This window comes from Juglans regia, chromosome 7 (assembly GCF_001411555.2).
Source record: "Juglans regia cultivar Chandler chromosome 7, Walnut 2.0, whole genome shotgun sequence".
NCBI classification, from domain to species: Eukaryota; Viridiplantae; Streptophyta; class Magnoliopsida; order Fagales; family Juglandaceae; genus Juglans; species Juglans regia.
The window spans coordinates 22,116,806-22,188,894 of record NC_049907.1 but is presented as its reverse complement, the minus strand read 5'-3'; the positions used below and the strand labels follow the sequence as shown (position 1 = coordinate 22,188,894).

At 35.8% G+C, this 72,089-nt stretch overlaps 5 protein-coding genes across 5 annotated transcripts; 4 read left to right on the top strand and 1 right to left on the bottom strand.

The window, feature by feature from the left end:
- The first annotated feature begins 7,059 nt into the window (after positions 1-7,059).
- LOC109008420 (crocetin glucosyltransferase, chloroplastic-like) lies at positions 7,060-8,773 on the top strand. Its single transcript, XM_018988501.2, has one exon. It carries the CDS (start codon positions 7,103-7,105, stop codon positions 8,624-8,626), a length of 1,524 nt encoding a protein of 507 aa, XP_018844046.2. The 5' UTR covers positions 7,060-7,102; the 3' UTR covers positions 8,627-8,773.
- Positions 8,774-19,134: 10,361 nt separating this feature from the next.
- Positions 19,135-20,865, top strand: LOC109008422 (crocetin glucosyltransferase, chloroplastic-like). Its single transcript, XM_035692688.1, has one exon. It carries the CDS (start codon positions 19,278-19,280, stop codon positions 20,781-20,783), a length of 1,506 nt encoding a protein of 501 aa, XP_035548581.1. The 5' UTR covers positions 19,135-19,277; the 3' UTR covers positions 20,784-20,865.
- A 3,229-nt stretch (positions 20,866-24,094) lies between these two features.
- Positions 24,095-31,029, bottom strand: LOC118348897. The gene is made up of 3 exons (XM_035691465.1): positions 29,247-31,029; positions 29,072-29,130; positions 24,095-24,232 (listed from the first exon to the last, which is right to left on the bottom strand). The coding sequence occupies exons 1-3, from the start codon at positions 31,027-31,029 to the stop codon at positions 24,095-24,097; spliced, it is 1,980 nt and encodes a 659-aa protein (XP_035547358.1).
- A 5,389-nt stretch (positions 31,030-36,418) lies between these two features.
- LOC109008423 (xylulose 5-phosphate/phosphate translocator, chloroplastic-like) lies at positions 36,419-38,308 on the top strand. The gene has a single exon (XM_018988503.2). The coding sequence runs from the start codon at positions 36,515-36,517 to the stop codon at positions 37,844-37,846; it is 1,332 nt and encodes a 443-aa protein (XP_018844048.1). The 5' UTR covers positions 36,419-36,514; the 3' UTR covers positions 37,847-38,308.
- Positions 38,309-50,849: 12,541 nt separating this feature from the next.
- On the top strand, positions 50,850-54,910 carry LOC109008424 (receptor-like kinase TMK4). The gene is made up of 2 exons (XM_018988504.2): positions 50,850-53,279; positions 54,091-54,910. Exons 1-2 carry the CDS (start codon positions 51,008-51,010, stop codon positions 54,597-54,599), a joined length of 2,781 nt encoding a protein of 926 aa, XP_018844049.1. The 5' UTR covers positions 50,850-51,007; the 3' UTR covers positions 54,600-54,910.
- Positions 54,911-72,089: the final 17,179 nt, after the last annotated feature.

Here is a 72,089-nt window from a genome sequence, read left to right as displayed (position 1 = left end):
TTTCCTTTTTGTCTTGTCCTCTTCATTCGTTTTCCCACTTGCCTCTTGATGATGACTCACTAATGGGCTAGACCTAGTATATCTAGGCCTGCTATTTTTATCCTCTTTTAACTTTGTTGATATGGCACCCTTAGAGCATCCTTATTGGCTTGACCAAAATTGAAGGATGGTTAAAATTTAGATAACTTGTACCAAAAACACTCCACATGGGATTGAGCATCTCTAAAATAATTTGAATTTTTGCTATAGTGATTGACCAAATATAGAGAACCACAATTGATTCATCAAATATGGAAAGTGAATGGTCAATCCAATGTGGAAATTGAATTTAAATAGAATAGGTAAATGTAAAAAAGTGTGATATTGGCTAAATTTTGAAGATGCATTTGGTCAAGCTAATGTGAATGCTCTTACACAATGGCAAGAGGGTAAAGCACTAGTCTTGAAACCTTTTTGTTTCTATATTTTAGGATTTTATTTGAAAAATAAAATATGAAGAGGAAAATTTTATTTATATTCGTTATCTACGTTTTAGGTTTCTATAAATTAAAAATAAAAATGATAAAGAAGGAATAATTTATAACCTTAGTTTTATATGAATAAAAATAATGTTTTTGTTATAGTATGTATTTGCATGGATTTTATGTAATTGTTAATTTAAAAAAAACTTCAATTTGGATACTTGTTCTTTTCTTAAGATTAAATTACCTTTTTTATATATATAATCAGTTTGACTTTTTTCATTTTTGTGCAATTGTTAAGTATATTAGTTTTATATATTATTCTTTGAGATATTCATTAAATTAATAACTTTTATTCATTGAATAAGTATCAAAATTAAACTTATTTATTTTTTATATTTATTTTCTATCCATCTGTGGGCCAAAATCAGCTACACATGAGTAAGATGCTGATCATCTCACAAAATTCAGATCTGGACCAAAATGTAGATCGATGCAAATGCGAACTACTTAACAAAGATAATAGAGTAATATTAGGAATAGTTTTAGAGTATACAAGTATCGTACAGTTATTTAAAAAAAATAAGATTTATTATTAAAAAATTAATTTTCTTTTCACATGAATCTTATATTTATTTACTTTTTTTAAATTAATTACACTTGCATACTTTATTGTAACTATTATTTCTCTATTTATTTTCAATCCATCTTTAGGCCAAAATAAAACTAGTAAGATGCTGGTCATCATCTCAGATAAGTCAGAATCTGGACCAAATCACGCGAATTAAATTATAAGAGTAATATTATACATAATCGTAAAATATAAGTGATATATAGTCATTTTAAAAAAAATTATAATTTATTATTAAAAAATTAATTTTTTTTTATGTATATTTCGTATTGATTTATTTTTTTTAATACTCACACTGTAACTCTCTATGCTCAATTAACAAAGGTAAAATAGCCGTCAGAGTACTGTGTACGTCACACCAAGCATTCAAAGCACAAGGTAATTGAAGAGACAGGTTGTGGACCATTCAAGCATAAGGTATACATCCATTTCCAATTCACAGAACTAAACATTAAAAAAGAATAAAAGTCCTGACAGTGGATGACACGTTATGCATGACGATTTTTGTTCACACAGACTACTATACAAAACAATGTACTGAACCAACTTCTTTAACTTCACGTCAATCTCTATTGCCAAACTAAACACGAACACCATTATTTCAAGAAACAAGAGATTCATTTGTATTTTATTTTATTTTTTTATTTTTGCGTGAAGTCATGCCTTATGTAAGTAATTAGTTTATCAATTATTCTATATACAATCAGACCATGCAAACGGTGGGCGGTCGGCTATGCCACGTCAATCATTACATTTAAAAAATTAAAAAGAAAGAATAAATACAAAAAAGAAAATTTTGAAAAGAGATTTTTATATGAATTTTGGCTTGTTTTTCAAGCAGACGAAAAATGCTAAACCCATCTTGCGTTCGTGTGGTCTGAGGCTTGTTCTTCAAAAAAAAGATTCAGAGCATGTTTATATTGTGCTTTGACTTCATGTGTTTTTGCTTCAGAGTTCAGGAATACTTATAAAAAAACTTGCACTAAGATGGCACCCAGATCGTTGTTCGGCTTAGGGAAATAGTTCGTCAAAGTAGAAGAAGCTAAGAAGTAATTCCAGGACATCCACTCAGAGCTCAAGAATGCAGGGTTTGGAGAATGAGATGAGAATTTTCAGTTTTATATAAAAGTTTAAAATATTATTTTAAAATAATTATTATTTTAAGATTTGAAAAAGTTGAATTGGTATTTAAAAAATTTGAATTATTTATTATATTTTATGTAAAAATTTAGAAAATTTATAATTATGATATGAGATGAGAATTTTATATATCATCCCATACCCCAAATTTAATGTTAATTCCGACTTCCGAGCTATTTCTTCTTCATGGAGAAAATGGAATACCAACAAACAATAATAAATAAATAAATGATCGGGAAGATGAAACGTCTGGGGATCCTTCCTAGCATTTGCTTTCCTTTGACTATAAACTGATTAAGTTAGTACACGTACCCATTATGCATTAGTCAAGGAAGTTGAAAAGTTTTCCAGGTTTAAACCCAACAACTACGTACAAAGTCTCTTTATATCTTCTCCCTCTTCTTCTTCTTCTTGCTTTTCCATGTTCTCAACCCTCTTACAATATTGACTTATTAAGAGAGAAATGATGCATCATACGACCATATTGAAACTACTCAAAAAAATTCACATCGGTGGGTCACAATTAGCGAAATCATGGCTCCTTGTTGTAGACCCATTTCACCTTTAATCTACTATTATGCTCATGTTCATTTGTATTGTTCTTCAACTACTTTCTTGCAGGAGCTGTGAAAGGGCATGTAATTAAGGAAGAGTGAGGAAGGGCAAGTCTGTGGGAGAGAGCTGGTCTTCCAAAAGCTTCAACCATGGTAATTGTCATTGAATATTGAAAGGAAAATGATCATAGTGTTACTTTCTTCTTACTATCTATTTATTATTATTATTATTTTTTTATTTTACTTAATAGTTAAGAAAGTAAATATTAGTAAAATTATATATATTTTTTAATTTTTTCTTATTGATTAAGGATGTTAAAAAAATACTTAAAAAATAATAAAAAAATAAATACACTATATCTATTTATTATTATTTATTATTTATTTTTTAATTTTTATTTTACTTAATAGTTAAGAAAGTAAATATTAGTAAAATTATATATCTTTTTTTAATTTTTTCTTATTGATTAAGGATGTTAAAAACATACTTAAGAAAATAATAAAAAAATATATACACTATAAATAATAAATAGATAGTAAAATAGTAGCAACCATATTACTACCCTATTGCAAATTAATTAACTTGTATTATGGATTAGCCATGAATGGAGAAGAAACTTGTAGGGTGATTAATATAAATCACCCTATTTAAGAGTACAACAACCAACATAACTTGGGGCCTAGTTGTGGAAATTATGAGAATTTGAATGCTTTATGAATGTCTTCACGGTCTATATATATATATCTTGAAATAATCTTTCACTAAAATAGATATTACCTACCATTCTTAGATAACATGAACATGACTATTTTTACTACTCTACTACTACTTATTTGCAACCTAAGCTTACGTGATTTTTTTTTCTTTTGTTCTGTCTTCTACCCTTCTGCTCTGTCTTCTATCATAAGTTTTATATTTGACTATCAGATATTCAAATATCTTAGTTTTAGGAACATGCCTCTCAGTCCTTCCACCCCTCTGAGACTCAAATCTCTCTGTTAGTTTCGTTTTCCTTTTAAAATTAAAAACTATAATTTCAAACCCTAACATTTTCACACCTCTCATCTCCATCGTGAACTAGGTGGAGCCTCCTCTCCATCATTGAAGGGCAAAAGGTAGAGCTGAAGAAAAAAATAAGAGTAATACTACATGCAGTCGTGGAGTGTAGAAGTACTTTATAGTCATTTTAAAAAAGAGTATGGTTCACTATTAAAAAAAAATTATATAAATCTCGTATTTATTTTTTTTTTTTAAATGATTACACAATACTTATACGAGACTATAGCTATCATTTTTCAAAAAATAAAATCACATAAGTTTGGGTCGTAACAAGATAGTAATAGAGTATTACGGAAGGGTATCATTACCCATTGTAATTTATGGGAGCACTTTTGTGGATGATTATGGCATGATCAATGGGCTCTGTTGTAGCTAGGTACTAGGTAGGTGGGACTATATGTGTTACAGACTGCATGAACTGAAAGTTGAAAATGATAATAAATCAAGTTGGGTTCTATATATGTTCCTTGGGTCAGTATGCATGCATGGGACAGATCGAACATCATAATAAATGGTTTGAGGATGTGACAAAGCAGTTACAGATGGAATCGAACCGCAACATGCAGTAAATATATAGATTATTCATGTGGTAAGCTTATTTTGGTGCTAGCCTATAAAAAAATCTGAAAATTCGACTCCATTTCGAGTTCATTTTGACTTTATTCAGATTCTGAAAAATTGGTGTTAGAGTTAAATTTTTTTTTTTAATTTTTCAGTTAGAGTTGGAGGTGTGGCTGGATCGATTCCGATTCGATCAAACTTTGTCCTCCGGATCCGACCTTTTTTTAATATTAGTATATGTATTTATTATATATACTAATATATTTATATAGTTATATATAACTAGAACTTTTATATTTAAATTCAATAATATACTAATATAAGCTAATTATTATAAAATAATATACTTATATTGTAATGTAAATAAGCTAATAATAGTTTAGTATATGTAAACAATAAACATCATAATATTACTACCATATATAATCAATAAGTATAGAAATATGTTAGATACTAATATTGAAATAAGCCTAGCTAATATAATAAGTTAATAACATAAAATACTAATTTACCAAAGTATAATAACATGTAATTAAACACTAAAAATTCTAGTATATGATTAAGTTAGAAATAAATTAGACACTAGTATACAAATAATTAATAAGTCTTGTATAATAAATTAATAACACATAATACTAATTTACTAAAGTATAATAATATGTAATTAGATACTAGAAATAAGTTTAGCGTAGAAATGTTATAAATAAATTACACACTAGTATAATATAATAACATGTAATTAGACACTAGAAATAATATGTATTACTATAGTATGATAAATTGTAATTAGACATTATGGTATAAAAGTAAATTAGTAGGAAATGATTTAGTTTTAGTTTTTAATTTTTGAAAAAACTAAAATTTGAAAGCCCAAAATAAATATTTTTATAAAAATAGGCTAAATATGAAATTAAAAGAAAAGTCTAAAAAAATTCAAAGTCTAAATCAATTTAGATAATTAGTATAAAAGTAAATTAGTACGGAATGATTTAGTTTTAGTTTTTAATTTTTGAAAAAACTAAAATTTGAAAGCCCAAAATAAATATTTTTATAAAAATAGACTAAATATGAAATTAAAAGAAAAGTTTAAAAAAAGTCGAAATCAAAATCGAATCAGAATCTATACATAGAAAAATTCAACTGCAACTACATCGATGTTCACCCTTATTTTGAAGCAAGGGATGGCGATGGGGGATATAGAGAGATGAGAAGTATCGAGGAAGTGAAGTGAAGGGTTAGGGATTTAAGTCAATGAACTCGCAACATTGTGTTTGGGAGAGGATGAAACTCACCGTTTCATGGGTCAAGCAAGCACAACGTTGTATGGAGCCGGAAGACTTAAATAAGTGTTGTCGTTTATTGTGTATGTCGTTTACAATTTATTTCGTTTTAAGTGTCCGTCGTTTATTATTATTTTACATTCAGTTATTACTTTACACGTGTTGCAATTTCATTAGGCAAGTCATTTATCCTTGCATGAATATGTAGATCAGGAAAGGGACTGTAAGGTTATTTGAACATTTTGGAATATTTGGCTCTTTTGGAGGTTAAGATATTAACTTTAAAATTTTGTAAAATTACAAAATTATCCTTCATAAAATAATATTTTCTTTCATTTAAGCTGTTGCACATGCAGTCCCCACTTCAAGACTGTAAATAGAATTTCTCTTAAGATATTCTCTCGAAGAACCCTAATATAATCACTGTTTTCTTTCATTGAATTTCTATCAAACACTTCCTGTCCATTTACATTTTCTCACATAACCCATTTGATTCAATATATACGCAACTCCTATTACAACATCAGTCCATACTACATTTCCACAAGCTTGTCAGAATCATTACACAGAAAGTTAGGATTGGTCAGGTTGGATATATAGTAAAATTGGTTGCTCATCAATAATGACGCACGGCGCAAGTATGTGAGGAAGAGGTGAGGCTGGGAAGCGTTTGAAAGATCCGATGCGGTAGATTCCAAAGGTGCAGCGTCTGCGCCGGTGGTGACTGCGAAGCTAACGTTTAGATGTTAAGAGTAGTTGAAATCATTTATAAATAATAATAAAATAATAAAAAATTATTTATTATTAATAAAAAATTATTTATAAATAATAATAAAATAACGTAAGATGTCGTAAGTTTCCAATCACATACTGCCTAAAGTTTGCGGTAATGTGCAAGTTTATTATTAATAAAGTAATGTTATATATTAATTATTATTCATTCTTGTATTGGATATTTATAATTTTTTTTTATAGAGTATAGAGTATTTTTTATATGGTATGTGTGTTTTTCATCAAATATAAAATGTGGAGTGATGAAATAGTTAATGATAAGAAAGAATTATATATTAACAACAATGTCAGTCGAATAATTTTAAAGATCATGTTGAGAAATTATGGAGTAAGTAATCAATTAAAGCGGCTAGCAATCCATTAAACCAATTATGGTCTAAAGGGAAAGAAGAAAAACTTAGATCTTTGAGAAAGAGGAAGGAAATGATAGTCGTGTTTTTATATTTTTTTTATGGGTTGAAAGAGATGTCTAGTTTATCTAATCATTCTCAAATGAACCTGTCGTTTTCCCCACCTCCGAAGGCGAAGTCAGCAAATTGCAAAGCACAGTCCCCTAGCTTCCTCCAAATCGTCACTACAAACGTCACAACCCCTATCCCAATCTTCTATTAAAGCTTGCCCACATGGCTTTAGATTGCATGTCCCACAACTTCACAGACCTGGCCTATCTATCCACCAGACTGCAGTACTGTCAAACACAAACACCTCACCCTCAAGGTCCACCTTGCACCACCACCACCACCATGGAGAAGAACCGCCACGTACTCCTCGTAACATTCCCTGCGCAGGGCCATATCAACCCTGGCCTCCAGTTTGCTAAGCGCCTCATTCGCTTGGGGGCGCATGTCACCCTCGCCACCAGCGTCTCCGCCTACCGTTGCATGACCGTAACCCCTACTCCTCAAGGTTTGTCCTTCGCCACCTTCTCCGATGGCTACGACGACATGTTTAAGCCTGGAACTGATGATGCAGAGCACTCCATGTCCGCGATCAAGCGCAGTGCCTCCAAAACTCTCACCGACCTCATCGTGTCCAGAGCAAACGAGGGCCGCCCCTTTCAGTACGTAGTGTACACTCCTCTCCTGGCTTGGGCGGGGAACGTGGCCCGCGAACTTCACCTCCCGTCAGCACTTCTCTGGACTCTACCTGCCACGGTTTTGGACATATACTACTACTACTTCAATGGCTATGGAGACGACATCAGGAAAAACGGCACTGATCCCTCGTACTCGTTTCAATTTCCGGGACTGCCGTTGCTCTATGGTCGTGACCTTCCCTCCTTTTTGCTTGATTCAAATACGTATAATTTTATACTCCCATCATGTCAAGAGCAATTCGAAGCACTCGAAAAAGAAAGCAACCCGAGAGTGCTTGTCAATAACTTTGATGCATTAGAGCCCGAAGCCTTGAGACTGATCGAAAAACTTAATCTTACTGCGGTTGGACCGCTGATTCCATCGGCCTTTTTGGACGGAAAGGATCCATCCGATAAAGCTTTTGGCGGAGATCTTTTCCAAGGCTCCAAGGATTACTACATCGAATGGCTGAACTCCAAGCCTAACTCATCTGTCATTTACGTCTCGTTCGGGAGCATATCGGTGCTAGCAAAGCAGCAGATGGAGGAAATGGCACGCGGATTGTTGGATTGCGGCCGTCCCTTCTTGTGGGTCATAAGAGCCAAGGAAAATGGAGAAGAAGAGAAAGAAGAAGAGAGATTGAGTTGCAGAGAGGAATTGGAGCAAAAGGGAATGATAGTGTCATGGTGTTCTCAAGTGGAGGTTCTGTCACATCCTTCATTGGCATGCTTTTTGACACATTGTGGATGGAATTCGAGTTTGGAGAGTTTGGTCTCTGGGGTGCCAGTGGTTGCTTTCCCACAGTGGGCGGATCAAGGAACAAACGCAAAACTGATTGAAGATGTGTGGAAAACAGGCTTGAGGGTGACAGCAAACAAGGATGGCATTGTAGAAGGTGATGAGATCAAGAGGTGCTTGGAATTGGTAGCTGGAGGTGGGGATCGAGGGGAAGAAATGAGAAGGAATGCTAGGAAATGGAAGGAGTTGGCTAGGGAAGCTGCCAAGGAAGGTGGGTCTTCATACAAAAATCTTAAAGCTTTTGTGGAGGAGATTGGAGGATGTTGTTGTTAAAAAGATTACGTATGTTTGCTGATGAAGAATTTGCTAATTTAGGCTCCGTATTGAAGATTCTAATTTTTCAGTATCACGTTCTCCAGAGCAATTTCTTCAGCAATTCCTTTTTATAATCACTTTTGAGTATGTTCCAAATTAGAAACTAAAAAAAAAAAAAAAAAAAAACTACACAAAATGAAGAGGGAGAGTTTTTCACTCACAAGTTTATTTTATCATGTGTTATAAGCTCAAATGATTAATTATCTGAAGACATCAAGAGTTTGTAAGCTCATGAGCATGGATGCTTTTTTTTTTTTTTTTCAATGAGAAGATATATACACTACAATACAATTTGTTTTTTGTGACAGAAGAAACCATCATAAAAAATAACCAAAACATCACTAAAGATATATTTTGTGATGGTTTGAAACCATCACCACGACCGTCACCTAATGTGCGTCATAAAAAACAATTGGTGACGGTTTATTGTTGAACCGTCACTATTTTTAGGGACGGTTAGAGGTGTTCCGTTTGGTGTAATGTTCGAATGTTTCATTTTTTTTGTTACAATTGAGATTTTTCATAGAAAGTAACGTTCGGACGTCTAATCAAACTTTCGAATGTCAACCTGACCAATTGGCATTAGAATGACAAAAGTTGACGTTTGTTGATTATAGTTCAAACGTATCATATTTACGTTCGAACATTTATACGTTCGAACATTAACTACAACAAATTTTCAAATATTCGTTCGAACGTTAACGGACTAATGTTTGAACTAAATGGGTATAATGTTCGGACATTAGTTTGAATATTAACGAAGAAGCGTTCGAACGCAAGTGGTACGTTCAGAGGTTTGTTCGAACGTTAATCATTTAAACATTCAAACGTTTTGTTTATTTGAGGGTGAGTATGTTCGAATGTTGAGTCGGACGTTCGAACGTTATGTTACAATTCTATGTAATTACGTTCGAACGTTAGATCGAATGTGAACCATTGTTCAAACGTTTTTTATTTACATTCAAACGTACAGATCAAAAATATTAATTTCATAAAATTAAAAAACATACCAATTGTATCATATTACACACCATCAATTAACAACTAACAATGTCTTATAAAGTTTTAACATTAAATGTTAAAATTAGTTATATATACTGATAAAATTCATTTATTCTTCTTTATTCTCCTACCGTGATTCTGTTGGAACGACATAACACACTCCATTTGCACCATCATCTCCCGCTGCACTTGCTCTTAGACTTCACTGCATATTCTTTCCTCCTGGTCTCTCTGTTGGTCCTGCAAACGAGTCTCTAAATGAGACTGTCGCTTTAAGAGAGAGTCTAACTCTTTCTGTCTCAATCTCATATACTCATTCTCGTGTCATGCAACTTCTAAATCTATGCTTGAAAGATCGTCTCAAACCTCTTGCCATACTAGACTGCAGCTCGAGCACTTGTGTGAATATGTCTATGTCACTAGAAGATGATTCCCCAGAAGCTGACTGCATCTCCATCATTTTTTCCTGCAATTTGAAAGAAAACACACAATAAGTAACATATTAAAAGAAATATAAATAAAAAATAAATTATTCACATGTTGTATAATTTATTTAACAAAATTAACACCGCTTACATAATTATCTGAGCGACAAGATTCATCCGCTCACTACACTCGTTAGTGTGAGCAGCAGCATAGATATAAATGTGGAAAATATTTTTAGGATCATCACGTTTCTAACAAAGCAACATCAGCAATTTTAAAAAGATAATATTAGTACTTAAATAAATGAATATAAAAAATAAATGAATTCTATAATTTTTAATTACCATTTTTTCAGCAAGACGGTGGAATAACCTTGAACCGAAACGATGGTGGACAGTCAGAGCGGATCTGTTCTATGCAATTGTAGAACTTAATTGCTACAACATTAATTAAGAATGTTAATTGTAATATATATACATATACATATAATATATAGAACGAATATAAATGTAAATATTTAAAAGATATAAATCTAGAATACCTGATAATCTGGAGATGCGAAAAGATCACAACAGTTTCTCCAATCGTCATCTGCTGGAAAGGGGACTGTGCAACCTCTTCCAACGTCTCAAACTTCTTGAAGTGGTCATGACATCGTCCATTGTGACACGGAATAATGTAGCCATCAACTCATTCACAATCCTCGTTACGGCCAAAGTCGAGGTCGAATTTATCCTAATAAGTGAATTAGGTCAAAAATATGATATACTAATCTAGGTAAAAAAAATGCACTTTCAAAGTAAACTCACCAACACACGACTCCGAATGTGCTTATTAATCTCATTCGGAATATCTCACCATGAGTGCACATAAAATGGAGTATAAGTTCGGATTACTGTGCCAATATAGGAGGAAAGCGCTGCTACATTATCATCCACTCTTCTAGTGGAATTATCAGGAATGGTGAGTTTGAGTTTTCCGTACCTTCTATTTTTCTTAAGAGAGATGCCACATGTATAGCCATGACTGCGACGAGCGAATGCATCAACTAATAGATAATAGTATAATTATAGTTATATAGTTATTGAGACAAAAGTATTAATTATATAATTAATTATCAACGACATTTCCTTTCTGGTAGGTGTCAACTGTCTATCGTTCTCTTGCATGTTAACTTGATCTTCAGGAGCAGATTTCTCGCGTGGAGAGTCCTCAATGGGTTCGGGATTTGGACTTGGCGGATGAGGCACATTTTTTCATTGTCGTTTTAACGGCATCCTTGAAAATGATTAATTATATCAAAGAAAATTAATTAGACGAAATTATGAAAATTATAATATTCTATAGTTACCTATATGAATAAAATATTTAGTACTTTAATTCTTTATCTTCGGATGTATTTTCCATACTTGTTTTAGAATCTCTCTCAATAACATATTCGTCATCATCATCAACCTCTTCTTCGTCCTCCTTATCCACTTCCACCTCGGATTCTGATACGTCTTCTTCTTCTATCTCTTCTTCTTCTTCTTCCTCACTTGAATTGAACGATCATTTAATACGGACGGGTGGGACGTCATTTCTACACATAGGGAACAACTCGAGTGCATCGAGGTCAACAAACAAGTTAATACCATTTCCATCTTCCTTGTAGACCTCTACAATCAGAGTGTCATCTTCATCTTCACTATTCTCGTAATCTGCACTTATTCCTACTTCATATATATTTCGAGGGATAAATTTTTGTACGACTCACCAAGTTATCTCTCCACTATCTTCATCAACACTTTTTATTAGATCAATCAAGTAATAAACTTGTGTAGCTTGACAAGCCAATACGAATAGATCATCCTCGTATTGATACTCATAAAGTGATTATCCTTATGTATAGAAACCAGACCATCGCCTAGATCCCACCAATCACATTTAAAGACACATGTTACAGACTCACCCAGATATTTCAATCCAATAATATCACGTATGACATCATAATAGTCAATATCATTTGTTCCATGACTTCACTCGACCAGCACACCACAGTTTTAAGTCTTTCTATTACGTTCATGATTCAGAGTATGGAATCTATAACCTCGAATCGTGCATGCAGTGTATCGAAATGCTCTATTTGAGAGACCAAGGATCAATGCATACAATTCAGGAAAACTTGTCGGAAAGAGAAAAACTTAGGGTTGCTACCGTGATGTCTTGGGCGGTGGCTCACCGCACCCTCTTTGAAACTGATATGTTGCTGATGGACATTAATATTCGGCGTTATATAATGCTTCATTATAGTTCGCATGTGCTCATTCGGGAGTTCTTGATGGTTCCTCCTTCTCCCCCTAAGGAACAACGCCGGGCCACCTCTCCGCCGAAAGGTGTTTGGGAGAAGCAACCAAGAACTGACGAAGGCTCCCCTAGGTCTACTCTCCCTGTGGCTGGGGGCCCTCACTCTCGTCCGTCCAGGCCACTCCAAACTGCTCCATCGGCCTAGAGTCGTGACTAACCTTCTGGTTCATCACTTTGCCCGCCAACGGGGTCTCCTTTTAGAGAGTACGGTGGTGCTCCTCCCTCGGCATCTAAAGCACAAGGTCACAGGGCCCCCAGGGGCATTCGCTTAGGTTCCCAGGTTCCTGCCCAAAGGGCCTCTGAGAGTTCCACACGTCCATCTTCATCTGGGGCCCCTTGTAAGGGGGAGAGTAGTTCTCGCTGAGCTACTCCCACGACGAGTTCTCTTCCTGCCTGCCAAGTTCCACTGGCAGACGCACCAATAGGTAACATAGTTGAGATTTGGTAAACTATGACATTCTTCCCTCCTTGTTACGCTCTATAAGTCAATCTTCTTTCTCTTTTAGGTTCTACAGGGGAAGACAAGGAGGATGACATTGCCATTGCCTTCCTTTTCTCCAAAACGTTTTGTAATCCGATCGCTCTTGAGTCCGGTCCGACAATGGGAGTTTTTCCTTTATTTGAATAGATGCTTAGCCTGGTGGAGGTACCCCGATATGAGCCATCGGATGGTGGGCCAACTCCCTTCAAGGAAAGGCTGGCCCAGGTGGAGGCTGCCTTTGGTGAATGCTTGACGACGCCTCATGTATCTCCCCCAAAGTCTTCGGGTCTTACTCCCCCGAGTTTCTTTGCAATCCTAGAGCCGATGGGTCTTGGCACCATTCCCGATCAATCTTCTGCAACAGCTATGGAGGCCACCCCTCTAAGGGCTGTGGAGCCAACTCCTTCAGAAATTGTGGAGCTGACCTTTCCAGAAGTCATGGAGCCGACCTCCCAATAGGTTATGGAGCCAACCCCCCAGGAGGTTGTGGAGCCGACCACCCAGGAGGTTATGGAACAAATCTTCCAAGAGGTCCCGACCTCTTCAGAGATCATGGAGCCAACCCCTCCCCAAGTTTCTGAGCTGGGAAAGCCGACTATAGCAGAGGTGATTCCTTGTTTAGTCTCTGAGCCGATCCTTCTAGCTGCACCAAATATGGTCCCTCCTCCTTCGATCTATTAGGTAGCTATTCTTGTATCATTCGCTCGGACTCCTTTTTCTAACATTTATCTAAACTCTTGACCATTTGTCTAAGGAATACGCTGCTCCTCAAGTCGAGGCACATTCTCCAAGCAGGATAGATGTTATCGTAGTGGAGGATAGCCCTTCTCCACCTATCCTCTGACCGAGAATGGTTCCGGCAATGCTAAGGTCCCAAAAGATGAAACTCCTACTCAAGATAGGGAGGAGCCTGTCTCGCCGTCCGTACTTCCCCAAATTGGTCTGGCTATGGTGGGTGTAGGATTATGTTCCCATTCTGGGGGAGCTAAGGAGCAGAAGATGGGGCCAGGTTTTGAGATGGCCTAGACAGAGTCAATCGCGGCTCAAGTTTAGAAGTTCAGGCCTCTCTTTGCCAACGTCAGTGTATTCTTCTTCTATTACTTAGATGGTTGCTAAGGACTGGGAATTTCTTGAAGAAGAGCTTAGGGCTCAAATGGCATTGAACAACCTCATGCACCTGAAGGCAAAGAAGATGAGTGACGATCTCCATGACCTATTCGTGTAGTGCGACTTTCTGGTGAAGGATAATGAATTCTATCGTAAAAAGATACGGGCTCAGAGGAAGGAGATCGAGGTGAAGGATTGGGAGATCAGGCCGAAGAATCAAGAGATTTAGATGAAGGACCTAGAGATCACGCTAAAGGGCAAAGAGATCCAACTGAGGGATTTGGAGATCAAGGAGAAGGATCTTGAGATCGCGTCAAAGGCCCATGAGTTGCAATCCACTAGGAAGGAGCTCGACAACCTTCAGTAGGGATCGATCTTCTTCTTACCAACAATGGAAATTCCCCGGAAGAAGTTGTGAGGTTGGAGTGTGAGCTAGAATCCATCCAAGAAGGGCTGAACAGAAATACAGAGGCGGTCAAGATGTCAGCGAGGGATAAGAGGCACGGCGTGAGGCTCGTTCTCGAATGCTTCACAAGTATATCGGGATTACCATGTCAGGAGAGAAATTAAGGACTTCTGCTCAGCGGCTCCAATTTGAAGCTGCCCGTTTGGAGTTTTCTCTAGATGCCGCTCAGGAGCGGGCGAATCTCATCCAGTCTCAACCCAAATTGGCTCCTGCCCTTCTTGATGATGCTTGGATCTATGGGTACAGGGAAGATCTTGAGCGTCTGTGAGATCAACTGAAGGAGAACCCCGAGACTAACCTTCAAGCCTTCGACCTTCAAACGCTACATCCAAACCACCAGTCTTATTGCCATATGCAAACTTTAGGCAAAGAACAGATGCCTCTAGCCTTCCGCGATGCTCCACCATAATTTTAGCTCCCTTTTTTTTTTCAAGCATGCATGGGCTTTTAGTGTAATTTGAAAAATATGTATATGAATATACCTTCAGTTTTGTTGATCATGGTTGAGTTTTTGTTTCCTTTTCTGCCTTTCTTTTCTACTTTATGTGTTTATTTGTCCCCCTGTCATCTTCCTTTTGAATGGGGAATGCAGGTCAGTCATATCGTGGTCCGGGTCCCTTTGTCAAGACTTTTTCCTGCCACTTTTCTTGGGAGTCCTTTGCCCATTTTTCGTGGGGCTTGGCCTTGGTTGGGACCTTCGCCCCCTTTTTCGTGGAGTCCTCCGCGTTGATGAAGTTTTCGGCCTGGTCCATGAACTCTAGCAATGTCATGGGAGTCCTTCTGGCTAGTTTCGCTATAAACTGGGATTGTGGCCAGACCCCTCCCAAGAGCACTGCCAAAGTTATCTTCTCATCTTAGTCATCAGTGATCATGCGCTCTTTGTTGAACTAAGATAGATATAACTTTAGGCTTTCATCCTCTATTTGTTTGATGGTGAGGAGATACACAACCAGGCGCCGCCTCTTTCGATTGAAAATGAACTAAGTTAGGAATAGTCTGGCTAGTTTGCCAAAGCTATCCACCGATCCAGGTGTTAGTGACCCGAACCATGCATGTGCCGACCCTTTCAGGATCAACGGAAATGCCCTACAAGCTACTTCCCCGGGGTAACCATGCAATATCATGTGAGCTCTGAAAGCTTCCAGGTGATCAAAGGGGTCCCTTCCTCCATCAGATATCTTCATAGTGCATACTCGAAACTTTGGTGGTAAAGGCACCACCATTACTTCTTTAGTATAGGGTAGACCCGTGCTTTTGAACAACTGGTCTACCGTAGAAGACGTACCTACCTTCCTTGCTATCTCCTCGTATTTTCCTTTGAGGCTATGGAGCTCGTCCTGCATATTATTTTGCTCCTCTTCCTTATTAAGTCCCGCTTGCGTGTTTTGAGACCCCACATGCTCAGTGTCACTGGATCCTGCCCTGCCATCCTACTCCTGTTGGGGTTTTCTGAGCTCCTCGTTCTCCTTGTAGTGTGTTTGTACTTCACCAATTAGCTTTGTTACCCATTCCTCCATAATCTTCAACCTTACTTCCATAGCATCTCCCATGCCTCTCTTGAGTTGTTTGGAACGGGTTGTCGCAGGCATGAGAAGGACACACAAGATCTATTACGACCTATTACGAATCCTACATATGGTGCCATTGTTAACGCCGTGTTTTGCACACCAATGGGCCAAGCTCTGATAGCTCACGTCTTCAATAATGGGCCTGCAAAAGATGGAGAGAAGTGTAACTTGGAAAGGGCAGCCTAAGGGCCAGGTAACCCCCGATGCCAAAGTCAGTAAAGATTCTTGGAAGTTTATAAATAAATGAAGGTGTCTAAGGATCAGAGAGATATTTTCGTACCTGGGATCTGCTATTTATACTATGTGTCTGGGGAGCAGACCATGCATGCTCCCATGAAGTCCGCATTCCTTGCACTGTTCCTTTTGTCAGAACCTTTAAATGTGGTACGGCTCTACGATGTCATCATTAATGTGACGTGTTACTTGGGTGGTGGAGTCATTAATGCAACGTGGTTCTCTGATCTCCTTCTCTTAGTCTGTCTCACATCTGGTCCGTTCATGCCTTCTTTGTTAGTAGATCAATGGCTCGGGTATATCACGCCTACTGTGAGGGCAGGTACTTGAGGACTTGACACTACTCGAGGGATCCTTAGACCGATGAGTCCTATCCCCTGCAGCACCACTCTTCCTGCAGGTTGTGTTCAGAGGAGCTTTCCCGTGGGCCGGGTTAAGGAATATTTACCCTGAGCTGGACTTTTGATCTTGCTTTTCCTTCATCCACAGGCTTCTTGGGCTTAGTGGGGGGCAAATCCCCTTACAATGCATGAACTGAAAGTTCAAAAAGATAATAGTTCAAGCTGGGTTCTATATATGTTCCTTAGTTCAGCATGCATGCATGGGACAGAACGTCATAATAAATGGTTTGAGGATGTCCATGATCAAGTGACAAAGCAGCTATGGGATCGAGCCACAACCTACCCTTAATATATAGATATTCATGTGGTAAGCTTATTTTGATGCTAGGCTTAGCAAAAATCTGAGTATCCGGCTCAATTCTGATTCCGTTTTGACTTCATTTCGATTCCAAAAAATCATAATCATAGTCAGATTTTCTTTTAATTTTTCACTCAGAGTCGGAGGTGTCGTTGGACCGACTCCGATCCGATCCAACTTTATCCTCCGAATCCGACTCCAATATTGTACATATGTTATAAAAATATGTTTTTATTTATATATTTATCATATATACTAGTATATTTATATAGTTATATAACTACAACTTTTATTGCTAAATTCAATAATATACTAATATGAACTAATTATTATAAAATAATATACTTATACTGTAGTGTAAATAAACTAATAATAGTTTAGTATATGTAAACAATATAGTATTACTACCATACATAATTAATAAGTATAGAGATAAGTTAGATACTAATATTAAAATAAGCCCAGCTAATATAATAAGTTAATAAAACAAAATACTAATTTATTAAAGTATAATAACATGTAATTAGACACTAAAATTCTAGTATATGATTAAGTTAGAAATAAGTTAGACATTATAATAATAACATGTAATTAGACACTATAGTATAAGTCATGTATAGAAATAAATTAGACACTAGTATAGAAATAACTAATAAGTCTTGTATAATAAATTAATAACACATAATACTAATTTATTAAAGTATAATAACATGTAATTAGATACTAGAAATAAGTTTAGAGTAGAAATAAGTTATAAATAAATTACACACTAGTATAATATAATAATATGCATATTATAGTATAATAACATGTAATTAAATATAATTAGACATTATAGTATAAATCTAGTATAAAAATAAGTTAGATAATTAGTATAAAAGTAAATTAGTTGTGAATAATTTAGTTTTACTTTTTAATTTTTAGAAAAACTAAAATTTGAAAGCCCACAGTTTTTTTTTTTTTAAATAGACTATATATGAAATTAAAAGAAAAGTCTAAAAAAGTTCAAAAACTAAAAAAGTCAAGAGTGGGCGTGCCCAAAGGAAAAATTCACTTTTTTCATTTTTGATTTACTTAATTTATATTTTTTTAATATTTTTAAAAAATATAAAAATATATATGAATACATTTATAGTCACATTTTTAATTAATAAATAAAAAAATATTAAAAATATAAACAATCAAACGTGAGGATAATATTAAGCAGGAAGCATTATTCTGTCAGAAAGTTAGGATTGGACGGGTTGGATATATAGTAATTGGTTGCTCAATAATGACGCATGGCGTAAGTCTGTGAGGAAGAGGTGAGGCTTGGATGGATTTGAGAGATCCAACGCGATAGATTCTGATAGTGTAGCGTGTGTGGTGACTATGAAGATTTAGGCAACGCTTAGATATTAAGAATTTATTTATAAATAATAATAAAATAATTTATAAATAATAATAAATAATTTATTAATAATAAAAAGAGTAATGCTAGGTATAGTCTTCACTTGGAGACTGCATATGCAGGTCTAGGCTATTTTAATTTTAAAATTTTTTAAAATTACAAAATTATCTCTCCTAAAATAATATCTTCTCTCATTTAATAATATGTCTGCACATGCAATTCTTACTTGAGGATTGTAAATAAAATTTCTCTAATAAAAGATTGTTTATAAATAATAATATATAGTAAAATAACATAAGATGTCATAAGTTTCTAATTACGTACAGTCTAAGGTTTGCTGTAAGGGTAAGATGTAGTTTGAATAATAAGTTGAGATGAGATAAAAGTTAAAAATTAAATAATATATTATTAAAATAATATTATTATTTTATTATTATTAAACATAATCGAAGAGAGCAAATTGTATATATAAATATTATTTTATTATATAATTATATGCAGAAAGTAACATCAATCTTCCTCCAAAAAATCTACTCAACCTCTTACTATTCACACAACCTCCACACTTCACATTATTTTTAATTTTTATTATTTTTTTCTTTTATTAAATATTTATTATATGAATAATGAATAAAAAATTTGAAATAATTTAAAAAGAATAAACTCAAAAAAAAATTTAAAAAAAATATTAAAAATTTAAAAAATTTAAAAAAGTGTGGAGTGTGGAGTGTGGTGGAGGTTGTGTAGCAAAGCTCATCTTCCTCACCTCCGAAGACAACAAATTGCAAAAGCAGAGTCCCCTAGCTTTCCCCAAATCGTCACTACAAACGTCACAACCCCTATCCCAATCTTCTTTCTATTAAAGCTTGCCCACATGACAGCTAAATTGCATGTCCCACAACTTCATAGACCTGGCCTATCTAGCTACCAGACTGCAGTACTCTCAAACACAAACACCTCACGCTCAAGCTCCACCGCCCACCACCACCACCATGGAGAAGAACCGCCACGTACTCCTCGTAACATTCCCTGCGCAGGGCCATATCAACCCTGGCCTCCAGTTTGCAAAGCGCCTCATTCGCTTGGGGGCGCATGTCACCCTTGCCACCAGCGTCTCCGCCTACCGTCGCATGACCAAAACCCCTACTCCTCAAGGTTTGTCCTTCGCCACCTTCTCCGATGGCTACGACGATGGGTTTAAGCCTGGTACTGATGATGCAGAGCACTACATGTCCGCGATCAAGCGCAGTGGCTCCAAAACTCTCACCGATCTCATCGTGTCCAGCACAAACGAGGGCCGCCCCTTTCAGTACTTAGTGTACACACTTCTCCTGCCTTGGGCGGGGAACGTGGCCCACGAACTTCACCTCCCGTCAGCACTTCTCTGGATTCAACCTGCCACGGTTTTGGACATATACTACTACTACTTCAATGGCTATGGAGACGACATCAGGAAAAAGGGCACTGATCCCTCATACTCGTTACAATTACCGGGACTGCCGTTGCTCTATGGTCGTGACCTTCCCTCCTTTTTGCTTGATTCAAATACGTATACTTTTGCACTCCCGTCATTTCAAGAGCAAATCGAAGCACTCGAAAAAGAAAGCAACCCGACAGTGCTTGTCAATACCTTTGATGCATTAGAGCCCGAAGCCTTGAGAGTGATCGAAAAATTTAATCTTACTGCGGTTGGACCGCTGATTCCATCGGCCTTTTTGGACGGAAAGGATCCATCCGATAAAGCTTTTGGCGGAGATCTTTTCCAAGGCTCCAAGGATTACTACATCGAATGGCTGAACTCCAAGCCTAACTCATCTGTTATTTACGTCTCGTTCGGGAGCATATCGACGCTAGCAAAGCAGCAGATGGAGGAAATGGCACGCGGATTGTTGGATTGCGGACGTCCCTTCTTGTGGGTCATAAGAGCCAAGGAAAATGGAGAAGAAGAGAAAGAAGAAGAGAGATTGAGTTGCAGAGAGGAATTGGAGCAAAAGGGAATGATAGTGCCATGGTGTTCTCAAGTGGAGGTTCTGTCACATCCTTCATTGGCATGCTTTGTGACACATTGTGGCTGGAATTCGAGTTTGGAGAGTTTGGTCTCTGGGGTGCCAGTGGTTGCTTTCCCACAGTGGACAGATCAAGGAACAAACGCAAAACTGATTGAAGATGTGTGGAAAACAGGCTTGAGGGTGACAGCAAACAAGGATGGCATTGTAGAAAGTGATGAGATCAAGAGGTGCTTGGAATTGGTAGCTGGAGGTGGGGAGCGAGGGGAAGAAATGAGAAGGAATGCTAAGAAATGGAAGGAGTTGGCTAGGGAAGCTGCCAAGGAAGGTGGGTCTTCGCACAAAAATCTTAAAGCTTTTGTGGAGGAGATTGGAGGATGTTGTAGTTAAAAAGATTACGTATGTTTGCTGATGAAGACATTTGCTAGTTTAGGAGGCTCTTTGAAGATTCTAATTTAAGCTATTTATTGAAGATTCTACTTTTGCAGTATCACGTTTTCCAGAGCAATTTCTTCAGCAATTCCTTTTTATAAGCACTTTTGGGAAGCTCAAATTGGTAATTGAAAAAAAAAAAAAAAACACCACACAAAATGTAGAGGGAGAGTTCTACACTCACAAGTTTATCTTATCATGTGTTATAAGCTCAAATGATTAATTATCTGAAGACATCAAGAGTTTGTAAGCTCATGAGCATATATTGATGCTTTTTTTTTCAATGGGAAGATATATATATATATATATATATATAAGAATATTTATTTTTAGTTGGATGGTAAAAATATATTTTATTTTCCTTTCCTATGCACTAATATTAATTAGAGTGGCTCTACAACCGCACGTGAGGGATCCCGACGGATCCCTACAGTGCAATTTTTTTTTATTTTTCGGTTTTTTTTTTCATGTATTGTTTTAACACTTTTAAATATTTAAAAAAATCACAATATCATTAAAAAATACTTCTTCAATGACTAAGTAAAAAAATCATTGTCTAGAGCCCCATGTGTAAGTTTAGCATTTCTCTATTAATTATGATTGTTTTAGTACTTCTTCAGGATTGAATTAAATGAGAGTATGGTTGCAATTTAGCTGTTGAAAATTAAATAAATTTTACATTTTAGAGATCATATTGAAAGAAATTATTATTTGGGGATGAATTGTGATTCCTTAAAATAATAAGACGACAAAAATACACATGGAAGCTGTATTTTAATCCTACCCCTAATCAAGAGGGGGCCTCAATTAATTCTCAAGAGTCTATTTTAGGAAATCAGGAAAGGGAGTTTAAAATAAGAGTAATGTTGAATGAAAAAGTTTTTTTCAAGCGAGTGCGCATTGATGCTATCATATAAGGCCTTCAATAAAATTGTGAATTAAGATGAAAATGATTTTCATGAGATAGATGATTTTTTTTTTTCTCGTAAAATTTTTCTTTTTTTGATTTTTTTAATAAAAAAATCATGTCAACATCGGTATGCAGTTTAGTGCACCTAACCATTTGTACCTAGCAAGACGCATGTTAAATACAATCTTAGAGTATGCAAGTCCTACACACTTCTTTTAAAAAAATACGGGCCACAATTAAAAAAATAATCTTTTTATGTAGATCACAAGTTTATATACTTTTTTCAAAAGAAATGCGTAAGACTTGCTCATTCTAAAATGACAAATATCATTTCTTTTTAATTAAAATCTTGGCTCCGTTGGCCTAATAGATTTGGAGATGTTTAGGAAAACAAATAAGATGAAAATTCTGTAAATAGTAGTAAAATAATTTGTAAATATTAGTGAAATAGTTTGAGTAAATATGTTTTTTTGGATTTTGGAAAATGAGGGAGAAAATATTGAAAAAATATATATTATAAAATTTAAATATTACTTGAATATAATTTTTTAATATTTTTTTATTTTATAATTTGTAAAAGTTGTATTTTTTGTGTTTTGTTTGTATTATTAGGAAAATTGCAATGACTAAGTAAGTATTAAATAAAAATGTTGAAGATTTGAATTGAAATGTATTTATGTACATTTGAGTATGGAAGCCCGCACACTCTTTTGAAAAAAAATATGATTCACTACTTAAAAATTTAAATTTTATGTGGATTATTTACCTTCTTTTAAAAAAAAAAAACACACAAAACTTACAGATATCATTTTGTTAATTGGAAGATGTTGAACAAAATTTCTTTTTTTTTTTTAAAAAAAAAAACTTGAATTGAAGTTGAGTCAAAATTTTGAATTTCGTACCGGTTAGAATTTCAGCCATTTCGATCTGTACCGGCCGATATTTAAGCCTTTAATTTTTTTTTTTTCAAACTACAAATTTATTTTTTGACTTTCAATTTAGACCAGACTATTTATAATTTATATATATTTATATATAATTTATCTATATAAATTATTTTAAAATATTATCTAAAATGATTCGGACATCGAAATATCTTGTTTTAGAACATTGCTATTCATAAGCCCATACACCACACACCAAAATTTTTTTATTTTTTAAAAATTTTTTTAAAATTTTTTTTGGTTTTATTATTCTTAAAATAATTGAATTATTTTACTCATAATCTATATACTACATATTTAATAAGAAAATAAAATTAATAAAACCATAAAAAGATTGATGTGTGGTGTATGAGGCTTAGGAATAGAATTTTTCCTTATTTTAATACTGCAAACGAAATAGTCACGGTTACGTTCAAAACATTGAGTTGAGTTGCTGTCACCGCAATTGGCTGGGCGCCCAAGTGGATGCAAATGTCAATTTCCACAAGTTTTGAGGATACAATTGTCAGGTCAGGACAATATGATCAGCTGATGATAATAGTCAAGTAAATGAGAAATTCTAAATCCAAACAAATCAGTAAACATTAATGACAAGTAAGAAAAAGGAGGTAGAGCTTATTTTTCTTTTATACTTTGGCCTCTTTGATACTTTTTTTTTTTTTTTAAATGGCCTCTTTGAGACTTGTCAAACTAGTTGACAGATTTCAACTTAGAAGAATGTTTGAGCTCGTAAAGATTTTACTTGTATGCTCTTATTTTCTGCTATGCTCCTTATGGTTTTATCTTACCAATAAAAACTATTGATCATGATATCACATACAGTTGTTGTAACACCCGACCCAACACGAAATCCACGTTCATTTTTTTTTTGTTTTTGTTAATATGTTTGAAATGCCTACTTGAGATTTAATGAGTAATTTTAGAATAGACTATGGGTCTAAAATTATGTTGGCAGGATATGGATTTATTTGGACTTGATAATTAAGGTAAAATCTTTTAATGGGCCAAGTCAAAATTGACCCGAAAAATATATAGGACAAGTTGTGTTATTTTTAGAGATTGAGTCGAGGCCCATAACTCTTGAAAAAAGCCCAAACCTCGTACGCCCTAAACCCAAACCGTGAAACCCAAGATTCTGTTAAGTTACAAACTCCCCACCATGCACATCTCCTTCCATTAGAATCATGGCACCACACAAAAATTCTACCTTCTTTATATTGTTAGGGTTTCAGCATAACTGTGTGTGTGTGTGTCTTCATTATAGTAGGTAAAACCTCACGTTCCACCTCTCCCCAAGCTAGGGTTGCCACACATTCCCTCCTCCACATCTCCACGTCTAGGAAGCACCCAACAAGTTGCACGACAATATACCCCTAAAGGCTCTTTCTCATAGTCATGGCAACGAGTTGTATGCGCTAACCGCCTCCCCCATCCAACACAAACTGTGGTTGCACTATTGCCTCCTTGCGAAGGAAGCCGCACACCTCTCTTGAACCGTAGAGGACAGCCAACGAAACCACTGGCAACCTCTGCTCAGCAATCATCATGAGAACCTGTGGCTTTCAGAAATGAATCAACTGTAATGGGGAATGCAAATCTCCCAAGATAGTCTTCGTGATTTCAATTCCTTTACTTGTATGGAATGTAATATAAATCAACTAGTTGTATAGCATGATTATCTCCTTGATCTTAGTCTCTGACTTGTTTATATATTGTACAGCAACTGTAATGCAATATAGTGAATTCTTTTATACCTTCACACAAGTGTGTAAACCTTATATGGTATCATAGAGCCTTTTTTTTTCCTCCAACGAGACATATTCTGCTTTCCCCTGCAAAAATTCAAAACCCAATTTCCATCAAAGCCATAGGACAACTTCTTCAAAAATTAATTGGCCCCAACTTTCCTTCATGGAATGTAACCCTTTCATCTTTACTGCTTGGCTATGATCTCATCGGATTCTTGGATGGAATTTATCCTTGTGCCCCTCGGGCCTACGTACCCTGTTGATGCTGCTGACATCGCTGCATACTCCAATTGGTGCAGGACCAACTCCTTCTCAATGGCATTCTTACTTCTATTGTTGACTCCATCACGCCTCTCATCGCCTCAGCCAAAACTTCCCGCGATGCCTGGCTTCGACTTAATCGCTTGTATGCAAACAACTCCCACTCTCACGTGATGCAACTCAAGGAGCATTTGACCCTCCTTCAACAAGGTGACAAGTCGATTGCTGCCTACCTCCAAGATGTCAAAAGTACCATCGATGAACTAGCCATCATCGATACTCCCCTATCCTCCGATGACATCACCCTTCATGTTCTTCGTGGCACCGTGATCTGGTTGCCCCTATCTGCACTCGTGAAACTCCTCTCACAATTGAGGAATTGCATGATCTCTTGACTTCCCATGAAGCCTACCTTCAGTGGCTCAACCATGCAACTCACCAACTTGTTGCAACTGCCAATCCTACAAATTGTTGAGCTTGGAATAGGCCCTCCTCCATTGGCCGTCGTTTTGATTCCTCCCACCCTGTGCAACAAAACAAACGCATTGGTTCTCACTCCAAATACAAGGGAAAATGCCAGTTGTGTAGTGAAGTTGGCCATTCAGCCCGTTTCTATCCCAAACACTCTGTGCAACCAAAAACTGCTACTGCCAATTGTGTTGGTACGAACCAAACTTAGTCGTCCAAATGACTCATTTACTCTGGGGCTTCTCATCACATCACCTCACCTCAGATTTTTCCAATTTAAACATCAACTCTGAGTATGATGGCACTTATGAAGTTGTCATTGGCGATGGTACAGGTTTACCGGTTACTCACATTGGTTCATTAACTTTTCAATCGCCTCATCACATTTTTAGACTGCATGATACACTATGTGTTCCTGCCATACATAAAAATCTGGTATCTGTGCATCATTTTACAAAGCAAAATAATGTATTACTTGAATTTCATCCAGATTTTTATCTTTTCGGTTTGTTCTTCTTGTCATACTAATAAAAGCCATAAACTTCCTTTTGGTACTAGCACTATTAACAGCAATTCCCCGCTTGAGTATCTTTATTCTGATGTTTGGGGTCCCAAACAAATCTTCTCAATTGAAGGCCATCGTTATTATGTCATTTTTATAGATCATTTCACAAGATATTGTTGGTTCTTTCCTATGCGTAATAAATCTTATGCATCTCTCATATATTCCCAACTTCGCACTCTCATAGAAAAAAAAATTGGTTGTCCAATTAAAAATATCTACACTAATAATGGAGGTGAATATATTAAACTTCGGTCATATCTCACCTACAATGGAATCAACCACCTCACCACTCCACCTCACACCCCACAATTACATGGCATTTATGAAAGACGCCACCGACAAATAGTTGAAACAGGCATGACCTTACTCAATAACATATGCCCACTCAATATTGGCATCTTGTTTTTCAAACCACTGTTTACCTTATGAATCGTCTTTCCACTCCCATCCTACGAAATAAATCCCCTTTTGAGTGTCTCTTTGGCACATCACCAAATTATCTCAAATTACGGATTTTTTGTTGTTTATGTTTTCCGTGGCTAAAACCATACACTTCTCACAAACTTGAACGCAAATCCTTACCTTGTGTTTTTATTGGGTACTCCACATCTCAATATGCTTATAAGTGCCTAAATCTTGACACTAACAAAACATGTGTCCCGACATGTTACATTCAATGAGAGCCAATTCCCTTTTCAAACTCATCTTACTCTTCCGTCCATTTCTACCCCCCCTGAGTCATGGCCTTCACTCCAATTGCTACCCAACATCAATCGCCCAACCTTGTCTCAGGAACTACGAAACCCGCCTACTCCAATTCCACCCAACACCTCATCCACCGACCTTACCCTAGGCCCTGCATCGCATCATTCTCAAGAAGGCACTCTCGCACCTAATCTGGTTCCTGCTCGTGAGCCCATAAATATTTTCGTTATTCCATTTTTTGCAAGACTCATAACATGACCACTCGAGCCATGAGTAACATTCACAAGCCTAAGTAGTTTCATATGGTCACCAAGCATCCTTTTCCAAAATAAAAATCTATAGAGCCCCACAATGTCACCCAAGCTCTTAAAGATCCTCATTGGCGATGGGCCATGAGTGATGAATTCATAGCCTTGCTTCGTCATGGCACGTGGGAGTTGGTCCCACCTTCCACTCATATTAAGTCCGTTGATTGTAAATGGGTCTTTCGAGTCAAGTGTAAACCTGATGGCAGTATTGATCGTTACAAAGCTCGCTTGGTGGCTAAAGGTTTTCATCAATAGTATGGGCTTAACTATAAAGAGACTTTCTCCCTAGTGGTCAAACCTGCCACAATACGGGTAGTTCTTTCATCTGCTTTAACTAAGGGGTGGTCCCTACGACAACTTGATGTCAATAATGCATTTCTTTGTGGCACTCTTACGGAAGATGTTTACATGAAACAACCTGCTAGCTTTGTTGATTCTCAAATTCTAACATATATTTGCAAGCTCTGTCAATCCTTATATGGGTTGAAATAGGCCTCGGCATGCATGGTACACGACACTCAGTAATCTTTTACTTCAGATGGGTTTCTCTCAATCCAAAGTCGATCCCTCTCTTTTTTTCAACCAGAAAGACTCGGTCCATACCTACTTCTTGGTCTATGTTGATGATCTCATATTAACAAGCAATTCTTTTATTTTTGATCAGCTGGTTACACATCAATTGGGTTAAAAATTTTCACTCAAGGATCTTGGCTCCCAACATTATTTTCTTGGTGTCGAAGTCATTCCCCATGCAAATGGCCTTTTTCTCACTCAACAAAAATACATTCGGGATCTCTTAACCAAGCATCATCTTGATGGAGCTAAAGAGGTGCAGACGCCGCTTTCCACTTCCGAGTCTCTCCGACTCCACGACGGCACCCCTACGGAAGATGGTAAAGTCTATCGACAAATCATTGGGGTTCTCCAATACCTCTCCCTCACTCGGCCCGATGTGGCCTATCCTGTGAACTAGTTGGCTCAATTTATGCATAAGCCAACGCAAACACATTAGTCTGCACTTAAACGTTTGCTGCAATATTTGAAGGGGACAATCAACTATGGATTGCAGCTCCATCGTTCACCCAACCTGCAAGTCTCCGCTTTCTCAGACGCCAAATGGGCTGGGAATGCTGATAACGGCACCTCGAGCTCTGCCTATGTCGTCTTCTTAGGCTGCAATCCGATCTCTTGGTGCACCAAAAAGCATAGTACCATGCCCTTGCTGCTACCACCTCTAAGATTGCCTGGCCCATGGAATTATTCAAAGAACTTGGTCTTCAACAGTCCACACCTCCAAAAATATTTTGCGGCAATATCAGCGCCACACAGCTCAGTGTCAACCATGTTCACCACAGTCGCATGAAGCACATTGCTATTGATCTTCATTTTATTCGGGATTATGTGAATAAAGGGCTCCTCACTATCAATCATGTGTCTACTCATGATCAACTAGCAGATGCACTCACTAAACCTCTTGCACGATTACAGTTTCAGACAAAGTTTTGAATACCGTACCGGAAGCCGTACCGGTCAAGGCACTGGAATGAAATATTTCGGTACCGGTACCGTTTCGTGTACCGTTCCGGCATAATATTTCGGTCACGATACCGTTTCGGTACCGGTACCGTACCGTACCGGTACCGTTTTGTATACCGTTTTGGAATAATTTAAACCTGGATAAATTATATATATACAAGCATTAACTGTATTCCAAAATAACAACAAAATAAGTCAAACTCAATATTCTCAATACAAGTCTTAAGTTTTAAGTTACAACTAACATAAAGTTATAAAATATAAATACCAATATTATCATGATAAAATCAGTAACTTCACTACGTCATCAAAGATGATCATCCTCATCAAAAAGACAATAAGGATCAGGATTCGACATGTGAATCAAAATATTTTCATCAACGTCATCTCCATCATCAACATCAACACCAATATTATAATTGTCTTCCTCATTTAGTGAGGCCAATGGCTCCTCAATACTTGCCCAATCTAAATCTTCTCCATCAAGAAGCTCAGATTCTTCACCTACCCATTCTTCCATCAAATCAATGTTTTCAAGATTGATTGGATCTAAAGCATCTCTTCCCTTTTTTATGCTCCTGTCAAAATAAAATCAAACATAAGTGAAAATGTTATATATTTTTCAACAGTGAAAACATTAGTATTAAAAAAATTTACCTCTCTCTCAGCTTCAAGTTATAACGAACAAATACTAAGTCATTCAAACGTTTATGCACTTCTATTTCTCTTCTTCGAATGAATAAAATCAAATGTGCTCCAGTTTCTCTCACATCCAGTTGCACTACAACATTGACTTAGTACTCGAACAGCAAACCTTTGAAGCGTTGGAACCTCGCAACCAAATTGGGTCCACCATGCAACTATAACAATAATACAATTATAAATTATTAATTAAATACAAGTAAAAATAAAATAAGATAAAATTTAAAGTACAAAGTCACACTATTTAACAAATGATATTGATAAATGATAATACCTGGATTAATCTTATCACGCTGGCGGATTGCTAAAGAATGTCCAAACTCACCTATTGCATTCTTATACAAGTCAAGTTCTGCAATGATCTTGTCTTGATTATCGGGATCAAGTTCCATTTTCATAACACAGCTGTTGAAGCCTCTTATAACTTCATTTTTATTTTTAAAATTGGGGCTATAGTAAATTCCAGGGTTAAGAAAACAACCCGCTGCATGTAATGGACTGTGAAGCTGCCTATCCCATCTGGAATCAATGATCCTGGTGAATGGACTGAATAAACTGACTTTGTTATTGCATCTTGCTTTTATGTTCTCTTTGGCTCTTTCCATTGCATCATACAAGTATCCCATTGCAAGCTTCTCATCCCCGTCAACAAGTCGTAGAACATGAACCAAAGGTTCACTAACTTTAACAATGAATTGACATTGAACCCAAAACTCTTTATCTTCTAAAACAATCTCAGCTATCCCTTTCCCTATACTGCTCTTAGAATGATTTGATGCAATCCATTTATCACAAGTAAACATTTGTCTGAGTTCTTTCTTAAACAAGAGCAAACATTGGATACTTAAAAAATTTGTCGCAAATCTTGTAATTGCAGGACGACACAAATCATGACCTTTGGTAAAGTCTTTTCTCATCAATGCCAAAACCCAGCCATGGTTATAAATGAATTTTGTTATCTTTTTTGCCTTTTTTATGGTATCATCAATAAGGGGAAAATATCTTGGATCAGAAAAATTCTCCAACATTAAATCTATGCAATGAGCTGCACATGGGGACCAGTAGAAAGAGCCATACTTCTGTTGTAACTTTTTTCCTGCAGCTTTATAACTTGCATCATTGTCCGTTATGAACTGCACAAGATTCTCAGCTCCAATTTCTTGAACAACCTCATCAAAGATGTTAAACAATGTTTCAGCATCTTTTCTAAGACCAGATGTATCAACAGACTTCAAAAACATTGTACCTTTCGGACAATAAACAAGAAAGTTGATTATTGATTGTTGCTTCTGGTTTGTCCAACCATCTGCCATTAGTGAACAACCGGTCTCATTCCAAATCTTCTTAATTTGTTGCAAATAATCTTGAACCTCATTCACAGCCATTTTTAACAAATTTCCTCTCAACTCATATAAAGATGGGCCTTTGAATCCTGGCCCAATGGTAGTCATGGCATCAATAGCTGGTTGATAAAACTTAGATTGAGCAGCATTAAAAGGCAGATTAGCATCATACCACCAGCGTGCTACAGCCATCTTTGCTTTTACAATCATCTCATTTGAACACATAGAACTCTTAATTGAAGGTTGGGCCCCAGGAGTTGTTCTTGGAGCAAAAAATCTACTCAATCCCCCCACTGACTCTCCAGTTCCAGATTCTTTCGACTTCCCCTTACCTTTTGAAAGTTGAGACTGTCCCTCCATACTATTACGATCGTCAATATCATCAGATGTTAAATCTATATCGCCTCCAATCTCTGACCTTATTCTCCTTCTCTTCTCTTTGCTTTTTTTCATTTCATTAAGCAACTCCTTCATTTGCCATTTTACATCTTCAGACACATTTTTACATGCTTCTACATCGCCTGGAATTCCAGCTAGATGATGCTTCAACCGAGTGATCCCGCCACCTCTAATTATTTTATTACAATATAAACATTCAGTATTATTTCTTGCCCCTGGCACAGCACGTGCATGGGCCCATGCTGGATCTTCTGATCTTACAGGAGCAAGTGATGGAGTTGAAGTCATACCACCAGTTGATTGACAACTAGACATTTATAACTATTAAAGTATAACAAATTAACACTTATAAGTAAGTCATTAAGAGGAAACTCATCAAATCTAAACAACTTATGCAATATAATCAAAAACATTTATAAGAATAAAAAATAAAAACAAACATCTATAAAAATATAATCTAAAACATCATCTATAAGAATACAAACAAACATCTATCAAAATATAATCTAAAACATCTATCAAAATAAAAACAAACATCTATAACAATATAATCTAAAACATCCATAAAAATACAAACAAACATCTATAAAAATATAATCTAAAATATCTATAAAAATATAATCTAAAACATCTATCAAAATAAAAACAAACATCTATAAAAATATAATCTAAAACATCATCTATAAAAATACAAACAAACATCTATCAAAATATAATCTAAAACATCTATCAAAATATAATCTAAAACATCTATAAAAATACAAACAAACATCTATAAAAATATAATCTAAAACATCTATCAAAATAAAAACAAACATCTATAACAATATAATCTAAAACATCTATAAAAATACAAACAAACATCTATAAAAATATAATCTAAAATATCTATAAAAATATAATCTAAAACATCTATCAAAATAAAAACAAACATCTATAAAAATATAATCTAAAACATCATCTATAAAAATACAAACAAACATCTATCAAAATATAATCTAAAACATCTATCAAAATATAATCTAAAACATCTATCAAAAATTAAAAATACAAACAAAGTAACAAACATCTATAAAAATATAATCTAAAACATCTATCAAAATAAAAACAAACATCTATAAAAATATAATCTAAAACATCATCTATAAAAATACAAACAAACATCTATCAAAATATAATCTAAAACATCTATCAAAATATAATCTAAAACATCTATCAAAAATTAAAAATACAAACAAAGTAACAAACATCTATAAAAATATAATCTAAAACATCTATCAAAATAAAAACAAACATCTATAACAATATAATCTAAAATATCTATAAAAATACAAACAAACACTATAACAATATAATCTAAAACATCTATCAAAATACAATTCTGATTTGTTTATCAAAAAAGTAACAAAAAAATAATTAAATTAAGTTATAAATATAAACAAAAAAAATAGTAAAAATAAAATACCAAGTTGAGGCCTGGTGGTGGTCGGCGTCGTGCGGTGGACTGCTGGGCCGCTGGCTGCTCGTGCGTGACTGAGGCGTGGGACTGGGAGCCGTGAGCCTGGGCGCCGAAATGGTTCGGCCGAATTGAGTTCAGGATTTAGAAGGCAGAGATTGAGAAATGAGATTCAGGAGTGTAGGTTTTGATTTTGTGGTAAAATTCCAAAATTGCCCTTTAGAGTTTGCAAAAATTACAAAAATGCCATCAACCTAACTGCTGAAAAGCGTACCGGCCGAAATTTGTGTTTCGGCCGAAACATAAAATACCGGCCGGTACAGTCATGTACCGGCCGGTACGGCCGAAATTTCGGCCGAAACGGAACACTTATTTTACCGGTACCGGCCGATTGGCCGGTACGGCATATACCGGCCGTACCGGCCGGTACGGTACGGTACCAAAAACACTGGTTTCAGACCTTGCGCTCCAAGATTGGTGTCACCGATGGCACCTCTATCTTGCGAGGGCGTGTAACAGAGAATGCAAATCTCCCAAGATAGTCTATGTGATTTCAATTCCTTTACTTGTATGGAATGTAATATAAATCAGCTAGCTGTACAGCTTGATCATCTCCTTGATCTTAGTCTCTGACTTGTTTATATATTGTACAAAAATTGTAATGCAATATAGTGAATTCTTTTATACCTTCACACAAGTGTGTAACCCTTATACCAACGAGCCACTGCTTATCCCCTCCACCTCACAATCACAGGAAATCAACCACTACCAAGCTCTTCCACTCAAGCCGCCTAGTTTCTCCACACAACAACCCCACGCGACAAGCCCCCTTCATGACCTCAGCTGCAGTAGCAAGCTGTTACCATTGAGAACGTTCACCCATATGAGAAGTTTAACAACCGCATGCAACCATTGCACCACATCTGGCCACCACCACCTTGCCATCAATGTTCGCCAATTTCACCAAAATTGTATGCTTAGCCATCTTAGGCCAGCCCCTAGTTTTGGAAACCACCTAACCCGTGTACACCCACCCATTGCCACCCTACACTGCAAGTCAACCACGCAGGAGAACTACCCATGGCTGTTGGGAATCCCACCATGAGCCTCTACCTTTACAAACAACTGACACTACCTAGCCCCAGTTGTAACCACTGAAACCCAGTTCCTCCAAGCATCAATGCCAATGACATGCCCTATTTTCCTCAACAAGAACAAAGCAAGTTGCTGCCCCTCAGACCCAACACTTCCCCCGCACTCCACCAACTCTCACAAAAAACACCACTACCGAGGCTAGCACCGCCCCGATCCACTAAAAATGGACAACCGTGTGTATGGCGCTGGTAACTCGTAAAATGTAGCACTGTAAGTCCCTCTGTTCCTTAGTTAGCTCGCTCTCTCTCTCTCTCTCTCTCTCTCTTCATGTTCTGCAGTCCTGGAAAGCAGTCACCAGCCCTCACTGAAAACTGCAACAACAAACCACGTCGCATGACTGCCCGTCTGTGATTTAATTCCATAGATAGTATGTTATGTAAATACCCTTATAATAAGTGTTGACCGTAGGATTAATATTTTATGATGTGATTGTGATGAAACAAGATAAATTAGGTGTTCGAAGGTGGAAAATAATTCAGATTTTATGTATTAGTCGGAGATATTTTAATAGATATCGATTATTTTGGAGTGAAGATATTTTTAGGGTTTTGAGAATTTTAGATTTTTAGGAAAAATAGGTTATTTTAGTATTTTAAACTTAAATATCAAAATATGCTTTTAATTAAAGAGTTAAGTAGGTTACGTGTCTATTTTATAAGTAACAGTTGAAATTCATGCGGCATTGTTGTAAGAAATTTTAGAAAAGTTGAAGAATCCAGGTAAGTGGGGTTCCTATACTAGACTTTGCATAAAAAAAAAATGACTAAGAATAATTTTATGAAAATGTGCATGATATGTTTTGAAAAGAAATTTCAAACAACCTCACGTATTTGTTGTGCATTACTAATGAAATCTATATGAAAGAAAAGAATATTTTTGTCATGACTGGTGTAGACATGAACAAATTTTTAATATTCTAATCCTGAACTATGAAAAAAGAGTGAATATGAAATCTGAAAAATTGTGCATGTGATGTGAAAATGCTCTAAATTTATTTTTGGAATATGTGAAATGATCTGAATCTGTTTAGTACTCTGTTTTGATATGATGTGACATTTGAAAACTTTTGGCATAACTTTCTGATTCTGTATTTGTATCTTATTCTTTTATGTTTCTGATCTGTTCCATTAAGGCTCTGCTACGAGTATAATAGTAGTATACGGCCCGGTCACGGGTGATAATAGTGGTATATAACATTTCCATGGGTGATGACAGTGGTACATAGCCCTGCCAAAGGTGATAATAGTGGTATACAGCCCAGTCACGGGTATAATAGTTGTATACGGCCCTACCACAAGTGATAATAGTGTTATACGGCCCTACCACGGATATAATAGTGGTATGCAGCCCTGCCATAGGTATAATAATAATATACAACCCCGTCACGGGTATAATGGTGATTTATAACCCTAGTATGGGGTTAAATATGGTATTTATCCCGATGTGATACTCTAATACGATATGAAGATACTGTCTCAGATTATGCTATGCCAAATATTTTTGAATAAGAATGTTTCTGAAACTTTCACTTTGATATTTTGACAAATGTTCTCATTCTGCATTTTGAAAAAATGTTTTATTTTGCATTCTAAACTATGTAAATGTTCATGTTTACATAGTAGCATATGTTCTCTACTTACTGAGTTGTTGATAACTCACCCCCTTATCTGCACAATATTTTTTAGATAATTTGAATTTTTCAGCTGATGATCAAAATTATAGAGCATGGGTGAGATGATCAAGGTTTTATCGTGTTCTAATAACTTGATATTTTGGGAGGTTAATTATATTGAGATAGCTGGTTTGAAACAATAATTTTTATATGGCATCAAGAATATGGAGTCATAAATATATTGTTGGAATGTGAGTTTAAGTGACGGGAATTAACTCTTCGCCCCCTGCCCTGCCCCCGCTCAACCCAATGACCCATTGGGTCGATAAAATTTATTTGGATCTAAAATTTATTTTAAACCCAAATTATAATATAATTTAAATTATAAATTAAAATTTATAATTCAAAAAAAAAAATAGAAACTCATTAGAATTGTATTCTAGATTGTCTTGACCTCCTAAGCCTACCTTTATATAGGAGGCCAAAGTAATATAATAATCAAATTTAAACAATGTAAGACTTATTGTTATGGGATGGGTGCAGAGCGGGGTGCGAGGAGTGGCCCGGCTCAGCCCGCCCTTGCCCCCACTAATGGTCTACCATGTAGGCTTGGCGAATAGGAGCGGACCCCCACTGCCCACCCCTACCTATGGGACCGGGGCATTACAGTTGGTATCAGAGTCAGGTTTGAGATTTTACAGACTTTATTGGTTGAGTTTTGGAAATCTGAGGTTTAGGAATTTTGCATACTTGAAAGATGATTTTGATGGGATCTGAGGTCTTAAATTTTGTAGATTTTAAGAAATGATTTTCTTGATATTTGGAGTTTTAGATCTTGTAGGCTTACCTTGTGGGCTGTAGAAAATGATTTTTTATAAGAGTTAAGGTTTAGATTTTGAAGGTGTACATAAGCATATTCGAAAGCCGGGTTTAAGGTTTTATAGGCTTTAATAGATGAGGTTTTGGATTTCTGAAGACTTTATTAAATAATTTCATATTTGAATGTTAGAATTCTTCATACATCAAGAGATAATTCTATTAATATTTAAGTTTGAGATTCTGCAAACATCAATATAGTGGTTTTAGATTTTGAGAATTTCAAGAAATAATTTTCAGATTTGTTGTTTGGGAGACATCGAGAGATCTAAAGTGTTAGAATTTTACGGCGTTAAGAAAAGATTTTGGATAAAGGTCAAGTTTTAGCTAGGATATGTGTATTTTATTTTCACAATATTTTTCAGATAATTTTAATTTTTGAGTAGAAAACAAGATTATAGAGAATAGGTGAGACAATTACTTTAGATCTCAACTCAAATTAATTATTTTGATTTTCCTTCTTTATTTTTAAATTTTAGTTTTGAAAGTAAACTAAGCCTTAGTCGAAGCATATACGTTTTTTTTCTTTCTTTTTTTTTTTATTTTTTTTATTTTTATTTTTATTTTTTTGGAATTGCAAATTTGTGAAGGAAGAAAGAATCATCAGATATCCAAAACGAAAGGCATTCATAAGCTTGCTCGATCACTGGAGAAATCTCGTCCTCGATCTTCAGATTCTTGCTTTTACAGAATCTCTCTCAATGTTCACTCCCAATCTCACGTATTCATCCTCCGTCTCCACTGTCACTTTCTCCCAATCCGACCATCAATACCCGATAAATGCCTCTCTACTTCTCAATCCAAATCTTCTCAACAGAACTCCACATCAAAGAAGCCTATCCCACGTATCGGCTTCCCTCACCACTCCGTTCGCCCGTCTGGGAACCAAAGTTTCCAACTTTAGCAAAATCCACGGCTACCCGGTTGGCCTTTCTTTTCAGATTCAAAGTTCAACCACCAAGATTGGCAATTCGAGCAGTCTCTCTGCAAAACCTTGTGAGCTTTCTTCAAAACCCAGATCCCAAGTCTCCAGAGCAGCATCAGAAGCCAATTCTGGAGGTGAAAGTGCTGCCTCCGACCCCAAGACCAATAACAAGACCCTGCGGCTAGGACTTGTGTTTGGTCTATGGTACTTTCAGAACATTGTCTTCAACATCTACAACAAGAAAGTACTGAATCTTTTTCCATTCCCATGGCTTCTTGCCTCGTTTCAACTCTTTGTCGGGTCTGTCTGTATGTTCATGCTCTGGTCTTTAAAGCTCCAACCTCGCCCAAAGATTTCAAAGCCATTCCTCATTGCCCTACTCGGACCTGCACTTTTCCACACCATAGGCCACATCTCAGCCTGTGTTTCATTCTCTAAGGTAGCTGTTTCTTTCACCCATGTCATCAAATCCTCGGAGCCTGTATTCTCGGTCGTGTTCTCGTCTTTCCTTGGCAATACGTACCCTTTCCAGGTCTGGCTCTCAATCCTCCCAATTGTTCTTGGTTGCGCCTTAGCTGCCATCACCGAAGTGTCTTTCAATTTCCAAGGCTTGTGGGGTGCTTTGATTAGCAACGTAGGGTTTGTATTGAGGAACATCTATTCTAAACGCAGCTTGCAAAGCTTCAAGGAGGTTAATGGGCTGAATTTGTATGGTTGGATAACTATTATTTCGTTGCTGTATCTATTTCCAGTGGCAATCTTTGTTGAAGGGTCTCAATGGGTACAAGGGTACCATCAAGCAATTCAAGCCATAGGCAAACCATCTATATTTTACATATGGGTTTTGCTGTCTGGTGTCTTTTACCATCTCTATAACCAATCTTCTTACCAAGCATTAGATGAAATCAGCCCCTTGACATTCTCTGTTGGGAACACAATGAAACGGGTGGTGGTGATTGTATCTACTGTTTTGGTGTTCAGGAATCCGGTTAGGCCTATGAATGCACTTGGATCCGCCATTGCCATATTTGGGACTTTCTTGTATTCTCAGGTAACAGCAGCTTCAAAGAAGAGTGGAGGTGAAAAGGAGGATGGAAAGCAATCCTGATGGTCTTTTCCTCCACTCGACGCACACAATATCTTGTCAGTGTTCCTACTGTACATGTGTGAATTACTAACTAGCTTGAGTCGATCCCTGAACAAATTACCTGCAATTATGATTAGTTTTTGGAGGAGAGAATTGGAAAACAGAGTGGGATGTGTGGCCGCTCCTAAAATATTTTCTTGATTACAATAGTTAGGAAGGCTTTTTCTAGCTTTCTTAGTGGTAAGTAATCACAATTTCAGAACTTGTATTACATTCTGGAACCTCAAAAGTTGACTAGAAAATAGATTGAGATTAATGTCTAAGATAGGCCTTTTCATGTTTCTTAGTTGTTGGTTAAAACGCGATTTGGGAACAGATTTTTAGTACATTGAAGTGGAGTATTTGTTTCTTGTTGCAACATCAAGGACTTTTCATGTGTTTCAGTTTAATATTATGGTGATCGAAAAATTTCTCTCTGGTTTATGTTTGAGTCCCAATTTAACTACTTTACTCTTTTACTCTTTTTAAAAGAAAAATGATATTTACAGTCTTAAAAAATGTACAAATCGCTTGTACTTCCTTTAAAAAAAATAGTTAAATCTAAGATTCATATAAAAAAAATTATATTTTAATAGTCGACCCAATTTTTTTTGAATGGAGTGCATGGCTAACATATCTTAAAATTGTATGTAGTATTACTCTTTTTTAAATGAACAAGCCCTGATGCAATAGATGGAATATTTAGATTTTTTAAGTAGTTTAATATTTCAATCACTTAAAATGTATTGTCAGCGGGCGTGATTAAAATATGATAAAATCTTAGTTGAAAAACAATATTTCTCTAACCATTAACCAATACTTCGAGATCTACTCGAACTTTCATTTTAGGTTGTGTTTGGATGTTGAAGTGAGTTGAGTTGAGTTGAGTTGAGATGATAAAATATTGTTAGAATGTTATTTTTTAATATTATTATTATTTTAAGATTTGAAAAAATTGAATTGTTTATTATATTTTATATTGAAATTTGAAAAAGTTGTAATGATGAGTTGAGATGAGTTGAGACTATTTGAGGAACCAAACAAAGCCCCTAGCTCAAATTATAAACAACATTATTATTTGGTAGGAGGTTATGACATCAACTGGGTATGGTATATAATTGTTGATCAAAGTTTCAAATTTATTGGAATTATTAAAGAAATATATTTATTTAACAAAATTTAAAATAATAATATTTCATTGAGAAGTTGATTTAACTGGGCTAAATAGGGAGGCATCCTGGGTTGAGCTAAAAAGCTCGCACCAAGCACAAAGGCCAGATGAACTCCTGAGCATTAAAGGCCTTACACAGACTGCAGTCCTTATTGATAGTGGGTAGCCCACCTGGAGCCCAAGATGAAACCTCGACAAGATAAAAGTTTGGACTAAAAGGACTACCTGAGGGAGATCGCAAAAGATAACCCAACTGCGTACTCCATGAAGATTATGTACCATTATCCTCGGGAGAAGATATATTTACAATTTTAGAATTTGTAAATCTTATCATCTATTTAAAAAAAGTGGTTAAATCTGAAATTTATATATAAAAAATTATTTTTTAATAATAAATTTTAGTTTTTTTAAATAGAGTGCATGAGTCTTAAGTTATATTTTGATATTGAGATGATCTCAAATGATCTGTAAATAGTAACGAATAAATAATAAAAAAGTAATGACTAGTAATAAAAAAAATAATGAATAGTAATGAGTTAGTTTGATGTGAGATCACCTTACTAACTAAACATAACCTAAGACACACCCTATAATCCTTCAATACCCAATAGTTACGTTATGATACTGTTATGTATTACACAAATGATAAATGATTTGTATGAGTCTCAAATAGATTAATCTCACATAAAGTTTTGTAAAAAAGTGAACCTCACTTAAAAAAAATAAAAATTTATTAGTATGATCCACTTTTCTATAAAGAAAAAACTTGTACGATACTTGTCTATTTGTGTTTTGTACCTAGCATTACTTTTCTTTCTTTCTTTTACTTTCTCTTCCACTTGGTCTACACGCGAAATTGGAGTCCTAAATTGACAGTTAAACACGTTGAATGAATTTGATTTTGTGCTAATTATGATTAATTTCAATAGAATAACGATACACTTACAATGCTTGATAACTTTATTACAACCCAAATCAACCAAAGCAAAGCAAAGCATGCCACTTTATTAAAAAAAAAAAAAATTATTCTATTCAAGAGCCTTACACCATGCACTTATTGAAGGAAAAAAAAAAAAGAGATTTGTGATATATGGTTATTGAGTATAATTTTTCTATTAAAAATGGCTTTCAATTCTTCAAAATCACTCTTCATTAAGAGTAATCTAGAGATGTAAGAAAGTTGTAAGAGGGATTTATAGTCTAACATAATTTATAAGTTTGTTTATATAACCAATGAGGATTAAGGATGATCGGATGGATTAGCAGAATTATTTAAAAATTTAAAAAATTTATTTTAATATAATTGTCTATAATACTTAAATAAATCATGATTGCTAATCGCGAATTCTGCTGCATTTTTCAATCTTTTATATTCAAGGGGCTCTCTCGCTTGATTGGTTGTTTAGAGTAACTACAGCTCAATGAGGGTCAGCTATTATTTATTTATTTTAGTAAAGAAATGGTCCCACTTCCAACGAGGAGACGACAAAACCCAGTTAAATAGGGTAAAAACGCGTTTTATGGCAACAATTAATGTTGAGTGCCGTGATCGTTTTCATCCAATTAGCACTATTAATATTTGAGTAATACTATATACAATTACAGAATACGTAAACGTCGTGCAGTCATTTTAAAAAAGAGTAGAGTTTATTATTAAAAAATTAATTTCTTTTCATGTGGATTCCATATTTATTTATTTATTATTTTAAAATAATTACACGATACTTGTATACTTACGACTGCAAGTATCATTTCTCTTAATATTTATTTGCACTTCCCTTTACTTTACTTTATTTTATTTTATTTTATTTATTTACTTTTGTTTGAGCAAAGAGGTATTGTAGTTCTTCTACACAATCACCGCCTATACCGCAACCTCCACACACCTACTGATATGTCATTTATATATTTTTTTAATTAAAACTTGCGTTTTGAATTTGGGATACAAAATCTCTCACCCCTCGTTCCCCCAACCCCCACCCCATTGTCATTCTCCATGACTTCGCCCATCTGCCCGATTGGTTATGCTTCCAACATCATCACCAGTCGTCTTCTACTTCTGCCAGCCAAAAGGTACTATTTTCTCTTTCACTTTCTCTCTCATTTTTTTGATTTCTAGGGTTCCAATTGATTGAGAATTGAGAATCTCTACCACTTTTTTAAATCTGTTGTGTTGTTGGAGGTAGTGCTCCTTTTATTTTTGTTTCACTTTATCTGTTGACTTGTTGGGTTTGTTTAAAAGTCGATCAAGTCTAAGATCTGTCATATTTTGAGAGAGTGGGTTTGTTTTACATGTATTTCTCTTTATCTTTTCTATTGTTTTTTTTTTTTTATTTGAGATCATCATTTGATGCTTTCCCAAGCGAATGGGAATGGAAAACACTTTTTCGTCTCATTTATAGTTTACTCTGCAATAGATTTGTTGAAAAACTGGCAGCTTCTTCCAAAGACATGTAAAACCCAAGTCCTATGAGTTTTATCTTTTATTTTGGTTTTGCAAACAACGAAATAGTAACAAGAATTTTGATCCAACAGTATTTCTAGTAACCAAATTTAAGATGTATCAAAAACTTTAGAATGTGGATGACTTCTGGATTGTAAAATCTGCATGAAAATTCTTTAGACTGTTTGATGGGCAATAGGCAAATTCTAGACAAGTTCAGATGTGAGGGATTCATGCCATGGGAAAAAAAAACAGTGTTTTTAGTAACTAAGTTCAGATGTAATAATCTAGATCGTCATGATGAAAAGTTATCAAAACAGGACTGGACCTAGTTTGGAAACAAAGCTAATCGTCTTTGAATATTAATCTTTGGACTGTTTGAGAAGAGTGTAGTTGAAGTGAAGTTTTCAACCCCAAAGAAGCTGAATGATATACTAGTTAATTTCCAAATCATCAGTTAGACTAGTTGCTGAATTTTTTTTTATTCATTTTTTTTTACACTGTGATTAAAATCTAATTTGAGCCTTTTGTTGAATGCGACATTAATTGTATACTGTTGTACGTATGAGTAGGTTTGTTGTTGATATTAATTGTTGTTCTCAAAGAAATGGTTAGTTAGTTTTACGTATAAAGCAACATGCATTTACATAGCTAACGAAGTTAGTTTGACTTATGTTGAGTTATCATTTTATTTTTAATTTATTTGTACAGTTATAAATACCAACATTTTATTTGATTTTTTCAAGCTGTTAGTTAGTGTTATGTTTAGTTATCTAAAGTTTGAATTATTGGTACAAGTATAAACCACATAATGGGCTGCATTATGAGTATGTGTTTGTCAAATCAGATATGTGCATGCAAAGGATTGATGCTTTCAGCATGTAGAAAGGAAGATTGGGAGCCCATTATGTGTATATGCGTTTATAGTCTAACATGATTTATAAGTTTGTTTATATAACCAATGAGGATTAAGGATGATCGGATGGATTAGCAGAATTATTTAAAAATTTATTTTAATATAATTGTCTATAATACTTAAATAAATCATGACTGCTACTCGCGAATTCTGCTGCATTTTTCATGGTTCAATCTTTTATATTCAAGGGGCTCTCTCGCTTTTGGTTGTTTGGAGTAACTATAGCTCAATGAGTGTCATCTATTATTTATTTATTTTAGTAAATAAATGGTCCCACTTCCAACGAGGAGACGACAAAACCCAGTTACATAGGGTAAAAACGCGTTTATGGCAACAATTAATGTTGAGTGTCGTGATCGTTTTCATCCAATTAGCACTATTAATATTTATTTGCACTTCCTTTTGTTTTATTTTATTTATTTACTTTTGTTTGAGCAAAGAGGCATTGCAATATTTGTGCTAATTGTCCCTTTTAGATGCTCTTAACAGTATGTAATTTGAAAAATGATGCTTGCAATCGTGAGTGTGTAAGTGTCGTACAGTCGTTTTAAAAAAAATAAATAAATATAAGACTCACATGAAAATAAATTAATTTTTTAATAGTAGATCTCACTCTTTTTCAAAACAACTGCACGTCGTTTATGCATTCCATGACTGTATGTAGCATTACTCATATAACCCATTTTGTTTGACCTTTCTTCCACTTCTCAATTATTTTTCAACCACTCAAGAGTCTCTTTTGTTTTTTTCCCCAATTGCCTTTTGAAAAGCTTAATAAGCCTACTTATGATGGCAAGGAGGGATAAAAAATTCTCCACAGTTATTAGGGTTGGGCAAAATTTCATAACTCCTACCCCGTCCAACACTCACTTGGTTAGAGTCAAAAAAATTAAATTTTGGAGTTGGAGTTGAAGTTGAAGTTCGAAGTTGAACAAGATTCTGAACTATTGACTCCAACACTGATAGTTATACTTAATATATTTTATATTACAACAAAAATGATAGTAGGCCGAGTAGCCTAATGGTTGGGGCGGTTTTTGATAACTCCATGAATGGAGTGCGCGTGCTGTCGAGACTCGAGAGAGAGAAGAACAGGGTGCTGTCGCTCGAGAGAAGAATTGGGTGCAACGAAGATGGTGGCTGAACTGATACCGACAGCGGTGCTATACATGAGGCTTTGTGTGTAGTGGTTGTGTTCAAGAGAGAGGTGAGATAGGTTTCGTTAGGTCGAGAAAACAGATGAGAAAGAACAGATTTATGGTTTGAGCTCCGCTCTGTGTGTGGTGAGGGAGCTCGAGACAAAGGAAAACACGACGGATCTAGGTGGCCTTCCTCACTGTGGGTCTCGGGTAGGTTGTGTTGTTCGTGGCTAGCGTTTGACGTAGGGAGTGCCCAATCGGCACTGTCTATGTGTGAAGGTGGTCTTGGTAGTGCTAAGTGGCGCTTGAGGGTGAAGGAGGTCCGATCAGGGCTGGACAGCACTTCTCAAAACTTCTTCTTCAGATCTGATTGGTGGTGCTAAGAAATTTCTTAGTCTTTATTTGGATGTTGTTTGGGTGATGGAAAAGTGCAAGTGGGAGAGAAAAGGAAAAAAAAAAAAAACCAACTCCGAATAGGCTTCGACTCTTCTCGGAGTTAGAAGTCGAAGTTGAGGAATCCGACTTTGCTGAACTCGTAGCCCCTTAACATTATCTTGCTTGCTACATAGATTTTTATCGGAATTTTAAGTTTTAGAGTTACTAAATTAACTCCAAAATGTATAATATGGGAAGATAGTACTATAAAATATATTATTTATAAAAAAATTATGTGCAGTTATTTTTATGTATTTTTTTAGACACTTCAATAATGTGATTGGCTGTATCATATTTTTTAATATAAAATAATTATTTTGATCAATTATATTAATAGAATACGCAAAAAATGCATAAAAATAATTGTACGTAATATAACTCATTTATTTATAATCATCCTATTTAATCTATTAAGCTACATTAAATATTCAATAAACAATACAGCACCTATTTGTCACTCTAGTCCTCAGCGTTAAAACTCTAGAGCATTTAAGTCCTATATTTTATAGTTTTCACAATATATAAACCTCACAATAATCAGTTTTGTCAATAAGTAATGTGGATCTAATTATAAAAATTATTTGGGTTGAAGTAGATTTTTTTTTTCAACCCTTTTTTAAAAAATAATTATTGACACTCAAATATAAGAGAAGGGTAGGGTTCATATACATTAACCCTATTATAATCAATTTTCTATATAAATAGAACAAAGAAAGAATAATGATACACGTATAATCTTATTTATAAATTTTTTATACGATTATATTTTAAAATAAAAATATTTACTTAGTAATTCTTTTTTTATTTAACAAACCCATGGAGGAACTGTGAAGGAAAACGGTTTGAGTTTCAACGAGTAAACTAATGAAGTACAATTGGGAGTCGTAACTCAAAATGATACTCTATGCACTATAACAAAATTATTTATTTATTATTAGTTATTTTTTATAAAAATAATTATATCTAGACCAATTGAGTCTATTTCAATATTTTAAATTCCGTACCATATTATTTGGTATGGTAAGTATTGGGATAATGAATATGAATTATATATATTTCGTACCATGTCAAATATCGGCGGTATTGGTACGTTTCAGTCAATACATACAAGTTTTCAGTGTACCGACTGCCGGCTAGTTTCGGTGTACCGGTCAAAATTATTTTTTTATAATTAATGCAAGAATTTTGACTTTTTCATAATTTTTACCCAAATTTTCACATGAAGATTATTTTCTTAACTTTTTTTAATCTCGCTTTCTCGAAAACTGAAAATCAAATTCCTACTTTCATTTTCGTGATAAAAATGAGTAATTATTTTTTTAAATAGTTGAATTGAGAACTTAGAAGTATTATTGAGTTTTATAAATATATATTTTAATTTTTTAAGACTTGCATTAATGTTATTTTGAAATATAATTTATATATATAATTAATTTATTATATATAGACTATCCCAAAATGATATCCAAAATAATATCGATATCGAAATTTTTCATTTTAGTGTCTTAACCGAAACAACTATTGAAATGGTATTCAAAACTTTAATTTATTCTCATTATAAATATTTTTTTTATCACCAATAACACGTCATAAATGTCAATTATAGTCTATCTCAATTGGTTTTCATTTTCTTTTTAACTTTCTTGGATTTGATCTTGGTCAATATCGAATTGAACCAAAGCAGACTGAATGCACTTTTTATTAAATTCAACATGCTTTAGCGTGCTAGTTTGGATCTCAAATTTATCTAAATTCATCTTAATTTATTATTATAAATTTTTTAAATTTTAATATAAAATATAATAAATAATTCAATTTTTTTAAATCTTAAAATAGTAATAATATTAAAAAATAATATTTTAATAATATTTAATCATTTCAACTTAATTCAGTTCAATATTCAAATGTAGCCGTATATGATTTCAGTTCAAACTTCAAATCTCCTAACTACTATAACGAAAACCAAATTGGATTGGAAGTGCTCTCGTAGATGAGGTTTGGATAATGAAATAAGATGAGATGATTTTAAATAAAAGTTAAAAGTTGAATAAAATATTATTAAAATATTATTTTTTAATATTATTATTATTTTAGAAATTAAAAAAGTTGAATTATTTATTATATTTTATATAAAAATTTTAAAAAATTATAATGATAAAATAAGATAATTTTTTTTTTATAATTTTAAATACGATTGTAAGATACATAAATCTTGCGTACTTCTTTTAAAAACAATATACCTATAATTAAAATGTAAGCTTTTAGTTATTGGATCCTCAATCGGTCAAGTACTTTTCATGCAAAATAAAGTGCTCTCTAATTTACTTTTGTGCTTTTCTGGTAATAACAGAACATGGTGGGATCAAAGAGAATTTTTATTGGCAGCCGGCCCTAGTTTAGAAAGAGACTCCTAATTCTCTCTAGAAACTACCATCAAATCAAAACTTGTGCAGAACCTTACTCCTTCATCTTCTTTTTACTTTTCTTCTTTTGATTGTCTTTTCAGGACTAATATATGACGAAAGGCCGATCTGTTACTTTCCGGCATCCGACGACCACTACGTGCCCTACCACAGGTGTCTCAAGGCGTCGATTGTTCAAACAAGTGAATAATTTTGCCAAACGGCGCTGCGCGTGAACCACAGGCTCGGCTCAAAGTGGATGCTTGAAATCCACGCGCCACCGTTAAGGGTGCTCTTTTGTCGCCATGCGCGGCTTTTCTAGATCCAAGACCACTGGTTATTTCAGACTTGACTAATCGCCATACTCCCATGGTGACGCGTGGCTCTCATGTGCCACCATAGTCTTATCTATTATTAATTGTAATATCCGTTATTATAAATGCAGTATGTTTAAAAAATAGAAAGAAAATGAAAATGACAAGGATCAGCTTGTCATGTGATGGTCTGTTACAAATGTCTCAACTCTCGTACTCTAATCGGTTGGGCCGTTCCAAATATCCTGCTACTACTTATCTTTAAAGGTTCAATTAAAGGTTCAATTCTTTGTATTTGTTCTACTAGGCCTATAACCCGAGCTCAAAACACTGGGTATGTGCCCGACCTGACTCGAGAATATCCAATTAAGGCGCCAAACTGGCCTAATCCAATCTATCAAAATACAAGCGGGTCGAACCCGTATGGCCAGACTGATCTTAAAAATAAAAATGAAAAATTCCCCACTTTCTTCTTCATTGGCAGAGGGAACTTTACACATTCTTCCAAATCTGGCCTTCATACTATAATGGATTGAAGCAAAAGAAATGAAACTAACTGGGAAGCAATTACAAAAAGAACTTCAAGGTTGGTTTAAAAAAAAAAAAAAAAGATTTTATCAAAAAATCGGGAGGCCACCAACAAAAACCAGCAAGATTTTTTGAAGCGTGAACAACTAGAATGCTTTATAAGTGTGGACAAGATCAAAATGCTTAGTAGCTAGCATTTTGAATTGTCAAAAAAACTAGAAAGATTTTCTAAAGAAATGATTATTTAAACCTTTGAAAGAAGAGGAAACTATGGAAGATTGAACATGCAAAATGAACAAAAATGGCCAGCTTTCAAACGAGTAGACCCACTAATTATCCTCTGATTTCAAAGCCCATTTCAACGAAGAATGAACATCAACAATCACTAAATAAAAAACCCATCATTGTTGGGTTGATGATGCATCTTCAGGCAGGCCGCATGTAAATAACCGAGCAGCATCAACTAGTTTCCCTCAAAGAATAGCAATTTCACGAAGACCCAAGGGAGAAGAACAATAAACAATAAAGAAGTTCAGAGATAAGCTACGAAACACCTTACAGAGAAGAAAAAATATAAATTTCGTTTCTGGTGATCGGTTTCAACCGATAGATGATTAAATGAACCCGTTATGGGTTTTGACCCGTTGAACACCATTTTAGTTGGGTGGGCCCATGTCGGGCCTTTCGGTTTGATCAGGCCAAGCCCTCTTTTGCATAGCTCTATGTCCTACCGTGATTAGAAGGGGACATTATCTCTTGTATGAAAAATATTTTAGTTATAAAAAGATTATACGAAAAAAATTATGAATTGATGTGGTACGTCAGATTATAAAATTATTTTTATTATAAAGTAAATCTAACAAATTCTATAAAATTACGTAAGTTTATTAGTTTATTTTTATATAATTTCTTTGTATCTGTAACAATTCTTTTTAGAAGAAGACTCTTTAAAGGTTTTGTTCAAATTTGACGATTTTAAATAGAAAATAGATAAATACATAATGTGTGTGTTTGATAATGTATTCTAGAGTTAAATAAAAAATTAGTTCCCCTCCCCCAAACTAAAAAAAAAAAAAATTAGTTAAGGGGGGTCTTCCTCAAAATCAAATTACTTCTTGTATTTTTTTAATTAAATTTCTGATTCATTGTGAATCGAGGATCGAACAAATTAATTTCTTCATTAAAACTTCATTAGTAAAACGTTAATTATGCTGACATGGCATATCACATGGGACACGATGCATCGGAAAAATGAAGAAGGAAGAGAAACGATACAAATGGAATTGCAAATATACGAAACTATATATAAATTTATATAGCTAGACATACTTTTTTTATTATTACAAATTAGATTAATTTATAAATTTTATTTTTATAATTATTAGAAGGGCCGCCAACCGGAAGGAGGGAGGGAAAGCAGCCAACAGGAAAACAGAGAAGAGTTTGCACTTCATTTTCATTAGAAGGAAATAAAGTTAGGCATCTTTTAGATCTTAAATCAATTTTAACTCATCTCAATTTATTATTATAATTTTTTTAAATTTTAATATAAAATATAATAAATAATCTAATTTTTTTAAATTTTAAAATAATAATAATATTAAAAAATAATATTTTAATAATATTTTATCATTTCAATTCAACTCAACTTAACTTATTTCAATATTCAAATAAAAAATCTTCACAACCTTCTAACACTCCACATTCTACACTCTACATTATTTTTAATTTTTATTATTTGTTTATTAAATATTTATTATATAAATAATAAATAAATAATTTGAAATAATTTAAAAAGAATAAATTTAAAAAAAAATAAAAATTTAAAAAATATAAAAAAATATGTAGTGTTAAAAGATTGCGTAACAAATCTCATATTCAAATACTGCCTAGACGCACCGTCAGCAGGGAGTATGTAATGGTCAGCGCCGCATAAACGCGGTTTCGGCTAAAGCTATTGTCCAGCTGTCTCTTATGCTGGCGGCCCCCACCGCCAATTCAAATCCAGCTACTCTTCTCTGTCCGGGCCTCCACCAGTCCACCCTATTCCCAATTTTTTTTTTTTTTTAAAATTTTTGTTTTAAATTTTTTGTTTTTGTTTTAAAAACATCCTAGTATCATTTACTTCTCTCTTTAGCTCTTTAGTATCTCACTTTTCTTTTCCTCCACGCGAGGGAAATAGAATTACAGGTTAAAAATAAAAAAAATTAACAACTTTACTAATAGACATGTATATAATTTATTTTCTCTTTAAACATATTAATAAATATTCATTTATTTTATATTTATAAAAAAAATTTATAATCTGATGTACTATATCAAATTAAGTAAATTTATTTATTTTTATAAATAATTATATTTGAAATCATTTACACCACACCATACACATAATATAATTAATTTAAAAAATAAAATTTGAATTTTAAATCTTATGAATTAAATTATGCCATTAAATGTTATGTGGTGTAAAGAATTTCAAAGAACATAAGGCTTCGTTTGGTTAGTTAACTACTCTCAACTCATCTCAATTCATTATTACAACTTTTATAAATTCCAACACAAAATATAATAAACAATTCAACTTTTTCAAATTCTAAAATAATAATAATATTAAAAAATAATATTCTAATAATATTTTATCATCTCAACTCAATTCACTTTAATATCCAAATACAACCTTAATATTCTTTTACTTCATACACAAAGTCTTCGCCCATATAAAAAACTAATGTATGATTTTGCCTAATGAACTAAAATAAAATTAAAAGATTAGAATATATGAATTATGATAATCATGAGAACAAAGAATGTCACCGATATTTTGCATTAAAACTTATTAATAAGTTTAGGAATTTCCTTTTATAACTTACTAATAAGTTTAGTAATTTCCTTTGGGATTGAACCGCGCCAGATTACTTAGTAACTTCCTTAATAATTTCCTTAGTAATTTATTTGAGAATGGACCGCGTCAGTTTAATAAATTCAGTAATTTCCTTGGTAACTTATTAATAAGTCAATGTCACACAATATAAGGCTAGCAATAATTACTCGCGCCGGATTAGCGATATCTTAGCTAAAATAGATATGTGTTAGAGGGAAATATATATATATATATATATATATATATAAGTATAAAAAAATTGATATAAAATGAGTATTATAATATTTATTATTTATTTAATATTATTCAAAATATTTATATAATTATTAGTAAATATTATAAAACTTTTCAACATACCTTAAATGTTACTAGCAATGATATATCCATAATTATTTTATTTCCGTAATTATTTTATATCCATAATTATTTTATAACTATTTTACAACTTATTTTAAAATTAATTAAGTCATTTTTACTGCATTCCTAAAATAACTTCAATTTTATAGAATTATTCTCATTTTTTAATAAAGTTATAAAATAATTATAAAACTCATTTTCCAATGCTAAATACTTATAATTATTAAAATAATTATTCTTCCCGAATACTAATGCTACGTTAACAAAGGAACCTTTTTTTAATTTTTTTTTCATGGTCTCGCTACTGGCATTAACAGAGTAATATCATTTCACATTAACAAAAGCATCTCCCGCAGCAGTCTCCTAAGAAAACTGACCGTGATTCATGAAGCCGTGACCCTTATACCCCACCTCCATGTCACTGTAGAGCTATTTCCGTCCTGCCCCAACCCTCTTGCCAAAAACTTAAAACACATTCTCCGAGACAACACTCGGTCGCTTGCTGCGCTTCTCTTCCGTCGTCTCCACAAACATCCCCCTCATCTTTCTCTCTCAAAATGGGTCCGCTGAGATCCCTGCCTCGTCTCACTGCCTTTATGTTCTCCGTTCTGATCACTCTTTCATCCTTCGCCACCGCCGATGACGCTGCTGTCATGTCCAAGCTCCTCGCTGCCCTCAAGCCCGCCCCGTCCGGCTGGTCCGCCACCACTAGCTGCTGCGACTGGAAGAACGTTAAATGCGATTCCAGCAACCGTGTAACCTCCATCAACTTGGCTTCTAAGTCGATCTCCGGCACTCTTCCCTCCGATCTCGGCTCTCTCACCCAGCTCACGTCTCTCTCTCTCCAACATAACTCCTTCTCCGGACCCCTACCCTCCCTTGCCAACCTCTCCTTCCTCGAACATGTCTACCTTGACCAAAACGATTTCACCTCCATCCCGCCCGACATCTTCCAAGGACTCACCAGTCTGCAGACGTTTAGCTTGGACGACAACTCAAATCTTCCAACCTGGACCATCCCCACCGAGTTGACTCAGGCGACTAGCCTGGTTACGTTTTACGCCAGCAATGCCAGTGTTTATGGGTCCTTGCCGGATATCTTTGCCTCCTTCCCTAGTTTGAGGGATCTACGGCTTTCTTACAACAATATTACTGGCCCTCTGCCCAAATCTTTTGGAGGGTCCGGGATTCGGAACCTCTGGCTCAACAACCAGCAAAACGGGATGTCTGGTACCATCGACGTTTTGTCTTCAATGACCCAATTGAGCCAGGTATGGTTGCAGAAGAACCAGTTCACGGGTCCGATCCCGGACTTGTCGAAATGCACAAGCTTGTTTGATCTTCAGCTCCGCGACAACCAGTTCACCGGCGTCATCCCAGCTTCATTGATGTCGATCTCCAGCTTAAAGAACATTTCTTTGTCTAACAATGAGCTCCAAGGTCCTCTCCCAGAGTTTCCGAACAGTGTGACGAGCACTATTGACGGTACCAATAGCTTCTGTAAGAATACTCCAGGGCTTTGTGATTCGCAAGTGACGACATTGCTCGAGGTTGCAGCGGCGTTGGGGTATCCGACAAAGCTAGCGAATGCTTGGCAAGATAACAACGCATGCGACGGTTGGAGTTTCATTACCTGCGATTCGCAGGGGAAGATTACCACTGTAAATTTCGCGAAGCAGGGTTTTTCTGGGACGATCTCACCGGCCTTTGGGAATCTGACATCGTTGAGGACATTGGCTCTGGCAAATAACGATTTGACCGGTTCGATACCGGATAAATTGGCCACCTTACCGGACCTTCAAGTTCTTGACGTTTCAAATAATAACCTAAATGGGTCTATTCCGAAGTTCGCATCGACGGTGAAGTTTACTTGGACAGGTAATCCGTTGCTTGGAACGACTACCCCGAGCTCTGGAAGTGGAGCCGGAACTCCTACGGACTCGAATAGCACAACACCGAGTGGTTCTCCGGCTGGAACGGCATCTGGCGGTACTCCGGTCTCACCCGGTATGATTGCTGGTATAGTTATTGCTGTGGTAATTTTCGTTGTGGCTGTATTGTTTGTTTCGATTAAATGTTATCTTGGTAAGCGGCATAGGAAATTTGGGAAGGTGGAGAATCCTGAAAATGGGGTGGAAGTTGTTAAGAATGGCATAATGGGTGGTGTGAACGGGTATGGAGGAGTGCCTAGTGAATTGCAAAGTCAGAGCAGTGGTGATCGTAGTGATCTTCATGTTTTCGAGGGTGGAAATGTAGCTATTTCGATCCAAGTTCTTAGACAAGTAACTAACAATTTTAGTGAAGAAAACATTTTGGGTAGGGGAGGATTTGGAGTTGTCTACAAGGGAGAATTGCATGATGGTACTAAGATCGCTGTCAAGAGGATGGAATCTGTGGCAGTGGGTACTAAAGGAATGAATGAGTTTCAGGCAGAGATTGCTGTCCTTACCAAAGTTAGGCATAGGCATCTGGTTGCTCTTTTAGGATACTGCGTTAATGGCAATGAGAGGCTTCTTGTGTACGAGTACATGCCTCAGGGGACTTTGACACAGCATTTGTTCGATTGGCTTGAGAATGGGTGCTCTCCTCTTACTTGGAAGCAAAGGGTTACAATAGCATTGGATGTGGCGCGTGGAGTGGAATATCTCCACAGCTTAGCTCAACAAAGTTTCATTCATAGAGATTTAAAGCCCTCTAACATACTTCTTGGGGATGATATGAGAGCCAAGGTTGCGGATTTTGGTTTGGTTAAGAATGCGCCTGATGGCAAGTACTCTGTCGAGACGCGGTTGGCAGGGACATTTGGTTATCTCGCACCTGAGTATGCAGGTAAGAAAAGATGGAGAATTTTATGTTTTTGTTTTAATTTACTTGCCAAAAAAAAATCATATTTACCAGCATTTTCTGGTAAAATTACCTGGGATGTGTAGCCATTTCACTCTTGTCCAATTTCTGTTTGATGCTTCTCAACTGGTAGAATTGTAATCAGTTTGTTTCCATTTTATTAACCAATTGTTTACATTAGGTAAGAAAGATGTTAGTTAAAAGTGCTACCTTCTTCTCGGCAACGCCCAAAATTCCCAAGAGGGAAGGAACGCAAATAGTATTTGTATGATCAGAATGATTGGAAATATTAGCTTCCAATGATAGCATTATATTTTCTTTGGAAACCTTAGTTCTCAATATAAAGTGCCACAGGGAGGATGAAATTTTGATCACTTGCATTTCGTTCACCAATAACTAGTTTTGCATTGTCATGTTGTCAAAACTGTATTCTCCAACCAAGTTCTTTGTTTGCCGATGAGGCTAGGTGTTATATATCTATACACAACAGCCTCTGGTATTTCCTCTGTAGGGGTGAACTTTTCTTTTTGTTTGCTTGTGTCGTAATGTTTTCTGTCGCGATGTTTTCCAGCTAATCATTACCAGTAATCCTTATTTCTGGAAAGTTACTATGAGCACGTCCATGGTTTTGAGTTAACTAATTTTTGTTGTGAATCATCCTTGTCTGCTTTGATGAACTCCACTAGTTTTAAGTTGCTCAGATTAGATACTTATAAATTGTTACAAAAGATTAAAATGAGTCTTCAAAAGGATATCATACATTTGATCCCCTTATATTTTCTTTGTTTGCCAACAGCTACTGGAAGAGTGACAACCAAAGTGGATGTATATGCATTTGGAGTGGTCTTGATGGAGCTGATTACTGGTAGAAGAGCCCTAGATGATACTGTGCCGGATGAGAGGTCTCATCTGGTCACGTGGTTCCGTAGGGTCCAAATCAACAAGGAGAACATCCCAAAGGCCATTGATCAAACTCTCAACCCTAACGAAGAGACCATGGAGAGCATATACAAAGTTGCTGAGCTGGCAGGACATTGCACTGCTCGCGAGCCATATCAAAGACCAGACATGGGCCACGCAGTCAACATCTTAAGTCCTCTTGTAGAGCAGTGGAAACCTACTTGTCACGAAGCAGAGGAGAGCTATGGCATTGATCTAGACATGAGCCTTCCTCAAGCATTGCAAAGATGGCAAGCGAATGAAGGTACTTCCACGATGTTCAACAATATATCTCAAACTCAATCAAGTATCCCCTCAAAACCTTCAGGGTTTGCAGACTCATTTGATTCAATGGATTGTCGATGAGTAAAAAAGAAAACAAAAATGCATAGCAAAAAATATTGAAACTGAAGAGGAAGAGGAAAAGTAGGGGCGAGCAAGATCTGAGAAAAAAATTGGCAGGTTGCAAAGGTGTTTGATCTAGTGGTTTACCAAAGTATGCCCCTCTTTTTGGTTTGTTTTGTTGTTCGTTATTTTCACAATCTATTGATTTTTAAAAGCTAACCAGTTAATATTTTGGTGATGGTCAGAGGTTGTATCTGAAATATAGGGGAAGGGTACAGATATGTATGATTTTTTTCATGAAGTTTTCAAACTATTTGTATGATCTTTGAACATGTGTTGGTGCGCGTACTATTTTTTTTCTTTTTCTCTTTTTCTTTTGCTTTTTATTTTTATAGAATGACTCTCTAATGTGTTAAACGGATCTCGATCTCTTCGAATTGGATGTCTTGACCAAGAAGTAATCTGAAAGATGCAGGGGACACAAAGTGTCTGCCATTCAAAACTCCCAAGAGTTTACGTTGACAGCAACCAAAAAGCTTTGCACAATTCTGATTTGTAGGCACCGAAGTTCTTTTTGGATGACTTTTGTGGTTTGATCCAGCATCAGGATTTTCTGTACCTGATTTTCAACTGGGACTCAATAGCAAACTTCCACCATAACTCATTGACACCTAAACTTCTTTTTCTTTTTCTTTTCTCAAAAATTGAATATGCTCGATATGATATCTGAAGTGGAAGGTGACTGACCGTTAAGATATAAAATAAATAATAGAAAATATATATATATTTTTTATCAATTTAAACTTTTAAGATAAGTGATAAATTCACATAATATCAGAGCAGAAGTTTTAAATTCGAATTCTGACTCTATACGCTATTCTATTTAATTAAATATTCTACGTGTTGGGTTGCCCGACGCCTATTGAGGAATAGTGTTGAAATATAAAATAAATAATAAAATTGATATCTTTTTATTTAATCTTTTATGACAAATGATGATTTTACATGATAGATCAATTTCTTTAAATCGAAGTACTTTTTCATGCTTAACACTTAAAACCTTGAATCCTATCAAATATTTGGTACACAAATGTTAAACTGGAATGATGGAAATGGAATCTGCAGGCAGAGAGAATTGGGTGGTGGGGTTGTTGCTGCTGCAAGTGAAATAGCACATGTGGGTGGTGTCACAAGAAAACAGCGTAGACAGTGGCGCATGTTAGGGTTTATATACGAATGAATATAGAAAAAGAGGGGCCTTTTTCTTTGCCTTATAGATGACTTTCGGAATGCTGCACATGCGGGGTGGGTATTATTAGATGAATTGATGCTTTAGATATGCAACCGCAACCGCAACCGAAATCAGAAAAAGAATCTGATTAATGCTGCACATGAAAACGACCCTGCTTTTTGGGTTGCAAAACCTTCTTTTGCTGATGAGTCTACAATACGCAATGCTTTTTTCCTTTTTCTTTGTTGAGGTTCGGTTCAAAAGTCAAGATTATTGGTGCCAACAAGATATGAGTACGAGCAATAAGCTCACATACGGCATCAACCATATATATAATATATATTAATCTCAATAACGCTAGGGTCTACATTTTAAAGTAAGAGAGATTGAGATATAACGTAGACTCTATAAAATTTGAGAACTATTATATACATAAAAAGATTATATAAAATAAACTCACAAACTGATGTAGATTCATAGAATCCGTTAGATTTATTTTATAATAAAAATAACTTTACAATCTGACATATTATATCAAACTATATTAATTTATATTTTATTTTTATATAATCAATTTGTAACTAAAGTATTTTTCATAAAATCTATAGATGTTCGTGTGATTTTCTTGAATAACATTAAATATAAAATCAATGATATGAGGCTCACATTATCTGTCTATCTATCTCTATCTATAATTGGTCAAGAAATCTAGAGATCTCTGTCTTGAAGTTATGATTGTAACACTTAATACCCAAAACTCGATACTTATATATTAATCTTATCCTCTATCAATTTTGAAGTCAAAACAAATGATAAAGGAACAAATCGGCATGAAAGTAGGTAGGTACAAAAACTGGTAGGTTGGAGGTATCAATGGAAAATGGATGACTGGTAAATTGTAAGTCTTGGTAAGTTTAATCTTTGAGTCTTGCTATACCCTACGAGAGTGTTGCCCGATGATGGATCCTAATAAGGCCATTTGATCTTTTTATTTATTTTTTATACCTTTACACATTTTAAAAAATATATCATAACATTATTAAAAAATACTTCCTTAAATATTAAATAATAATAATAAAAAATTTATCGAGACCTATTTATGGTACAAATAGCATTTTTCTTAATCTTTTGACCTTCATTGTAAACTTTTAATAAAAATATGAGCAGTGCTACACCCATTGAGCTCAAAAGGACAAAAGGGTCTCAAAGTCACAATTCCAAATATTTTAGGCAAAGGAAAAAATTACTATATCTTCCAATTGTACCGCTCAATTTGATTGCTTGATAATTAATTTTTTTTTTTTTACTTAATGATTAAGAAAGTGATTTTAAGAGTATTGGAATTAATATTATTTTTTTATTTTTTTAAAAATATTTAAATATATTAAAAAAACATGAAAAGAAAAATTATAAAAAAAATCAAAGAGTAATAAACGGTCAACTCAAACGGACTACTCTGGACGATAAAATTACCCGCCTCTTTAGGCAAAAACCAAATATTTCTCCACGTTCGTCCAATTCCAAATCTGCTACTAGCATCAGTCATAGGGATAGCATATAGACACACATCAATCAGGATACCAATATTTCCTTCCAAAACACAACCTAACTCATTGTAAAGTTGAATGATAAAAATGTAATATAGAGGTAGATATATATATTAAAACAAGCAAAAACTATATATAATATATATATGTGGAATTTAATAAGCTCATCACCTATCATATAATTGTCAATTGAGATTAAGCAAATGGCCGGCCTTGAATTCAAAAGCCTAACAATATCAAGCTCAACACCTTTCATAAGGATGTATATGTTTTTTTTTTTTTTTTTTGTATATGTCTCGCTATTTATGTATTTATAAATATCTGGCATGAACTGATTATACCAAACAGTCACTTGCTCTAGTACCGTAAGAGGGATCTTGATAAATAGTTCAAGCCAAGAATATAATCGTGCTATCTGATATCTTCCAGCTCCTTTGTTTGTTTACTTTTTTACTTTTTCAGCTGATGTTTTCTTTTGTTAAATATCTCTTTGTTTGGCGTTTTCTTACTAACTCATACACGTATGCATGCATGGATTTGAATATATAATTATAATGTATAGATTTGATCTGTAGGGCACGCAAAATGGTCGGCTGCAAGATTATTCAATAGCCGATCAATTAGGGCATTATTTTTACTTGTCTATCCGTGAATAATTAATTATAATATTTGAACATATCAGTGTTTGGTGGGACGCACGATTCAAATACATTAGCTTTCTTGGGCATTATATTATTGTTATTTCTCTATATATTAAACTTCAAAAACTGTGTTAAGGATGTGTTGCATGATCTACCAAAAGTCCTTTACTTGCAACAAATAAAGATGGTGGCCCAACGTGCCTGAGGCACTTTTGATACTTAAGTCAGTGATACGTGAAATGAATTATCATTAATATTCTGGTTCAATGAGTAGTTAGAGCATTACTATTAGTTTCTCATGCATATTTAAAATCACATCTTTTGAAGATTGATTTTGTATATCAAGAAAAATTTTTATATTGAATTATGCATCTTTCAACTACATAATAATAAAATATTATTATTTTTTAGTTTTTATTTTTTTTTAAATTATTATTTTTTATATATTTTACAATTAGCACTATATGCTCAAAAATACCAATTCCATATATCTAAATATTACCAATTTCATATATCAAAATGATCAATTTTATCAATAAATACTAATATATACTAAAAAACACTTTGTATCATTAACTTAATACAAATTTCATATATCAAAATCATCTTAATACAAATTCCACAAAGTTGATTTTAATGGGTAGGAGAGAGAAAAAATAGTAAAATAAGGTTTGGAGAGTGTTTGAAGAAACACTATTCATAGCTATGCAAAATTTTGAATATGCATAATCCTATGTAGACTATTTTAGAGAGATATTATGCAAATATGAAGATGAATATGAAGATGCATAAGTCAAATGCTAACATGTACCCATCACCTTCTTACTGTATATATAGGCGTAGTAGATTATCGATAAATACCAATGATGGTTATCCTGTTCGGTCTTATCTGCTCGTTGCTCTTATTACCTTATTCATTTGACGTGATACTCATCCTAGAGATGTAAGATTTATCCCAACTCCCTGGATTAAGTATCTGTTCTGTTATATTTGGCGATTACCGAATGGAGTCGTATTGGCTTCTATGATCTACTCAACGACCTCAATCTCGCTATCCATTGGGCTGGACCTCCAGACTGGGCCCGTTCCTTATGAAGGACTATAAAGGTTTCTCTAGTTACCCTGCTAATTCTCTTTGCGTGGGCGGAAGGAGAATTAAGCTATTGACAACGCGACCCCGCTTGTCGATTAACCTTCCCACAACTTGGGATATAGTGTCGTTGATAGTCTGTTGCACTGTCCCCACCTAGATGTGTAATTGTCTAGGCTTCGTTCATTCCATCGTGCAGACGTTAAGGTTATTAATGGGTAACTAACAAATGACCTTTTTGGGCAGGAATCTAGCAAACACCCCGCTTGACGATTCATTTCCCAGGGGCCTTGGAGATCTCAAAAGCCATCCATTTCTACAACACGCATCTCCCAGATTTAGTGAATCCCCCCTTTCCGTTACACTATCAGATTGTGTAATGATGTTGTTGTCAGCCCCCATTGATTTCTTTACTCGATCACGTAACCGTCGCTCTGCTACCCCTTCATACTCACATTTTTACTCTTTTTCCCTTTCTTTCTTTTATGTTTGTGTATTTTCGTGTTTTCCCTCTTCTTCTCTATTCTCTCGTCTTTCTTCTTTCTTTTACATTCATGTGTTTCTCTCTTCACACTTTCCTTACAATCCCCAATATTTCTTTGTTCTTGCCATGAAATCCTAGCTCCCTTCGATTCTTAATGGCCCAACAAGGTTCTTCTCGGCTTCCCACTCACAACACTCCCTTGTCGGCTACAAAATCACCCATTTAGAGAGATGTTCCTTATTTTGAGAGCGTTGATTGGCGCTTGGTTCTCACCATTAAGGACCTCACTAACTTGAAGACTTCTTATGGGATTCTTGAACTCCCTCGCCGAGGTGTCTTCAATAAAGAAGACTTCTTCGAGAAAGTAGCCTTGCCAGCCTGCGCTTTTGTGCATGGCTTAAGACTTCCTTTCTATCGCCCGGTGCCCAACATTCTAGATTTTTTGAAGCTGAGTCCCACTCAACTTCACTCTCATGCTTGGAGGGTTCTCTTATGTAGTTGTATCGTCTGGAGGATGATTTTAAAGCCTACAAGGGAGGAGTATCTAGATTTGACCGCCTGAGAGTTCTTTGCATTTTACTCGATTAGGGGCTCCACAGGCAACATTTGTAGCTTTCGTACGCACTCTGGACACCTTCCACGACTCGAATCTCGCCATTCCAATGCCAAACAATGGCAAAAGAAGTTCCTTTTCATTTCCGGTCAAGGTCGGCAGTTCCCTAGCTGTGAGGCCCTAAAGGGCGAGTTTCTTGTCAATGCCAATTGGCGTAAAGTTCTCGACGACAAAGGGCAGTCACTTTTTCGAGGTGAGAACAAGCTTGCGTCAATATGGTCCTTGCCTAGGTCTAAGAGAATGAGGACGCCATTTGGAGTGAGGTCCTTTTAACCCCAGCCAACATCGATCGTTTTTTGGTTATGCCTGATCGATTGGTTGTGAGTGGTCGTCTGTTTCTGATGAAGGTGATGACTCCTCCAAAGAAGAGACCTGCCCCTTCTCTGCCTAAGAAAATAAATAAATATTCTCGCTCGAGCATTGAAGCTCCCGAGTTGCCCTTGACCCATGGCCAAAGTGACGCCATGGCAAGTGCCAAGGCTTCTGTTTGTGCTGATGACCATCCTTTGTCGACCTCTTCTTCCGCCATCACACAATCGCCTACCCGTGGGACTTCCCCTAGCCTTGACAATTTTGATGATTTGATGGGCCAAACACTTATTGACTTGGCCACCTCTTTCGATTTCAACCTCCCTTTTCAGGAATTTGGCTTTGCCAACTTGCCTTCTTTTGAGCTTCCCAAAATCGCTCCAGCTGACTCGGCGAAGGGCGAAGGAGAGAGGGAAATAGATATCTGCACCGCCTTCTCACTAGGCCTCTATGCCTCGATGCCCTTAAGAGTTACCTCACCAATGGTCCACGAGGGTCAGGGTCAGGGTCAGGGTTAGGGTCAGGGTTAGGATCGAGATCAAGAAGTGCTGGTCCCTCCAAGCCCCCAGAAAGACCATGGTGGGAGAGAAACTACTCTTAGCTCTCTTCCGACTACAGTCTCTAGGGGTGAGACCCCGCCCACTGAGTTGGAAGCGAGCGAGGAGCGAGGAGCGAGTTTTCATTCCTTCTCGTTTTGACTCATCCTTCGGGGGTGACGAGGTCATTTTTTGGGGGTGACGGGGGATCTTCCCCTCAAGAGGAGGACTTTCCCTTAGAGGGCGATGGAGGCGAGGAGGAACCCGTTTTACTTGATTTTGTCATAGTGGAGCCTATTCGCCCTGTCGAGGAAGTTGTTTGTGCTCACTTGAGCGGGATTTCTACTGGCTTCACCATTCCAGGTCCATACTCTCTTGGGTCCCATAACGAGTTAGTGCCAAGGGCTCGAGGGGAGAGGCGAGCAGGCCCTTCCCACCCTCATAGAAGCGAATCTGTCTAGGACATGGTGGGTCGGCTAAGAGGTTTCCATTCTTTGGTACGGCTTATTCTTCTCTTTTCCTTTTTTTCCCCCCTTTCTTAGCATTTGAATATTTGATTGTTAAAGAGTGTGGACGACCTAGCCGCCTGGATCGTTGCCGATCTAGACGATTGGGAAGAGGAGGTTCGGTCGAGGCGTATGTTTGCCTTTTGGGCAAAGAAAGAGTTTGAGAGATGGAAGTCTGAGAAGGCCGAGCTGGAGATCCTCCTCAAACAAGATGTTAACTCCATTCATTGAGGGTTACATGGATATTCTCCGTGAGGAGGCATCTAGCCTTTGAGGTGAGCTCATGCGAGCGTGAGAGGCTAATTCCCAGAACGGTTTTGAGCTAACACTTCTGAGGGTAGAGAGGGATTATGCTCGGGCCCAGTTTTTGGTCTTCGAGAGGAATTGGGTTCCACCCAAAGAGAATTGGCGACTGTTAAACAGTGCTGCCTTGAACTTTCAAAAGCTGTGGCGACTGTTGAAGAGAGTCGGTGGCGTGTTGGCCTCAAGCATTTCGAAGCATAGGGGACTTTGGAGGAGCTCTCCCATATGCATGTTGCAATGAAGAAGGACCGATAGTGGGCATATGAGAACTGGAAGAAATTGAACGATGCCTTGTTGCATCTCGATGCAAAGGTCAAGAGGAGAGACCACCGGGTGTTGGAGCTGGAATCGACGTTGGTTTCTTCACAAGAGGAACTTGGTCGTCTGTCCCCTCAGCTCATGGCGGCCAATCTGTCCGCGACCGTGCTTTCGGTTATGGCTATGGGGTTGGCATGGCATGGCCCAAGTCCTTCCTATTGATGAACCCTCATGTTGACCTTAAGAAATTAAGTCTTGAGGCGTTCAAACCCGACCCAGTTTCTCGCTAGTTCGTCGACGCATTGGGGTGTGACACCATGCCCGACACCTTCTTCGCAAGGGTTTGGATGGCATGGACTTGGCATCTATCACAAATAGTAGAGGACTTGGCAGTGGCAAGGACTTTTATCAAATAAAGACATGAGTTTGGATGGTCGCTGCTTGAGTTTATCCCAACCGTTGATGCCAAGGATTCTTATCTATTGCCTCAAAGCGAAGCGCATAGAAAAATGAGGTTCCGGGGAGGTGCCAAGGGTATAAATATTACCCCACTTTGTGGTCTCTCAATAGGATTTTGTTGGTGATTCCATCCTTTACGGTGAATCCACCATAAAAAAATAAAAACTCTTAGTTAATAGGGTAATTACTGGTTAATTGTCCAATAGAGCGTAACTTTTTTTCAATATCAGGGAGTAATAAAATATAATCTGATTTAACAGAAACGGGGAAGGTTACCAACATGTGTGTCACCAATGTGAGTAATTGGACGCATGGTACCATTCCCTACCATGACATGATCATGACCATGATAGGGATGTAAGTTTTGCAAAATACCTGGCTGGGGTATCATATGTGAAGAAGCCCCCATACCTACCATCCATTCTTCATCGATTCCATTAGTTATCAAGGCGGCTAGAGCTTGAGGGATGCCAGTGTCTTGTCAAAACGTGCCAACATCAAAGAGCTTAATGCCCTTTCTTTTTCTAACAAATTGACAGGTTGGGACACGAGCACCATTAGAGTTTTGTGAAGGAGCACTAGAACCATTGTGAGGTTGTGATTGTTGAGGATGGAATTACCTTGAGAGGTAAATTGATCTTCCTGAATGCGAGAGTTGGAGCCTTGTGGTCTAGTGCTTCGCTTAGAGTGGTGAGTTTTGTTGGAATAGAAAGCAACCTGAGTAGCGGTCACGGCGTTATGTAGAGCAAGCCAGGTTTCATAGCTTTGACGAAGAGGGATCGGTTCTTTATATTAAGGCATGGGTGGTTTTAGCATGACTGTATTTTTTTCATAAAGGGTAGTTGTCTTGCTATTAAGAAGAGAGAATGCTTTATTTTTGTCATGGACATAGGCATCAATGATTGCTAAACTATCATAAATGCTCTTAGATTTCCTCAAATAAACATTGAGAGAAATGTCGACAGTCTTTTGCATATAGTATAATTGTTGCTGCAACTGGAATTGACACTCTGGGAGGCTTGGGCATATGCTTCCTTGAGTGCTTGCCAGACTTGTGCCGTGGTGTTTTGCCCAATGACTAGACCCAAGGCTTCCTCTTTCAAAGTACCGATGATCCGGCCTCTGAGTAGTCTATTTGATCATCGTCATTTGGTATACTCTGGACTGATTCTTAGTTTTCCATCACTAGATTCTTTAGTTAATGAGAGAAATTGAGCAGGAGTTGGAAGAGTCCCAGTGAGCAGGTCTTGGCTCTCGGCCAAGCCTAGAATTTGTTCTCGCCATAAAGGGTAGTTGTCTTGCTTAAGACGCAATGTCACAGAATTTCCCACATTCATTGATGGGAAGGCCATATTAGGAAGTGGGTTGAAGCAGGGAACAGAAAAACAAGGATAAAAAATGGCATAAGCCACTAGCGCTCTGATACCATAAAGAAACTATAGAATTGATGCTTTATTACTCTATGCTTTTCTAAAGAAAATAGTCTTTTACATGTTGCCTATATATACAATGAATTATACTTTTATAGAATAAAAGGAAAGTAACACTATTTAGAAGACACGGTGCAACGTCCATAAATCTTGTTTAGGAAACATTCATTGGATATAGCTGTTTGATTGGTGCTCTGCTTGTTTTGGAAAGTTAGTGTCGTTGAGTGATTTGCTTGGTTTTGGTTAGGAAACATAGATTGGAGCCTCTTGGAAGATCAGATTTTATTTCAATGTTATTCTCAAAAGATATCATTGAAAAGTGTCAACGAATGTCATCTTTTGAACTCAAAATGAAATAGATTAGTATAAAAGAAGATATGGACAAAATAGTATCGCTTGGAGAAAATTGTCTTCTTTTCGGTTTGCTCACAACCAAGTTTTAATTACAATAAAGATGCTCTTAAATCTATGATGAGGACAATATGGAAACCTTCAAGCCATTTACGGTTCTATGATTTAAGTGATAAAATGGTATAAAAAATTATATATATATATATATATATATATTTCTACTGTAATTTAAGTCGTAGAGTATTATATTTACAGAAAACAAAAGGCATTACATGGAAATAGGCAGCCGTTGGACTTGATTTGTGGTGCTGGTCTGGAGTGCATTGGGGCTTGATATGTGGCTTGAGATTGTGTTATGGATCCTTCGACTTTGTGTCAGGATTTGGTTCGGTTCCTTGGGCATGATTTGCTGGATTTCTTTTTAGAAAAACTGTCATATCATTGAAAATAGCTTACAAAATGTTCTTCTTATCAAGCCAAATAGCTTGATATACAAAAGATGGTATAAAATCCCACCACATTTTAGTGTCCAAAACATTCCAAGCATGTCAAGCCAATTGGTGAGCAGCTTCATTCCCCATCCTGTTAATGTGTAATACCCTAGCCTCTTGAAAACTATTCAATAATAGTCTTCGAATATCTTGCATTATAAACCCTAGAGTAGTAAAATTTTTAGTTGAATGCAACAGTTCATTGACTAAAACTAGGCAATCACTTTCTGACATCAATCTCAGGACACCCCATTAAGCACAAAACTGCAGTCCTCTTAACATAGCTATAGCTTCAATAAAATCAGAAGATATCACCTCTGCCTCCACTTTGCTGCAAGCAACAAGTACCTCACCTTTATGATCTCTAAGAATCACACCCACATCAGCTTTTTGTTGATAAAAAAACATAGCTCCATCCACATTTAACTTCAAAAAACTAGATGGGGGAGGGTTTCAATAGCATACCTTTCTAATCTCCTTACTATCAGCATCAACTGCATGAACATTTTTATATTCTTGTTGCAAGGACAAAGCATAATTAATCACATATCTAGGATTATGGGAAACTTGCTCATAAATAAATTTGTTCCTTCGATACCATAAGCCCCAGGCAACATAAACAAAAGTTCTCAAAGCTTCCGTTGAACCTTTATCCTTCACAGTGTTTGCTAAATCCTAGCAAGACAAACCTAAATCTGTATTGTGCATCACAGGAAGATGGACTGACCAATGATGTCTTACATCATAATAATAAAACAAAGCATGTGCAGGATCTTCTTGTTCTTGTAAGCAGAAAGCACATTTATCTTCCTCTATAACATGTTTATTTTTTAAATTATGAAAAGTTGGCAAGCTGTCTCTACATGCTCTTCATGCAAAAATCTTCATCTTAATAGGGAATTTCAACTGCCATAAACATTTCCGAAATGATCTATTTCTTCTCTCCATAGAACTTTCACCCACCTATTGAGTTGATAATTGCTAGAAATACTTGTAGGCACTTCTAACTAAATAAAGACCATTCTTCTCCTAAGACCAGAACCATGTAGCATTTGAACTGGTACAAACTCTTATCTTCAAGATCTCTACTACTATATTTGGATTGAATAGAGCTCTCACCCTTTCCACGTTCCACCACTGAGTATCATCATCAATCAGATAGTTGAGTTTTAAATCTCAATCTTGCACCTGAATCTGTTCAAGGAGTTGCTCAACACGAAGGCCTGGTATCCATGATTCCTCAAACACATTCACAGATTTGTCATCACCTACTCTCCACATACAACCTTTCTTCAGGAAGGTTAAAGCTTCCCAGATACCTTTCCAAGCATAGGAAGAGTAATAACTCACTTTAGCCTCAAATAATGTTGTATTAGGAAAGTACCTGACCTTTTAAACTTTATGCAATAAAGATTCTTCATTTTGTAGAATTCTCCACCCCTATTTAGCAAGAAGAGCCATATTGAAGAGCCTTAAGTTTTTGAGATATTTTAAATATTAATTTTTGTTGAGTTCTATAATTATCATAATACTTATTCGATAAATTTTCTTCTCCAGTATGAATTCGATTAAGTGGATATTGATGGTCTTAGAAAATGTTGGTATTTTAGGTATTATGAGAATTTTAGGTTTGAGGTTCTTAAAATAGGTTCTTTTAGCATTTTTAAGTTTTAATAACGAAATACGTGGTTGGTTGGAAATTTATGGAAGTTACGTGATTATTTTATAGGTGACGATTAATATTTGTTCGGCATTTTTGAGGAAAATTCTGAAAAGTTAAGAAGTCCAGGTAAGCGGAGTTCCTATGCTAGACTTTGTATTAAAATAAAATGAACTGAGGTCCTTCTTGGAAAATGTACATGTTTTGTTATGAAAAGAAATTTGAAAACAACTTCAGATATTTGTTCTGCATTACTCATGAGATTCTGTTTAAGAAGAAAGTATTTTCTGTCATGACTGGTGTAGACATGAGCTTATTTTTGACATTCTATTATTGAACTGAGACAAATGAGTGAATATGAAAATTTGATAATTTTTGCATGTGACGTGATAATGTTCTGAATCTGTTTTGAAAAATGTGAAATGATCTGAATATCAGTACTCTGTTTTGATATGATGTGGAATCTGAAAAACCTTTGGCATGACTTTCTGATTCTGTTCTGACTCTGATATGATGGTTCTGATTCTGTTTTTGCTCTGATATGTGGCCCTGTCACGGGATATAATAGTTACCTCTGGCCCTGTCACTGGAGATAATAGTGACCTCTGGCCCTGTCACGAGATATAATAGTGACCTCTGGCCCTGTCACGGGAGATAATAGTGACCTCTGGCCCTGTCATGGGAGATAATAGTGACCTCTGGCCCGCCACGGGATATAATAGTAGTTTTCTGTTCTGAGTGCAATCGCTTTGGTAACACAGTGATTTTTGTTCTGCTTGGCTTTCCGCAGGATGCACAACCCTACCACGGGGGTTAAACATGGTCTCTGTTTTGATATGATGCTCTGATATGATATGATAAGACGAAGATGTTCAGTCATGTTATGCCAAAGGAGCCTTTGAATAAGAAAAGTTGGTTTCTGAATATGAAATATTTGAGAAGTCGGGCTGATTTTCTGATAATTTGTATTTTTTTGAGATTTGCATATTGATACTGAAATGTTTTGTTTCTGCATTCTGAACTCTGTGAAAATGCTCATGTCCTCTACTTACTGAGTTGTTGATAACTCACCCCTTATCTCCAATTATTTTTCAGATGATTTTTGAATAGTCCAGCTAAGGATCAGGATTTTGAAGCATCGGTGAGATGATTATTTAAGCATAGTGGATTACTCATAGAAGATTTCTGAGAAGTTGAGGATTTTATTAAGAGATTTTGTAGTTTTCTGACGACGTTATATTTTGGAGTCTATATATATATATTGATGAATTGTGAGTTTTAAGTTATAGGGAGTAACTCTTCGATCTCTGCGGGATCAGGGCATTACAACTAAACCATCATCCTCTCCCACTCATGACACAAAGAAGTTGGAAACTTGAAACAGCTCATAGCATATGTTGGGATAGACATAGCCACAGCTTTAATAAGCACTTCCCTACCCCTTAAGATAAGAGATTAACCCTTCCAAACCCTAAGTTTCTACCAAAGTTTCTGTTTAATCCCAAAAAAGGCACGATGCTTAGATTTGCCTACCATAGGTGTGAGGCCCAAATACTTCTCATATTGTTGAGTACGGCTTCCACCCCAAAGAGTCATGATCTCAGCTTTCAAATCCTCCTTCACATTTCTACTAAAAACCATAGAGGTATTTTCACGATTAATATTTTTCCCTGAAGCTTTCTTGTACTTATGCAACAGTAGTTGTATTTTGACATTTGTATCAACGTCAGTTTTACAGAAAATCACACTATCATCAACAAACAATAGTTGATTCACTCGAGGAGCCCCTCTACAAATTATGATGACTTCCACTACTCCATTACTAACACCGTTCTTTAATTAATTTATTAGTCTTTTAGTGCACAAAAGAAACAAATAAGGAGATAAAATGTCTCTTTGCCTTAAGCCTCTACTAGGAATAATTGGGCCTTTAGGATTCCCATTCACAAGCACTGAAAAAGTTACTATTCACACACACTTCATTATGATGCTAATCAGATTAGGAGCAAAACCAAGGGCAGACATAATTTTCTCCAAAAAATCTCACTCTACTCTATCATATGTCTTACTCATATCTACCTTAAGAGACATAAAACCTTTCTTACCCATTCTCTTATTCCTAAGAAAGTCTATGAGATCATAAGCAATAAGAACATTGTCAGTGATTTTTCTTCTCGAGACAAAAGCACTCTAGGACTCATAAATTACCACAGGCAGAACTTTATTAAGTCTATTTGCAACAACTTTTTAAAGAATATTGCAAAGACTAATAGGTCAAAAATCAACAAATTCTAAAGGAGATTGTTTCTTAGGAATCAATGTAATAAGAGTATGGTTTAAATCCCTAGGAAACTCACCAGAACTTTAAGCAAGCAACACTAATTTTGTAACTTAATTCCCTATAATTCTCCAGTATTTCTGGAAAATAATAAGGGACATCCCATCTGGACCAGGTGCCTTGGAATGGTGCATTTGTTTGAGTGCTTGCTCCACTTCCTCTATCGTATAAGGTTTCAAAAGATCTTCATTCATTTGATTAGTCACTTTGGCTTTAATTTGAGGCAGAATATCATCCATTTCCACATAATCTGCAGCTGTAAAGAGAGATTGAAAAATAACCAGTTATGAGAGCATCCATCTAAGTCCATTTTTTCCAACTTCCCAAGTCATCTTGCAATCTTAGGATCTTGTTCTTCTTTCTCCTAATAGTAGCTTTTGAGTGAAAAAATTTAGAATTCTTATCACCCTCTTTCAGCTAGAGAACTCGAGATCTTTGTTTCCACATGATTTCATCCCTCTCTAACCATTTTTGTACCTCATCTTGTGCTAAATGTTGCTCTGAAACCTTTAAGAAAGTATGATCAGCATCTTGAAGTTCTTTTAACCTCAATTTTGCATTATGGAGTTCCTTCTGCACATTAACAAATTTGCATTAGGTCAAATCTTCAGCACATTTAGAGACTCTGCCCATTATTTCATACAAAGAATTTGGGCCACAAACATTATTCCACACTTTCTCAATGATATTAGCACACTCCTTATCCCCCACCCACATAGCTTCAAATCTAAACAATTTCTTCCCACAATTATAAACCAGACCTCCATCCGTATCAATCCATAAAGGCAAGTGATCTGAGTAGGCAGCCACACCATGAGTAATACTCATATTAGGAAACAAATCACACCACTTTGAATTAGCCAAAAAACGATCCAATCTTTCACTGATACCCTCATCCCCTTCCCTCTTGTTACACCATGTAAATGAAGATCCGAAATAACCAAGATCTCTAAGCTCACAGTAAGAGATAGCAGTCCTAAAATCTTCCATTTGCTTCTCAGTTTTATTTATATCCCCACATTTCTTAGATAAAGTGAATATTTCATTGAAGTGCCCAAAAACTAACCAAGCATTCTCTTCTGTACGACATAAAGACTTGATAAGATTCCAACTTTCCCATCTACGAGAAGTATCTGGGTGTCCATAAACACACGTGAGGAACCATTCCAAATTATTCACAACATCAACTGTAATCTTTGCATCAACATGAAATTTTGAAAAACTTAAAACTGTAAGGTCAATTTCATTCTTCCATAACATAGCGAGACCACTATTTTGACCTTCACAGTCAACAACAAAGCAATCTTGAAAAGTAATTTTAAACTTATTTTGATTCATCTGACAAGCTTTTAATTTTGTTTCTTGTAGGAACAAAATATCAGGAGCTTCCTTCTTGACTAGGTCTCGAAGAGTGCGAATTCTACGTGGATTCTCAAGCCCACGAAAATTCCAGCAAAGGATTTTCATTGATCCCGGTAGGGCTGTGAAACAGTCTCCGTCGATATCTCTGTCTGATAATCCGACTAAACATGAAGCTTCTTCCTCCCATGATCATCTTCAACTTCCACCTTTAAATCTTGCCCCTTCCTTCTGCGTAGAACAAACTCATTCTCCTCCCTCAGTTCGGCCACTTCGACAGTTTTGTTTCTCCTCCTCCCTTTTTGCTTTTTGAGTCTTTCCATTAAGTGGGCTTGTAATGAGGCTTGCAACCAGGCTATCCTCTTTGGATAACACTTCAAATGGGCCTAAGCCCATAGGTGAAGGCTCAAATATTTGAACTTCATTTAAAACTTTTCTACCCACTTCGTCACCACCCTGCATAGTTGTTACCAGAGGTGATTTTCCTTTCCTACCGTTACTCTGAGATTCCTGTAGCCATCTTCTATAATCTATGGAACATCCTCAGAAATCTTCTCAATCCCACTAACTCCACCCTCCGAATATTCCTCCGTAAAATCAACACTACCTGTTTTGAAACTGAAACTCGTAAATTTCAGTGCTTCAATTGGAATCTCATTACTCCTCACTGGAAAATTGTCAGCCACTGGATCATGCGGCGAGACTGGATCATGCGACGAGATTGGAGTTTTACATATGTTTTCTTTCCCTTCTAGTTGGCGTCTTCCTCCTCGCAGATCACTGGAAAGACCTGCTCTTAGCCATTGCCCGTAGGGAAATCCCTCTGTCTCGTACACTATTTTCTTAGCATCTCACTTTCCACAATCTCAATGATTATGACCCAAAACACAACAACAATAACAAAAATTTGGCAACCGCTCATTAGAGAAGTAAACCCAGCAAAGCTTTCCTATTCCCACATCGATTCTTTTCCTATGTTGGAGAGGTTTTGTAATATCGATACATATCCTTACTCGCATATACTCCCTCCATCCAACTCCCCTTTTTCCAAATCAACTTCCATCACCTTACCCAACGAACTCCCAATAAGATTGCCAATATATGAAGTACAAGCCATAAGGGGTAGATCATAGATTCGTATCCAAAAAGGGGACTCTATTATTTGGATTTGGCGAACTTGTGGTATGCCATCAAATTCCGTCAGCAACACCAGTTGTTTGTCAAACATCCAAGGCCCTTCTCGCATCACTCTCACTTTGTCACGAACGTACATCTTCAAATTCTGCTACAATAAACATCGCGACCAAATCACTAAATCTTATAGCTTTCACGGACTGCCACACCTTCTTCATAGTTTGCTTGAAAGCTTCACGATTGAAATGCTTCAAAGTAAGAAGCTTTATAATCAAATAGTTTTCACCTCTAGTGATCACATCCTCTAGTTTACTAGTCTCTACCAGAATTTCTTCATTCTCTTTCTTTGTTATAGACATTTTAGCATACATCTCCTCTAAATCTTCAGCCGTTGCAATACGTCACTTGACCCCATACTCTGAATGATAGAGAGAGGGGCACACCGTTACACTATGATTTGCTGGATTTTGGATTGCAGTAATTGATGCACTATTTAGCCCCCTCAAGAGGCACAGAGATTGAGGTTTCCTCAAAGCAGTGCAAATTTAGGCTGAACCAAGAGTTTGGTGAGGATATCAACAGGCTAACCTTTGCCAGAAGTAAATTGAACTTTGAGATAGCCATGTGAAACTCGCTCACAAACGAAGTAAAAATCAATGGTGACATGCTTAGTGTGAGTATGAAAAATGGGATTAACCGATAAGTGTAGTGACCTCAATATTATCACGCCAAAGAATGGGAGGTTGGTGTAGGAAGACCGAGTGGAGAAGG

Coding starts and splice junctions, on each gene's coding strand:
- LOC109008420 (XM_018988501.2), top strand. CDS start 7,103: ATGGCTTTAGATTGCATGTCCCACAACTTCACAGACCTGGCCTATCTA.
- LOC109008422 (XM_035692688.1), top strand. CDS start 19,278: ATGTCCCACAACTTCATAGACCTGGCCTATCTAGCTACCAGACTGCAG.
- LOC118348897 (XM_035691465.1), bottom strand. CDS start 31,029: ATGTCTAGTTGTCAATCAACTGGTGGTATGACTTCAACTCCATCACTT. Junction 29,131..29,246: donor GCGTGATAAGATTAATCCAG/GTATTATCATTT, acceptor TTATTGTTATAG/TTGCATGGTGGACCCAATTT. Junction 24,233..29,071: donor TTCAAAGGTTTGCTGTTCGA/GTACTAAGTCAA, acceptor TGAAAGCCACAG/GTTCTCATGATGATTGCTGA.
- LOC109008423 (XM_018988503.2), top strand. CDS start 36,515: ATGTTCACTCCCAATCTCACGTATTCATCCTCCGTCTCCACTGTCACT.
- LOC109008424 (XM_018988504.2), top strand. CDS start 51,008: ATGGGTCCGCTGAGATCCCTGCCTCGTCTCACTGCCTTTATGTTCTCC. Junction 53,280..54,090: donor TCTCGCACCTGAGTATGCAG/GTAAGAAAAGAT, acceptor GTTTGCCAACAG/CTACTGGAAGAGTGACAACC.